Genomic DNA, 70,418 nt, shown 5'->3' on the forward strand with positions numbered 1-70,418 from the left:
CTGGAGAAACTCCGTGTTGGAGAAACTTCGCGTTGGAGAAAATCCGTGTTGGAGAAACTCCGCGTTGGAGAGACTCTGCATTGGAGAAACTCCGCATGGGTGAAACTCCGCATTGGAGAAGCACCGTGTTGGAGAAACTCCGCGTTGGAGAAACTCCGCGGTGGGGACCTCCGCGTTGTAGAAACTCCGCGTTGGAGAAACTCCGCGTTGTTGAAACTCCGCGTTGCAGAAACTCCATGCTGGAGAAAATCGGGTTGGAGAAACTCCGCGTTGGGGAAACTCAGCGTTGGAGAAACTCCGTGTTGAAAAAACTCCGCGCTGGAGAAAATCCGCGCTAGAGGAACTCCGCGCTGGAGAAACTCCGCGCAGGTGAAATTCCGTGTTGGAGAAACTCCGCCGCGGAGGAACTCCGCGCTGGAGAAACTCCGTTCTGGAGAAACTCCGTGTTGGAGAACCTCCGTGTTGGAGAAAATCCGCGTTGGAGAAACTCTGTGTTGAAGAAACTCCACGCTGGAGAAACTCCGCGCTAGAGGAACTCCGCGCTGGAGAAACTCCGTGTTGGAGAAACTCCGTGCTGGAGAAATTTCGTCTTGGAGAAACTCCGCGCTGGAGAAACTCAGCGTTGTAGAAACTCCGCGTTGAAGAAACTCCGCATTGGAGAAACTCCGCATGGGAGAAACTCCACGTTGGAGAAACTCCGCGTTGCAGAAACTCCGCGCTGGAGAAACTCCGTGCTCAAGAAACTCCGCGCTGGAGAAATTCCGTGCTGGAGAAACTCCGTGTTGGAGAATATCCGCGCTGGAGAAACTCCCCGCTTTAGAAACTCCGTGCTGGGGAAACTCCGTGCTGGAGAAACTCCGCGCAGGAGAAACTCCGTGCTGGAGAAACTCCGTGCTGGAGAAACTCCGCGCAGGAGAAAGTCCGTGCTGGAGAAACTCTTTGCGGGAGAAAGTCCGTGTTGGAGAAACTCCGCGTTTGAGGAACTTCGTTTTGAAGAAACTCTGCGCTGGAGAAACTCCGCGCTGGAGGAACTCCGCGATGGAGAAACTCCGTGTTGGAGAAACTCCGTGCCGGAGGAACTCCGTGTTGGAGAACCTCCGTGTTGGAGAAACTCCGCGTTGGAGAAACTCCGTGTTGAAGAAACTCCGCGCTGGACAAACTCAGCGCTGGAGAAACTCCGTGTTGGAGAAACTCCGTGCTGGAGAAATTCCGTGTTGGAGAAACTCCGTGCTGGAGAAACTCCGTGTTGGAGAAACTTCGCGTTGGAGAAAATCCGTCTTGGAGAAACTCCGCGTTGGAGAGACTCTGCATTGGAGAAACTCCGCATGGGTGAAACTCCGCATTGGAGAAACACCGTGTTGGAGAAACTCCGCGTTGGAGAAACTCCGCGGTGGAGAAACTCCGCGGTGGAGAATCTCTGCGTTGGACAAACTCCGCGTTGGAGAAACTCCGCGTTGGAGAAACTCCGCGCTGGAGAAACTCCGCGCTTTAGCAACTACGTGCTGGAGAAACTCCGCGCAGGAGAAAGTCCGTGCTGGAGAAACTCTTTGCGGGAGAAAGTCCGTGTTGGAGAAACTCCGCGTTCGAGAAACTCCGTTTTGAAGAAACTCCGCGCTGGAGAAACTCCGCGTTGGTGAAACTCCGTGTTGGAGAAACTCCGCATTGGAGAAACTCCGCATGGGAGAAACTCCGCATTGGAGAAACACCGTGTTGGAGAAACTCCGCGTTGCAGAAACTCAGCGTTGGAGAAACTCCGCGTTGGAGAAACTCCGCGTTGGAGAAACTCCGTGCTGGAGAAACTCCGAGGTGGAGAAACTCCGCGTTGGGGACCTCCGCGTTGGAGAAACTCCGCGTTGGAGAAACTCCGCGTTGTTGAAACTCCGCGTTGCAGAAACTCCATGCTGGAGAAAATCGGGTTGGAGAAACTCCGCGTTGGGGAAACTCAGCGTTGGAGAAACTCCGTGTTGAAGAAACTCCGCGCTGGAGAAAATCCGCGCTAGAGGAACTCCGCGGTGGAGAAACTCCGCGCTGGTGAAACTCCGTGTTGGAGAAACTCCGTGCTGGAGAAATTCCGTCTTGGAGAAACTCCGCATTGCAGAAACTCCGCGCTGGAAAAACTCCGCGCTGGAGAAACTCCGCACTGGAGAAACTCTGTCTTGGAGAATATCCGCGCTGGAGAAACTCCGCGCTTTAGCAACTACATGCTGGAGAAACTCCGCGCAGGAGAAATTCCGTGCTGGAGAAAATCTTTGCGGGAGAAAGTCCGTGTTGGAGAAACTCCGCGTTCGAGAAACTCCGTTTTGAAGAAACTCCGCGTTGGAGAAACTCCGCGTTGGAGAAACTCCGCGTTGGAGAAACTCCGTGCTGGAGAAACTCCGCGTTGGGGAACTCCGCGTTGGAGAAACTCCGCGTTGGAGAAACTCAATGCTGGAGAAAATCGGGTTGGATAAACTCCGCGTTGGGGAAACTCAGCGTTGGTGAAACTCCGCTTTGGAGAAACTCCGCGCTGGAGAAATACCGCGCTGGGGAAACTCCGCGCTGGAGAAACTCCGCGCTGGTGAAACTCCGCGTTGGAGAAACTCCGGGCTGGAAAAAGTCCGAGCTGGAGAAAATCCGTGTTGGAGAAACTCCGCGCTGGAGAAAATCCGTGTTGGAGAAACTCCGCGCTGGAGAAACACCATGATGGAGAAACTCCGCCCTGGAGAAACTCCGCGCAGGAGAAAGTCCGTGCTGGAGAAACTTGTGCGGGAGAAAGTCCGTGTTGGAGAAACTCCGCGTTAAAGAAACTCCGTGTTGAAGAAACTCCGCCGTGGAGGAACTCCGCGCTGGAGAAACTCCGTTCTGGAGAAACTCCGTGTTGGAGAACCTCCGTGTTGGAGAAAATCCGCGTTGGAGAAACTCTGTGTTGAATAAACTCCACGCTGGAGAAACTCCGCGCTAGAGGAACTCCGCGCTGGAGAAACTCCGTGTTGGAGAAACTCCGTGCTGGAGAAATTCCGTCTTGGAGAAACTCAGCGTTGTAGAAACTCCGCGTTGGAGAAACTCCGCATTGGAGAAACTCCGCATGGGAGAAACTCCGCGTTGGAGAAACTCCGCGTTGCAGAAACTCCGCGCTGGAGAAACTCCGTGCTGAAGAAACTCCGCGCTGGAGAAACTCCGTGCTGGAGAAACTCCGTGTTGGAGAATATCCGCGCAGGAGAAACTCCCCGCTTTAGAAACTCCGTGCTGGGGAAACTCCGCGCTGGAGAAACTCCGTGCAGGAGAAACTCCGTGCTGGAGAAACTCCGTGCTGGAGAAACTCCGCGCAGGAGAAAGTCCATGCTGGAGAAAATCTTTGCGGGAGAAAGTCCGTGTTGGAGAAACTCCGCGTTGGAGGAACTTCGTTTTGAAGAAACTCCGCGCTGGAGAAACTCCGCGCTGGAGGAACTCCGCGATGGAGAAACTCCGTGTTGGAGAAACTCCGTGCCGGAGGAACTCCGTGTTGGAGAACCTCCGTGTTGGAGAAACTCCGCGTTGGATAAACTCCGTGTTGAAGAAACTCCGCGCTGGACAAACTCAGCGCTGGAGAAACTCCGTGTTGGAGAAACTCCGTGCTGGAGAAATTCCGTGTTGGAGAAACTCCGTGCTGGAGAAACTCCGTGTTGGAGAAACTTCGCGTTGGAGAAACTCCGTGTTGGAGAAACTCCGCGTTGGAGAGACTCTGCATTGGAGAAACTCCGCATGGGTGAAACTCCGCATTGGAGAAACACCGTGTTGGAGAAACTCCGCGTTGGAGAAACTCCGCGGTGGAGAATCTCTGCGTTGGACAAACTCCGCGTTGGAGAAACTCCGCGTTGGAGAAACTCCGTGCTGGAGAAACTCCGCGTTGGAGAAACTCCATGCTGGAGAAAATCGGGTTGGAGAAACTCCGCGTTGGGGAAACTTCGCCTTGGAGAAATTCCGTGTTGGAGAAACTCCGCGTTGGAGAAACTCCGCATTGGAAAAACTCCGCATGGGAGAAACTTCGCATTGGAGAAACCCCCTGTTGAAGAAACTCCGCGTTGGAGAAACTCCGCGTTTTAGAAACTCCGCGTTGGAGAAACTCCGTGCTGGGGAAACTCCGCGCTGGGGAAACTCCGCGCTGGAGAAACTCCGCGTTGGAGAAACTCCGCGTTGTTGAAACTCCGCGTTGGAGAAACTCCGTGCTGGAGAAAATCGGGTTGGAGAAACTCCGCGTTGGGGAAACTCAGCGTTGGAGAAACTCCGCGTTGGAGAAACTCCGTGCTGGAGAAACTCCGTGTTGGACAACATCCGTGTTGGAGAAACTCCGCGTTGGAGAAACTCCGCGTTGGAGAAACTCCGTGCTGGAGAAAATCGGGTTGGAGAAACTCCGCGCTGGAGAAACTCCGCGCTGGTGAAACTCCGTGTTGGAGAAACTCCGTGCTGGAGAAATTCCGTCTTGGAGAAACTCCGCGCTGGAGAAACTCAGCGTTGTAGAAACTTAACGTTGGAGAAACTCCGCATTGGAGATAATATCCGCATGGGAGAAACTCCGCGTTGGAGAAACTCCGCGCTGGAGAAACTCCGCATTGCAGAAACTCCGCGCTGGAGAAACTCCGCGCAGGAGAAACTCTGTCTTGGAGAATATCCGCGCTGGAGAAACACCGCGCTTTAGCAACTACGTGCTGGAGAAAGTCCGCGCAGGAGAAAGTCCGTGCTGGAGAAACTCTTTGCGGGAGAAAGTCCGTGTTGGAGAAACTCCGCGTTCGAGAAACTCCGTTTTGAAGAAACTCCGCATGGGAGAAACTCCGTGCTGGAGAAACTCCGGGTTGGAGAAACTCCGCGTTGGGGAACTCCGCGTTGGAGGAACTCCGCGTTGTTGAAACTCCGCGTTGGAGAAACTCCATGCTGGAGAAAATCGGGTTGGAGAAACTCCGCGTTGGGGAAGCTCAGCGTTGGAGAAACTCCGCGCTGGAGAAATACCGCGCTGGGGAAACTCCGCGCTGGAGAAACTCCGCGTTGGAGAATCTCCGCGTTGGAGAAACTCGGCGTTGGAGAAACTCCGCGCTGGTGAAACTCCGCGTTGGAGAAACTCCGGGCTGGAAAAAGTCCGAGCTGGAGAAATTCCGAGTTGGAGAAACTGCGCGCTGGAGAAAATCCGTGTTGGAGAAACTCCGCGCTGGAGAAACTCCATGTTGGAGAAACTCCGCCCTGGAGAAACTCCGCGCAGGAGAAAGTCCGTGCTGGAGAAACTTGTGCGGGAGAAAGTCCGTGTTGGAGAAACTCCGCGTTAAAGAAACTCCGTGTTGAAGAAACTCCGCGCTGGAGGAACTCCGCGCTGGAGAAACTCCGTGCTGGAGAAACTCCGTGTTGGAGAACCTCCGTGTTGGAGAAACTCTGCGTTGGAGAAACTCTGTGTTGAAGAAACTCCACGCTGGAGAAACTCCGCGCTAGAGGAACTCCGCGCTGGAGAAACTCCGCGCTGGAGAAATTCTGTGGTGGAGAAACTCCGTGCTGGAGAAATTCCGTCTTGGAGAAACTCCGCGCTGGAGAAACTCAGCGTTCTAGAAACTCCGCGTTAGAGAAACTCTGCATTGGAGAATTTCCGCATGGGAGAAACTTCTTGTTGGAGAAACTCCGCGCTGGAGAAACTCAGCATTGCAGAAACTCCGCGCTGGAAAAACTCCGTGCTGGAGAAACTCCGCGCTGAGAAACTCCGTGTTGGAGAATATCCGCGCTGGAGAAACTCCGCGCTTTAGAAACTCCGTGCTGGGGAAACTCCGTGCTGGAGAAACTCCGCGCAGGAGAAAGTCCGTGCTGGAGAAACTCTTTGCGGGAGAAAGTCCGTGTTGGAGAAACTCCGCGTTGGAGAAACTCCGTTTTGAAGAAACTCCGCGCTGCAGAAACTCCGCGCTGGAGGAACTCCGCGATGGAGAAACACCGTGTTGAAGAAACTCCGCGTTGGAGAAACTCCGCGCTAGGGGAACTCCGCGCTGGACAAACTCAGCGCTGGAGAAACTCCGTGTTGGAGAAACTCCGTGCTGGAGAAATTCCGTGTTGGAGAAACTCCGTGCTGGAGAAACTCCGTGTTGGAGAAACTTCGCGTTGGAGAAACTCCGAGTTGGAGAAACTCCGCATGGGACAAAACTTCGCATTGGAGAAACACCCTGTTGGAGAAACTCCGCGTTGGAGAAACTCCGCGTTTTAGAAACTCCGCGTTGGAGAAACTCCGTGCTGGGGAAACTCCGCGCTGGGGAAACTCCGCGCTGGAGAAACTCCGCGTTGGAGAAACTCCGCGTTGTTGAAACTCCGCGTTGGAGAAACTCCATGCTGGAGAAAATCGGGTTGGAGAAACTCCGCGTTGGGGAAACTCAGCGTTGGAGAAACTCCGCGTTGGAGAAACTCCGTGCTGGAGAAACTCCGTGTTGGAGAACCTCCGTGTTGGAGAAATTTCGTCTTGGAGAAACTCCGCGCTGGAGAAACTCCGCATTGCAGAAACTCCGCGCTGGAAAAACTCCGCGCTGGAGAAACTCTGTCTTGGAGAATATCCGCGCTGGAGAAACTCCGCGCTTTAGCAACAACGTGCTGGAGAAACTCCGCGCAGGAGAAAGTCCGTGCTGGAGAAACTCTTTGCGGGAGAAAGTCCGTCTTGGAGAAACTCCGCGTTCGAGAAACTCCGTTTTGAAGAAACTCCGCGCTGGAGAAACTCCGCGTTGGAGAAACTCTGTGTTGGAGAAAATCCGCATTGGAGAAACTCCGCATGGGAGAAACTGCGCATTGGAGAAACACCGTGTTGGAGAAACTCCGCGTTGGAGAAACTCAGCGTTGGAGAAACTCCGCGTTGGAGAAACTCCGCGTTGGAGAAACTCCGCGTTGGAGAAACTCCGTGCTGGAGAAACTCCGGGTTGGAGAAACTCCGCGTTGGGGAACTCCGCGTTGGAGAAACTCTGCGTTGGAGAAACTCCGCGTTGTTGAAACTCCGCGTTGGAGAAAATCGGGTTGGAGAAACTCCGCGTTGGGGAAACTCAGGGTTGGAGAAACCCCGCGCTGGGGAAACTCCGCGCTGGAGAAACTCCGCGTTGGAGAATCTTCGCGTTGGAGAAACTCGGCGTTGGAGAAACTCCGCGCTGGTGAAACTCCGCGTTGGAGAAACTCCGGGCTGGAAAAAGTCCGAGGTGGAGAAATACCGTGTTGGAGAAACTCCGCGCTGGAGAAAATCCGTGTTGGAGAAACTCCGCGCTGGAGAAACTCCATGTTGGAGAAACTGCGCCCTGGAGAAACTCCGCGCAGGAGAAAGTCCGTGCTGGAGAAACTTGTGCGGGAGAAAGTCCGTGTTGGAGAAACTCCGCGTTAAAGAAACTCCGTGTTGAAGCAACTCCGCGCTGGAGGAACTCCGCGCTGGAGAAACTCCGTGCTGGAGAAACTCCGTGTTGGAGAACCTCCGTGTTGGAGAAACTCCGCGTTGGAGAAACTCCGTGTTGAAGAAACTCCACGCTGGAGAAACTCCGCGCTAGAGGAACTCCGTGCTGGAGAAATTCCGTCTTGGAGAAACTGCGCTGGAGAAACTCAGCGTTGTAGAAAGTCCGCGTTAGAGAAACTCCGCATTGGAGAATTTCCGCATGGGAGAAACTTCTTGTTGGAGAAATTCCGCGCTGGAAAAACTCCGTGCTGGAGAAACTCCGTGCCGGAGAAACTCCGTGTTGGAGAATATCCGCGCTGGAGAAACTCCGCGCTTTAGAAACTCCGTGCTGGGGAAACTCCGTGCTGGAGAAACTTCGCGCAGGAGAAAGTCCGTGCTGGAGAAACTCTTTGCGGGAGAAAGTCCGTGTTGGAGAAACTCCGCGTTGGAGAAACTCCGTTTTGAAGAAACTCCGCGCTGCAGAAACACCGCGCTGGAGAAACTCCGCGATGGAGAAACACCGTGTTGGAGAAACTCCGCGTTGGAGAAACTCCGTGTTGAAGAAACTCCGTGCTGGAGAAACTCCGCGCTAGGGGAACTCCGCGCTGGACAAACTCAGCGCTGGAGAAACTCCGTGTTGGAGAAACTCCGTCCTGGAGAAATTCCGTGTTGGAGAAACTCCGTGCTTGAGAAACTCCGTGTTGGAGAAACATCGCGTTGGAGAAACTCCGTGTTGGAGAAACTCCGCGTTGGAGAAACTCCGCATTGGAGAAACTCCGCATGGGAGAAACTCCGCATTGGAGAAACACCCTGTTGGAGAAACTCCGCGTTGGAGAAACTCTGCGTTTTAGAAACTCCGCGTTGGAGAACCTCCGTGCTGGAGAAACTCCGGGTTGGAGAAACTCCGCGTTGGGGAACTCCGCGTTGGAGAAACACCTCGCTGGGGAAACTCCGCGCTGGGGAAACTCCGCGCTGGAGAAACTCCGCGTTGTTGAAACTCCGCGTTGGAGAAACTCCATGCTGGAGAAAATCGGGTTGGAGAAACTCCGCGTTGGGGAAACTGAGCGTTGGAGAAACTCCGCGTTGGAGAAACTCCGTGTTGAAGAAACTCCTCGCTGGAGAACATCCGCGCTAGAGGAACTCCGCGCTGGAGAAACTCCGCGCTGGTGAAACTCCGTGTTGGAGAAACTCCGTGCTGGAGAAATTCCGTCTTGGAGAAACTCCGCGCTGGAGAAACTCAGCGTTGTAGAAACGTCACGTTGGAGAAACTCCACATTTGAGAATCTCTGCATGGGAGAAACTCCGCGTTGGAGAAAATCCGCATTGCAGAAACTCCGCGCTGGAAAAACTCCGTGCTGGAGAAACTCCGCGCTGGAGAAACTCCGTCTTGGAGAATATCCGCGCTGGAGAAACTCCGCGCTTTAGAAACTCCGTGCTGGGGAAACTCCGTGCTGGAGAAACTCCGCGCAGGAGAAAGTCCGTGCTGGAGAAACTCTTTGCGGGAGAAAGTCCGTGTTGGAGAAACTCCGCGTTGGAGAAACTCCGTTTTGAAGAAACTCCGCGCTGGAGAAACTCCGCACTGGAGGAACTCCGCGATGGAGAAACTCCGTGTTGGAGAAACTCCGTGCTGCAGAAACTCTGTGTTGGAGAAACTCCGTGCCGGAGAAACTCCGTGTTGGAGAACCTCCGTGTTGGAGAAACTCCGCGTTGGAGAAACTCCATGTTGGAGAAACTCCGCATTGGAGAAACTCCGCATGGGAGAAACTCCGCATTGGAGAAACACCGAGTTGGAGAAACTCCTCGTTGGAGAAACTCAGCGTTGGAGAAACTCCGCGTTGGAGAAACTCCGCGTTGGAGAAACTCCGCGTTGTTGAACTCCGCGCTGGAGAAACTCCGCGTTGGAGAAACTCCGCGCTGGAGAAAGTCGGCGTTGGAGAAACTCACGCGCTGGTGAAACTCCGGGTTGGAGAAACTCCGGGCTGGAGGAACTCCGAGCAGGAGAAATTCCGTGTTGGAGAAACTCCGCGCTGGAGAAAATCCGTGTTGGAGAAACTCCGCGCTGGAGAAACTCCATGTTGGAGAAACTCCGCGCTGGAGAAACTCCGCCCTGGAGAAACTCCGCGCAGGAGAAAGTCCGTGCTGGAGCAACTTGTGCGGGAGAAAGTCCGTGTTGGAGAAACTCCGCGTTAAAGAAACTCCGTGTTGAAGAAACTCCGCGCTGGAGGAACTCCGCGCTGGAGAAACTCCGTGCTGGAGAAACTCCGTGTTGGAGAACCTCCGTGCTGGAGAAACTCCGGGTTGGAGAAACTCCGCGTTGGGGAACTCCGCGTTGGAGAAACACCTCGCTGGGGAAACTCCGCGCTGGGGAAACTCCGCGCTGGGGAAACTCCGCGCTGGAGAAACTCCGCGTTGTTGAAACTCCGCGTTGGAGAAACTCCATGCTGGAGAAAATTGGGTTGGAGAAACTCCGCGTTGGGGAAACTGAGCGTTGGAGAAACTCCGCGTTGGAGAAACTCCGTGTTGAAGAAACTCCTCGCTGGAGAACATCCGCGCTAGAGGAACTCCGCGCTGGAGAAACTCCGCGCTGGTGAAACTCCGTGTTGGAGAAACTCCGTGCTGGAGAAATTCCGTCTTGGAGAAATTCCGCGCTGGAGAAACTCAGCGTTGTAGAAACGTCACGTTGGAGAAACTCCACATTGGAGAATCTCTGCATGGGAGAAACTCCGCGTTGGAGAAAATCCGCATTGCAGAAACTCCGCGCTGGAAAAACTCCGTGCTGGAGAAACTCCGCGCTGGAGAAACTCCGTCTTGGAGAATATCCGCGCTGGAGAAACTCCGCGCTTTAGAAACTCCGTGCTGGGGAAACTCCGTGCTGGAGAAACTCCGCGCAGGAGAAAGTCCGTGCTGGAGAAACTCTTTGCGGGAAAAAGTCCGTGTTGGAGAAACTCCGCGTTGGAGAAACTCCATGTTGGAGAAACTCCGCATTGGAGAAACTCCGCATGGGAGAAACTCCGCATTGGAGAAACACCGTGTTGGAGAAACTCCTCGTTGGAGAAACTCAGCGTTGGAGAAACTCCGCGTTGGAGAAACTCCGCGTTGGAGAAACTCCGCGTTGTTGAACTCCGCGCTGGAGAAACTCCGCGTTGGAGAAACTCCGGGCTGGAGAAAGTCGGCGTTGGAGAAACTCCGCGCTGGTGAAACTCCGGGTTGGAGAAACTCCGGGCTGGAGAAACTCCGAGCAGGAGAAATTCCGTGTTGGAGAAACTCCGCGCTGGAGAAAATCCGTGTTGGAGAAACTCCGCGCTGGAGAAACTCCATGTTGGAGAAACTCCGCGCTGGAGAAACTCCGCCCTGGAGAAACTCCGCGCAGGAGAAAGTCCGTGGTGGAGGAACTCTTGCGGGAAAAAGTCCGTGTTGGAGAAAGTCCGCGTTAAAGAAACTCCGTGTTGAAGAAACTCCGCGCTGGAGGAACTCCGCGCTGGAGAAACTCCGTGCTTGAGAAACTCCGTGTTGGAGAACCTCCGTGTTGGAGAAACTCCGCGTTGGAGAAACTCCGTGTTGAAGAAACTCCACGCTGGAGAAACTCCGCGCTAGATGAACTCCGCGCTGGAGAAACTCCGCGCTGGAGAATCTCCGGGCTGGAGAAAGTCCGCGCTGGAGAAACTTCGCGTTGTAGAAACTCCGTGTTGAAGAAACTCCGCGCTGGAGGAACTCCGCGCTGGAGAAACTCCGTGCTGGAGAAACTCCGTGTTGGAGAACCTCCGTGTTGGAGAAACTCCGCGTTGGAGAAACTCCGTGTTGAAGAAACTCCGCGCTGGAGAAACTCCGCGCTAGATGAACTCCGCGCTGGGGAAACTCCGTGCCGGAGAAACACCGTGCAGGAGAAACTCCGTACTGGAGAAACTCCGTGCTGGAGAAACTCCGGGCTGGAGAAACTCTAGGTTGGAGAAACTCCGTGTTGTAGAAACTCCGCGTTGGAGAAACTGCGTTGGAGAAACTCCGTGTTGGAGAAACTCCGCGTTGGAGAAACTCCGCGTTGCAGAAACTCCGCGTTGGAGAATCACCGCCTTGGAGAAACTCCGCGTTGGAGAAACTCCACGTTAGAGAAACTCCGCGTTGAGGAAACTCAGCGCTGGAGAAACTCCACGTTGGAGAAACTCCGCGCTGGAGAAACTCCGCGTTGGAGAAACTCCGCGTTGGAGAAACGGCGTTGGAGAAACTCCGCGCTGGTGAAACTCCGCGTTGGAGAAACTCCGGAATGGAAAAACTCCGAGCTGGAGAAATTCCGTGTTGGAGAAACTCCGCGCTGGAGAAACTCCATGTTGGAGAAACTCCGCCCTGGAGAAACTCCGCGCAGGAGAAAGTCCGTGCTGGAGAAACTTGTGCGGGAGAAAGTGTGTGTTGGAGAAACTCCGCGTTAAAGAAACTCTGTGTTGAAGAAACTCCGCGCTGGAGGAACTCCGCGCTGGAGAAACTCCGTGCTGGAGAAAGTCCGTATTGGAGAACCTCCGTGTTGGAGAAACTCCGCGTTGGAGAAACTCCGTGTTGAAGAAACTCCGCGCTGGAGAAACTCCGCGCTAGAGGAACTCCGCGCTGGAGAAACTCCGCGCTGGAGAAATTCCGTGTTGGAGAAACTCCGTGCTGGAGAAATTCCGTCTTGGAGAAACTCAGCGCTGGAGAAACTCAGCGTTGTAGAAACTCCGCGTTAGAGAAACTCCGCATTGGAGAATCTCTGCATGGGAGAAACATCTTGTTGGAGAAACTCCGCGCTGGAGAAACTCCGCATTGCAGAAACTCCGCGCTGGAAAAACTCCGTGCTGGAGAAACTCCGCGCTGGAGAAACTCCGTGTTGGAGAATATCCGCGCTGGAGTAACTCCGCGCTTTAGAAACTCCGTGCTGGGGAAACTCCGTGCTGGAGAAACTCCGCGCAGGAGAAAGTCCGTGCTGGAGAAACTCTTTGCGGGAAAAAGTCCGTGTTGGAGAAACTCCGCGTTGGAGAAACTTCGTTTTGAAGAAACTCCGCGCTGCAGAAACTCCGCGCTGGAGGAACTCCGTGATGGAGAAACTCCGTGTTGGAGAAACTCCGCGTTGGAGAAACTCCGTGTTGAAGAAACTCCGCGCTGGAGAAACTCCGCGCTAGGGGAACTCCGCGCTGGACAAACTCAGCGCTGGAGAAACTCCGTGTTGGAGAAACTCCGTGCTGGAGAAAATCCGTGTTGGAGAAACTCCGTGCTGGAGAAACTCCGTGTTGAAGAAACTTCGCGTTGGAGAAACTCCGTGTTGGAGAAACTCCGCGTTGGAGAAACTCCGCATTGGAAAAACTCCGCATGGGAGAAACTTCGCATTGGAGAAACACCCTGTTGGAGAAACTCCGCGTTAAAGAAACTCCGCGTTTGAGAAACTCCGCGTTGGAGAAACTCTGTGCTGGGGAAACTCCGTGCAGGAGAAACTCCGTGCTGGAGAAACTCCGTGCTGGAGAAACTCCGCGCAGGAGAAAGTCCGTGCTGGAGAAACTCTTTGCGGGAGAGAGTCCGTGTTAGAGAAACTCCGCGTTCGAGAAACTCCTCGTTCGAGAAACTCCGTTTTGAAGAAACTCCGCGCTGGAGAAACTCCGCGTTGGAGAAACTGTGTTGGAGAAACTCCGCATTGGAGAAACTCCGCATGGGAGAAACTCCGCATTGGAGAAACACCGTGTTGGAGAAACTCCGCGTTGGAGAAAATCAGCGTTGGAGAAACTCCGCGTTGGAGAAACTCCGCGTTGGAGAAACTCCGCGTTGGAGAAACTCCGTGCTGGAGAAACTCCGGGTTGGAGAAACTCCGCGTTGGGGAACTCCGCGTTGGAGAAACTCAGCGTTGGAGAAACTCCGCGTTGTTGAAACTCCGCGTTGGAGAAACTCCATGCTGGAGAAAATCGGGTTGGAGAAACTCCGCGTTGGGGAAACTCAGCGTTGGAGAACCTCCGCGTTGGAGAAACTCCCCGCTGGAGAAATACCGCGCTGGGGAAACTCCGCGCTGGAGAAACTCCGCGTTGGAGAATCTCCGCGTTGGAGAAACTCGGCGTTGGAGAAACTCCGCGCTGGAAAAAGTGCGAGGTGGAGAAATACCGTGTTGGAGAAACTCCGCGCTGGAGAAAATCCGTGTTGGAGAAACTCCGCGCTGGAGAAACTCCATGTTGGAGAAACTCCGCCCTGGAGAAACTCCGCGCAGGAGAAAGTCCGTTCTGGAGAAACTTGTGCGGGAGAAAGTCCGTGTTGGAGAAACTCCGCGTTAAAGAAACTCCGTGTTGAAGAAACTCCGCGCTGGAGGAACTCCGCGCTGGAGAAACTCCGTGCTGGAGAAACTCCGTGTTGGAGAACCTCCGTGTTGGAGAAACTCCGCGTTGGAGAAACTCCGTGTTGAAGAAACTCCACGCTGGAGAAACTCCGCGCTAGATGAACTCCGCGCTGGAGAAACTCCGCGCTGGAGAATCTCCGGGCTGGAGAAACTCCGCGTTGGAGAAACTCCGCGCCGGAAAAACTCCGCGCTGGAGAAACTCCGTGCTGGAGAAACTCCGCGCTGGAGATAGTCTATGTTGGAGAAACTCCGTGTTGGAGAAACTCCGTGTTGTAGAAACTCCGCGTTGGAGAAACACTGCGTTGGAGAAACTCCGCGTTGGAGAAACTCTGCGTTGGAGAAACTCCGCATTGGAGAAACTCCGTGTTGGAGAAACTCCGCGTTGGAGAATCTCCGCGTTACAGAAACTGCGTGTTGGAGAAACTCTGCGTTGGAGAAATTCCGCGCTGGAGAAACTCCGTGTTGGAGAAACTCCGCGCTGGAGAAACTCCGCGTTGGAGAAACTCCGCGTTGGAGAAACTCCGCGCTGGAGAAACTCCGCGCTGGAAAAACTCCGTGTTGGAGAATATCCGCGCTGGAGATACTCAGCGCATTAGAAACTCCGTGCTGGGGAAACTCCGTGCCGGAGAAACACCGTGCAGGAGAAACTCCGTGCTGGAGAAACTCCGTGCTGGAGAAACTCCGGGCTGGAGAAACTCTAGGTTGGAGAAACTCCGTGTTGTAGAAACTCCGCGTTGGAGAGAAACTGCGTTGGAGAAACTTCGTGTTGGAGAAACTCCGCGTTGGAGAATCTGCGCCTTGGAGAAACTCCGCGTTGGAGAAACTCCGCGTTGGGGAAACTCAGCGCTGGAGAAACTCCACGTTGGAGAAACTCCGCGCTGGAGAAACTCCGCGTTGGAGAAACTCCGCGTTGGAGAAACGGCGTTGGAGAAACTCCGCGCTGGTGAAACTCCGCGTTGGAGAAACTCCGGAATGGAAAAACTCCGAGCTGGAGAAATTCCGTGTTGGAGAAACTCCGCGCTGGAGAAACTCCATGTCGGAGAAACTCCGCCCTGGAGAAACTCCGCGCAGGAGAAAGTCCGTGCTGGAGAAACTTTTGCGGGAGAAAGTGTGTGTTGGAGAAACTCCGCGTTGGAGAAACTCCGTGTTGAAGAAACTCCGCGCTGGAGAAACTCCGCGCTAGAGGAACTCCGCGCTGGAGAAACTCCGCGCTGGAGAAATTCCGTGTTGGAGAAACTCCGTGCTGCAGAAATTCCGTCTTGGAGTAACTCAGCGCTGGAGAAACTCAGCGTTGTAGAAACTCCGCGTTAGAGAAACTCCGCATTGGAGAATCTCTGCATGGAGAAACTTCTTGTTGGAGCAACTCCGCGCTGGAGAAACTCCGCATTGCAGAAACTCCGCGCTGGAAAAAACTCCGTGCTGGAGAAACTCCGCGCTGGAGAAACTCCGTGTTGGAGAATATCCGCGCTGGAGTAACTCCGCGCTTTAGAAACTCCGTGCTGGGGGAAACTCCGTGCTGGAGAAACTCCGCGCAGGAGAAAGTCCGTGCTGGAGAAACTCTTTGCGGGAGAAAGTCCGTGTTGGAGAAACTCCGCGTTGGAGAAACTCCGTTTTGAAGAAACTCCGCGCTGCAGAAACTCCGCGCTGGAGGAACTCCGTGATGGAGAAACTCCGTGCTGGAGAAAATCCGTGTTGGAGAAACTCCGTGCTGGAGAAACTCCGTGTTGGAGAAACTTCGCGTTGGAGAAACTCCGTGTTGGAGAAACTCCGCGTTGGAGAATCTGCGCCTTGGAGAAACTCCGCGTTGGAGAAACTCCACGTTAGAGAAACTCCGCGTTGGGGAAACTCAGCGCTGGAGAAACTCCACGTTGGAGAAACTCCGCGCTGGAGAAACTCCGCGTTGGAGAAACTCCGCGTTGGAGAAACGGCGTTGGAGAAACTCCGCACTGGTGAAACTCCGCGTTGGAGAAACTCCGGAATGGAAAAACTCCGAGCTGGAGAAATTCCGTGTTGGAGAAACTCCGCGCTGGAGAAACTCCATGTCGGAGAAACTCCGCCCTGGAGAAACTCCGCGCAGGAGAAAGTCCGTGCTGGAGAAACTTGTGCGGGAGAAAGTGTGTGTTGGAGAAACTCCGCGTTGGAGAAACTCCGTGTTGAAGAAACTCCGCGCTTGGAGAAACTCCGCGCTAGAGGAACTTCGCGCTGGAGAAACTCCGCGCTGGAGAAATTCCGTGTTGGAGAAACTCCGTGCTGCAGAAATTCCGTCTTGGAGAAACTCAGCGCTGGAGAAACTCAGCGTTGTAGAAACTCCGCGTTAGAGAAACTCCGCATTGGAGAATCTCTGCATGGAGAAACTTCTTGTTGGAGCAACTCCGCGCTGGAGAAACTCCGCATTGCAGAAACTCTGCGCTGGAGAAACTCCGTGTTGGAGAATATCCGCGCTGGTGTAACTCCGCGCTTTAGAAACTCCGTGCTGGGGAAACTCCGTGCTGGAGAAACTCCGCGCAGGAGAAAGTCCGTGCTGGAGAAACTCTTTGCGGGAGAAAGTCCGTGTTGGAGAAACTCCGCGCTGGAGGAACTCCGTGATGGAGAAACTCCGTGCTGGAGAAACTCCGTGTTGGAGAAACTCCGTGCTAGAGAAACTCCGTGTTGGAGAAAACTTCGCGTTGGAGAAACTCCGTGTTGGAGAAACTCCGCGTTGGAGAAACTCCGCATTGGAAAACTCCGCATGGGAGAAACTTCGCATTGGAGAAACACCCTGTTGGAGAAACTCCGCGTTAAAGAAACTCCGCGTTTGAGAAACTCCGCGTTGGAGAAACTCCGTGCTGGGGAAACTCCGCGCTGGGGAAACTCCGCGCTGGAGAAACTCCGCGTTGGAGAAACTCCGCGTTGTTGAAACTCCGCGTTGGAGAAACTCCATGCTGGAGAAAATCGGATTGGAGAAAGTCCGCGTTGGGGAATCTCAGCGTTGGAGAAACTCCGCGTTGGAGAAACTCCGTGCTGGAGAAACTCCGTGTTGGAGAACCTCCGTGTTGAAGAAACTCCGCGTTGGAGAAACTCCGTGTTGAAGAAACTCCGCGCTGGAGAAAATCCGCGCTAGAGTAACTCCGCGCTGGAGAAACTCCGCGCTGGTGAAACTCCGTGTTGGAGAAACTCCGTGGTGGAGAAATTCCGTCTTGGAGAAACTCCGCGCTGGAGAAACTCCGCGCTGGAAAAATTCCGCGCTGGAGAAACTGTCTTGGAGAATATCCGCGCTGGAGAAACTCCGCGCTTTAGCAACTACGTGCTGGAGAAACTCCGCGCAGGAGAAAGTTCCGTGCTGGAGAAACTCTTTGCGGGAGAAAGTCCGTGTTAGAGAAACTCCGCGTTCGAGAAACTCCGCGTTCGAGAAACTCCGTTTTGAAGAAACTCCGCGCTGGAGAAACTCCGCGTTGGAGAAACTCTGTGTTGGAGAAACTCCGCATTGAAGAAACTCCAAGCTGGAGAAATTCCGTGTTGGAGAAACTCCGCGCTGGAGAAACTCCATGTCGGAGAAACTCCGCCCTGGAGAAACTCCGCGCAGGAGAAAGTCCGTGCTGGAGAAACTTGTGCGGGGAGAAAGTGTGTGTTGGAGAAACTCCGCGTTAAAGAAACTCCGTGTTGAAGAAACTCCGCGCTGGAGGAACTCCGCGCTGGAGAAACTCCGTGCTGGAGAAACTCCGTATTGGAGAACCTCCGTGTTGGAGAAACTCCGCGTTGGAGAAACTCCGTGTTGAAGAAACTCCGCGCTGGAGAAACTCCGCGCTAGAGGAACTCCGCGCTGGAGAAACTCCGCGCTGGAGAAATTCCGTGTTGGAGAAACTCCGTGCTGCAGAAATTCCGTCTTGGAGAAACTCAGCGCTGGAGAAACTCAGCGTTGTAGAAACTCCGCGTTAGAGAAACTCCGCATTGGAGAATCTCTGCATGGGAGAAACTTCTTGTTGGAGCAACTCCGCGCTGGAGAAACTCCGCATTGCAGAAACTCCGCGCTGGAAAAACTCCGTGCTGGAGAAACTCCGCGCTGGAGAAACTCCGTGTTGGAGAATATCCGCGCTGGAGTAACTCCGCGCTTTAGAAACTCCGTGCTGGGGAAACTCCGTGCTGGAGAAACTCCGCGCAGGAGAAAGTCCGTGCTGGAGAAACTCTTTGCGGGAGAAAGTCCGTGTTGGAGAAACTCCGCGTTGGAGGAACTCCGTTTTGAAGAAACTCCGCGCTGCAGAAACTCCGCGCTGGAGGAACTCCGTGATGGAGAAACTCCGTGCAGGAGAAAATCCGTGTTGGAGAAACTCCGTGCTGGAGAAACTCCGTGTTGGAGAAACTTCGCGTTGGAGAAACTCCGTGTTGGAGAAACTCCGCGTTGGAGAATCTGCGCCTTGGAGAAACTCCGCGTTGGAGAAACTCCACGTTAGAGAAACTCCGCGTTGGGGAAACTCAGCGCTGGAGAAACTCCACGTTGGAGAAACTCCGCGCTGGAGAAACTCCGCGTTGGAGAAACTCCGCGTTGGAGAAACGGCGTTGGAGAAACTCCGCGCTGGTGAAACTCCGCGTTGGAGAAACTCCGGAATGGAAAAACTCCGAGCTGGAGAAATTCCGTGTTGGAGAAACTCCGCGCTGGAGAAACTCCATGTCGGAGAAACTCCGCCCTGGAGAAACTCCGCGCAGGAGAAAGTCCGTGCTGGAGAAACTTGTGCGGGAGAAAGTGTGTGTTGGAGAAACTCCGCGTTGGAGAAACTCCGTGTTGAAGAAACTCCGCGCAGGAGAAACTCCGCGCTAGAGGAACTCCGCGCTGGAGAAACTCCGCGCTGGAGAAATTCCGTGTTGGAGAAACTCCGTGCTGCAGAAATTCCGTCTTGGAGAAACTCAGCGCTGGAGAAACTCAGCGTTGTAGAAACTCCGCGTTAGAGAAACTCCGCATTGGAGAATCTCTGCATGGGAGAAACTTCTTGTTGGAGCAACTCCGCGCTGGAGAAACTCCGCATTGCAGAAACTCTGCGCTGGAGAAACTCCGTGTTGGAGAATATCCGCGCTGGTGTAACTCCGCGCTTTAGAAACTCCGTGCTGGGGAAACTCCGTGCTGGAGAAACTCCGCGCAGGAGAAAGTCCGTGCTGGAGAAACTCTTTGCGGGAGAAAGTCCGTGTTGGAGAAACTCCGCGCTGGAGGAACTCCGTGATGGAGAAACTCCGTGCTGGAGAAACTCCGTGTTGGAGAAACTCCGTGCTAGAGAAACTCCGTGTTGGAGAAACTCCGCATTGGAAAAACTCCGCATGGGAGAAACTTCGCATTGGAGAAACACCCTGTTGGAGAAACTCCGCGTTAAAGAAACTCCGCGTTTGAGAAACTCCGCGTTGGAGAAACTCCGCGTTGTTGAAACTCCGCGTTGGAGAAACTCCATGCTGGAGAAAATCGGATTGGAGAAAGTCCGCGTTGGGGAATCTCAGCGTTGGAGAAACTCCGCGTTGGAGAAACTCCGTGCTGGAGAAACTCCGTGTTGGAGAACCTCCGTGTTGAAGTAACTCCGCGTTGGAGAAACTCCGTGTTGAAGAAACTCCGCGCTGGAGAAAATCCGCGCTAGAGTAACTCCGCGCTGGAGAAACTCCGCGCTGGTGAAACTCCGTGTTGGAGAAACTCCGTGGTGGAGAAATTCCGTCTTGGAGAAACTCCGCGCTGGAGAAACTCCGCATTGCAGAAACTCCGCGCTGGAAAAACTCCGCGCTGGAGAAACTCTGTCTTGGAGAATATCCGCGCTGGAGAAACTCCGCGCTTTAGCAACTACGTGCTGGAGAAACTCCGCGCAGGAGAAAGTCCGTGCTGGAGAAACTCTTTGCGGGAGAAAGTCCGTGTTAGAGAAACTCCGCGTTCGAGAAACTCCGCGTTCGAGAAACTCCGTTTTGAAGAAACTCCGCGCTGGAGAAACTCCGCGTTGGAGAAACTCTGTGTTGGAGAAACTCCGCATTGAAGAAACTCCAAGCTGGAGAAATTCCGTGTTGGAGAAACTCCGCGCTGGAGAAACTCCATGTCGGAGAAACTCCGCCCTGGAGAAACTCCGCGCAGGAGAAAGTCCGTGCTGGAGAAACTTGTGCGGGAGAAAGTGTGTGTTGGAGAAACTCCGCGTTAAAGAAACTCCGTGTTGAAGAAACTCCGCGCTGGAGGAACTCCGCGCTGGAGAAACTCCGTGCTGGAGAAACTCCGTATTGGAGAACCTCCGTGTTGGAGAAACTCCGCGTTGGAGAAACTCCGTGTTGAAGAAACTCCGCGCTGGAGAAACTCCGCGCTAGAGGAACTCCGCGCTGGAGAAACTCCGCGCTGGAGAAATTCCGTGTTGGAGAAACTCCGTGCTGCAGAAATTCCGTCTTGGAGAAACTCAGCGCTGGAGAAACTCAGCGTTGTAGAAACTCCGCGTTAGAGAAACTCCGCATTGGAGAATCTCTGCATGGGAGAAACTTCTTGTTGGAGAAACTCCGCGCTGGAGAAACTCCGCATTGCAGAAACTCCGCGCTGGAAAAACTCCGTGCTGGAGAAACTTCGCGCTGGAGAAACTCCGTGTTGGAGAATATCCGCGCTGGAGTAACTCCGCGCTTTAGAAACTCCGTGCTGGGGAAACTCCGTGCTGGAGAAACTCCGCGCAGGAGAAAGTCCGTGCTGGAGAAACTCTTTGCGGGAAGTCCGTGTTGGAGAAACTCCGCGTTGGAGAAACTCCGTTTTGAAGAAACTCCGCGCTGCAAAAACTCCGCGCTGGAGGAACTCCGTGATGGAGAAACTCCGTGCTGGAGAAAATCCGTGTTGGAGAAACTCCGTGCTGGAGAAACTCCGTGTTGGAGAAACTTCGCGTTGGAGAAACTCCGTGTTGGAGAAACTCCGCGTTGGAGAAACTCCGCATTGGAAAAACTCCGCATAGGAGAAACTTCGCATTGGAGAAACACCCTGTTGGAGAAACTCCGCGTTAAAGAAACTCCGCGTTTGAGAAACTCCGCGTTGGAGAAACTCCGTGCTGGGGAAACTCCGCGCTGGGGAAACTCCGCGCTGGAGAAACTCCGCGTTGGAGAAACTCCGCGTTGTTGAAACTCCGCGTTGGAGAAACTCCATGCTGGAGAAAATCGGATTGGAGAAACTCCGAGTTGGGGAATCTCAGCGTTGGAGAAACTCCGCGTTGGAGAAACTCCGTGCTGGAGAAACTCCGTGTTGGAGAACCTCCGTGTTGGAGAATATCCGCGCTGGAGTAACTCCGCGCTTTAGAAACTCCGTGCTGGGGAAACTCCGTGCTGGAGAAACTCCGCGCAGGAGAAAGTCCGTGCTGGAGAAACTCTTTGCGGGAGAAAGTCCGTGTTGGAGAAACTCCGCGTTGGAGAAACTCCGTTTTGAAGAAACTCCGCGCTGCAGAAACTCCGCGCTGGAGGAACTCCGTGATGGAGAAACTCCGTGCAGGAGAAAATCCGTGTTGGAGAAACTCCGTGCTGGAGAAACTCCGTGTTGGAGAAACTTCGCGTTGGAGAAACTCCGTGTTGGAGAAACTCCGCGTTGGAGAATCTGCGCCTTGGAGAAACTCCGCGTTGGAGAAACTCCACGTTAGAGAAACTCCGCGTTGGGGAAACTCAGCGCTGGAGAAACTCCACGTTGGAGAAACTCCGCGCTGGAGAAACTCCGCGTTGGAGAAACTCCGCGTTGGAGAAACGGCGTTGGAGAAACTCCGCGCTGGTGAAACTCCGCGTTGGAGAAACTCCGGAATGGAAAAACTCCGAGCTGGAGAAATTCCGTGTTGGAGAAACTCCGCGCTGTAGAAACTCCATGTCGGAGAAACTCCGCCCTGGAGAAACTCCGCGCAGGAGAAAGTCCGTGCTGGAGAAACTTGTGCGGGAGAAAGTGTGTGTTGGAGAAACTCCGCGTTGGAGAAACTCCGTGTTGAAGAAACTCCGCGCTGGAGAAACTCCGCGCTAGAGGAACTCCGCGCTGGAGAAACTCCGCGCTGGAGAAATTCCGTGTTGGAGAAACTCCGTGCTGCAGAAATTCCGTCTTGGAGAAACTCAGCGCTGGAGAAACTCAGCGTTGTAGAAACTCCGCGTTAGAGAAACTCCGCATTGGAGAATCTCTGCATGGGAGAAACTTCTTGTTGGAGCAACTCCGCGCTGGAGAAACTCCGCATTGCAGAAACTCTGCGCTGGAGAAACTCCGTGTTGGAGAATATCCGCGCTGGTGTAACTCCGCGCTTTAGAAACTCCGTGCTGGGGAAACTCCGTGCTGGAGAAACTCCGCGCAGGAGAAAGTCCGTGCTGGAGAAACTCTTTGCGGGAGAAAGTCCGTGTTGGAGAAACTCCGCGCTGGAGGAACTCCGTGATGGAGAAACTCCGTGCTGGAGAAACTCCGTGTTGGAGAAACTCCGTGCTAGAGAAACTCCGTGTTGGAGAAACTTCGCGTTGGAGGAACTCCGTGTTGGAGAAACTCCGCGTTGGAGAAACTCCGCATTGGAAAAACTCCGCATGGGAGAAACTTCGCATTGGAGAAACACCCTGTTGGAGAAACTCCGCGTTAAAGAAACTCCGCGTTTGAGAAACTCCGCGTTGGAGAAACTCCGCGTTGTTGAAACTCCGCGTTGGAGAAACTCCATGCTGGAGAAAATCGGATTGGAGAAAGTCCGCGTTGGGGAATCTCAGCGTTGGAGAAACTCCGCGTTGGAGAAACTCCGTGCTGGAGAAACTCCGTGTTGGAGAACCTCCGTGTTGAAGAAACTCCGCGTTGGAGAAACTCCGTGTTGAAGAAACTCCGCGCTGGAGAAAATCCGCGCTAGAGTAACTCCGCGCTGGAGAAACTCCGCGCTGGTGAAACTCCGTGTTGGAGAAACTCCGTGGTGGAGAAATTCCGTCTTGGAGAAACTCCGCGCTGGAGAAACTCCGCATTGCAGAAACTCCGCGCTGGAAAAACTCCGCGCTGGAGAAACTCTGTCTTGGAGAATATCCGCGCTGGAGAAACTCCGCGCTTTAGCAACTACGTGCTGGAGAAACTCCGCGCAGGAGAAAGTCCGTGCTGGAGAAACTCTTTGCGGGAGAAAGTCCGTGTTAGAGAAACTCCGCGTTCGAGAAACTCCGCGTTCGAGAAACTCCGTTTTGAAGAAACTCCACGCTGGAGAAACTCCGCGTTGGAGAAACTCTGTGTTGGAGAAACTCCGCATTGAAGAAACTCCAAGCTGGAGAAATTCCGTGTTGGAGAAACTCCGCGCTGGAGAAACTCCATGTCGGAGAAACTCCGCCCTGGAGAAACTCCGCGCAGGAGAAAGTCCGTGCTGGAGAAACTTGTGCGGGAGAAAGTGTGTGTTGGAGAAACTCCGCGTTAAAGAAACTCCGTGTTGAAGAAACTCCGCGCTGGAGGAACTCCGCGCTGGAGAAACTCCGTGCTGGAGAAACTCCGTATTGGAGAACCTCCGTGTTGGAGAAACTCCGCGTTGGAGAAACTCCGTGTTGAAGCAACTCCGCGCTGGAGAAACTCCGCGCTAGAGGAACTCCGCGCTGGAGAAACTCCGCGCTGGAGAAATTCCGTGTTGGAGAAACTCCGTGCTGCAGAAATTCCGTCTTGGAGAAACTCAGCGCTGGAGAAACTCAGCGTTGTAGAAACTCCGCGTTAGAGAAACTCCGCATTGGAGAATCTCTGCATGGGAGAAACTTCTTGTTGGAGAAACTCCGCGCTGGAGAAACTCCGCATTGCAGAAACTCCGCGCTGGAAAAACTCCGTGCTGGAGAAACTTCGCGCTGGAGAAACTCCGTGTTGGAGAATATCCGCGCTGGAGTAACTCCGCGCTTTAGAAACTCCGTGCTGGGGAAACTCCGTGCTGGAGAAACTCCGCGCAGGAGAAAGTCCGTGCTGGAGAAACTCTTTGCGGGAAGTCCGTGTTGGAGAAACTCCGCGTTGGAGAAACTCCGTTTTGAAGAAACTCCGCGCTGCAAAAACTCCGCGCTGGAGGAACTCCGTGATGGAGAAACTCCGTGCTGGAGAAAATCCGTGTTGGAGAAACTCCGTGCTGGAGAAACTCCGTGTTGGAGAAACTTCGCGTTGGAGAAACTCCGTGTTGGAGAAACTCCGCGTTGGAGAAACTCCGCATTGGAAAAACTCCGCATGGGAGAAACTTCGCATTGGAGAAACACCCTGTTGGAGAAACTCCGCGTTAAAGAAACTCCGCGTTTGAGAAACTCCGCGTTGGAGAAACTCCGTGCTGGGGAAACTCCGCGCTGGGGAAACTCCGCGCTGGAGAAACTCCGCGTTGGAGAAACTCCGCGTTGTTGAAACTCCGCGTTGGAGAAACTCCATGCTGGAGAAAATCGGATTGGAGAAACTCCGCGTTGGGGAATCTCAGCGTTGGAGAAACTCCGCGTTGGAGAAACTCCGTGCTGGAGAAACTCCGTGTTGGAGAACCTCCGTGTTGAAGAAACTCCGCGTTGGAGAAACTCCGTGTTGAAGAAACTCCGCGCTGGAGAAAATCCGCGCTAGAGTAACTCCGCGCTGGAGAAACTCCGCGCTGGTGAAACTCCGTGTTGGAGAAACTCCGTGCTGGAGAAATTCCGTCTTGGAGAAACTCCGCGCTGGAGAAACTCCGCATTGCAGAAACTCCGCGCTGGAAAAACTCCGCGCTGGAGAAACTCTGTCTTGGAGAATATCCGCGCTGGAGAAACTCCGCGCAGGAGAAAGTCCGTGCTGGAGAAACTCTTTGCGGGAGAAAGTCCGTGTTAGAGAAACTCCGCGTTCGAGAAACTCCGTTTTGAAGAAACTCCGCGCTGGAGAAACTCCGCGTTGGAGAAACTCTGTGTTGGAGAAACTCCGCATTGGAGAAACTCCGCATGGGAGAAACTCCGCATTGGAGAAACACCGTGTTGGAGAAACTCCGCGTTGGAGAAACTCAGCGTTGGAGAAACTCCGCGTTGGAGAAACTCCGCGTTGGAGAAACTCCGCGTTGGAGAAACTCCGTGCTGGAGAAACTCCGGGTTGGAGAAACTCCGCGTTGGGGAACTCCGCGTTGGAGAAACTCAGCGTTGGAGAAACTCCATGCTGGAGAAAATCGGGTTGGAGAAACTCCGCGTTGGGGAAACTCCGCGCTGGAGAAATACCGCGCTGGGGAAACTCCGCGCTGGAGAAACTCCGCGTTGGAGAATCTCCGCGTTGGAGAAACTCGGCGTTGGAGAAACTCCGCGCTGGTGAAACTCCGCGTTGGAGAAACTCCGGGCTGGAAAAAGTGCGAGGTGGAGAAATACCGTGTTGGAGAAACTCCGCGCTGGAGAAAATCCGTGTTGGAGAAACTCCGCGCTGGAGAAACTCCATGTTGGAGAAACTCCGCCCTGGAGAAACTCCGCGCAGGAGAAAGTCCGTGCTGGAGAAACTTGTGCGGGAGAAAGTCCGTGTTGGAGAAACTCCGCGTTAAAGAAACTCCGTGTTGAAGAAACTCCGCGCTGGAGGAACTCCGCGCTGGAGAAACCCCGTGCTGGAGACACTCCGTGTTGGAGAACCTCCGTGTTGGAGAAACTCCGCGTTGGAGAAACTCCGTGTTGAAGAACCTCCACGCTGGAGAAACTCCGCGCTAGATGAACTCCGCGCTGGAGAAACTCCGCGCTGGAGAATCTCCGGGCTGGAGAAAGTCCGCGCTGGAGAAACTTCGCGTTGTAGAAACTCCGCGTTGGAGAAACTCCGCGCCGGAAAAACTCCGCGCTGGAGAAACTCCGTGCTGGAGAAACTCCGCGCTGGAGAAAGTCTATGTTGGAGAAACTCCGTGTTGGAGAAACTCCGTGTTGTAGAAACTCCGCGTTGGAGAAACTCTGCGTTGGAGAAACTCCGCGTTGGAGAAACTCTGCGTTGGAGAAACTCCGCATTGGAGAAACTCCGTGTTGGAGAAACTCCGCGTTGGAGAATCTCCGCGTTACAGAAACTGCGTGTTGGAGAAACTCTGCGTTGGAGAAATTCCGCGCTGGAGAAACTCCGTGTTGAAGAAACTCCGCGCTGGAGAAACTCCGCGCTAGAGGAACTCCGCGCTGGAGAAACTCCGCGCTGGAGAAATTCCGTGTTGGAGAAACTCCGTGTTGGAGAATATCCGCGCTGGAGAAACTCCATGCTGGAGAAACTCTAGGTTGGAGAAACTCCGTGTTGTAGAAACTCCGCGTTGCAGAAACTGCGTTGGAGAAACTCCGTGTTGGAGAAACTCCGCGTTGGAGAATCTGCGCCTTGGAGAAACTCCGCGTTGGAGAAACTCCACGTTAGAGAAACTCCGCGTTGGGGAAACTCAGCGCTGGAGAAACTCCACGTTGGAGAAACTCCGCGCTGGAGAAACTCCGCGTTGGAGAAACTCCGCGTTGGAGAAACGCCGTTGGAGAAACTCCGCGCTGGTGAAACTCCGCGTTGGAGAAACTCCGGAATGGAAAAACTCCGAGCTGGAGAAATTCCGTGTTGGAGAAACTCCGCGCTGGAGAAACTCCATGTCGGAGAAACTCCTCCCTGGAGAAACTCCGCGCAGGAGAAAGTCCGTGCTGGAGAAACTTGTGCGGGAGAAAGTGTGTGTTGGAGAAACTCCGCGTTAAAGAAACTCCGTGTTGAAGAAACTCCGCGCTGGAGGAACTCCGCGCTGGAGAAACTCCGTGCTGGAGAAACTCTGTATTGGAGAACCTCCGTGTTGGAGAAACTCCGCGTTGGAGAAACTCCGTGTTGAAGAAATTCCGTCTTGGAGAAACTCAGCGCTGGAGAAACTCCGCGTTAGAGAAACTCCGCATTGGAGAATCTCTGCATGGGAGAAACTTCTTGTTGGAGAAACTTCTTGTTGGAGAAACTCCGCGCTGGAGAAACTCCGCATTGCAGAAACTCCGCGCAGGAAAAACTCCGTGCTGGAGAAACTCCGCGCTGGAGAAACTCCGTGTTGGAGAATATCCGCGCTGGAGTAACTCCGCGCTTTAGTAACTCCGTGCTGGGGAAACTCCGTGCTGGAGAAACTCCTCGCAGGAGAAAGTCCGTGCTGGAGAAACTCTTTGCGGGAGAAAGTCCGTGTTGGAGAAACTCCGCGTTGGAGAAACTCCGTTTTGAAGAAACTCCGCGCTGCAGAAACTCCGCGCTGGAGGAACTCCGTGATGGAGAAACTCCGTGCTGGAGAAAATCCGTGTTGGAGAAACTCCGTGCTGGAGAAACTCCGTGTTGGAGAAACTTCGCGTTGGAGAAACTCCGTGTTGGAGAAACTCCGCGTTGGAGAAACTCCGCATTGGAAAAACTCCGCATGGGAGAAACTTCGCATTGGAGAAACACCCTGTTGGAGAAACTCCGCGTTAAAGAAACTCCGCGTTTGAGAAACTCCGCGTTGGAGAAACTCCGTGCTGGGGAAACTCCGCGCTGGGGAAACTCCGCGCTGGAGAAACTCCGCGTTGGAGAAACTCCGCGTTGTTGAAACTCCGCGTTGGAGAAACTCCATGCTGGAGAAAATCGGATTGGAGAAACTCCGCGTTGGGGAATCTCAGCGTTGGAGAAACTCCGCGTTGGAGAAACTCCGTGCTGGAGAAACTCCGTGTTGGAGAACCTCCGTGTTGAAGAAACTCCGCGTTGGAGAAACTCCGTGTTGAAGAAACTCCGCGCTGGAGAAAATCCGCGCTAGAGTAACTCCGCGCTGGAGAAACTCCGCGCTGGTGAAACTCCGTGTTGGAGAAACTCCGTGCTGGAGAAATTCCGTCTTGGAGAAACTCCGCGCTGGAGAAACTCCGCATTGCAGAAACTCCGCGCTGGAAAAACTCCGCGCTGGAGAAACTCTGTCTTGGAGAATATCCGCGCTGGAGAAACTCCGCGCAGGAGAAAGTCCGTGCTGGAGAAACTCTTTGCGGGAGAAAGTCCGTGTTAGAGAAACTCCGCGTTCGAGAAACTCCGTTTTGAAGAAACTCCGCGCTGGAGAAACTCCGCGTTGGAGAAACTCTGTGTTGGAGAAACTCCGCATTGGAGAAACTCCGCATGGGAGAAACTCCGCATTGGAGAAACACCGTGTTGGAGAAACTCCGCGTTGGAGAAACTCAGCGTTGGAGAAACTCCGCGTTGGAGAAACTCCGCGTTGGAGAAACTCCGCGTTGGAGAAACTCCGTGCTGGAGAAACTCCGGGTTGGAGAAACTCCGCGTTGGGGAACTCCGCGTTGGAGAAACTCAGCGTTGGAGAAACTCCATGCTGGAGAAAATCGGGTTGGAGAAACTCCGCGTTGGGGAAACTCAGCGTTGGAGAACCTCCGCGTTGGAGAAACTCCGCGCTGGAGAAATACCGCGCTGGGGAAACTCCGCGCTGGAGAAACTCCGCGTTGGAGAATCTCCGCGTTGGAGAAACTCGGCGTTGGAGAAACTCCGCGCTGGTGAAACTCCGCGTTGGAGAAACTCCGGGCTGGAAAAAGTGCGAGGTGGAGAAATACCGTGTTGGAGAAACTCCGCGCTGGAGAAAATCCGTGTTGGAGAAACTCCGCGCTGGAGAAACTCCATGTTGGAGAAACTCCGCCCTGGAGAAACTCCGCGCAGGAGAAAGTCCGTGCTGGAGAAACTTGTGCGGGAGAAAGTCCGTGTTGGAGAAACTCCGCGTTAAAGAAACTCCGTGTTGAAGAAACTCCGCGCTGGAGGAACTCCGCGCTGGAGAAACCCCGTGCTGGAGACACTCCGTGTTGGAGAACCTCCGTGTTGGAGAAACTCCGCGTTGGAGAAACTCCGTGTTGAAGAAACTCAACGCTGGAGAAACTCCGCGCTAGATGAACTCCGCGCTGGAGAAACTCCGCGCTGGAGAATCTCCGGGCTGGAGAAAGTCCGCGCTGGAGAAACTTCGCGTTCTAGAAACTCCGCGTTGGAGAAACTCCGCGCCGGAAAAACTCCGCGCTGGAGAAACTCCGTGCTGGAGAAACTCCGCGCTGGAGAAAGTCTATGTTGGAGAAACTCCGTGTTGGAGAAACTCCGTGTTGTAGAAACTCCGCGTTGGAGAAACTCTGCGTTGGAGAAACTCCGCGTTGGAGAAACTCTGCGTTGGAGAAACTCCGCATTGGAGAAACTCCGTGTTGGAGAAACTCCGCGTTGGAGAATCTCCGCGTTACAGAAACTGCGTGTTGGAGAAACTCTGCGTTGGAGAAATTCCGCGCTGGAGAAACTCCGTGTTGAAGAAACTCCGCGCTGGAGAAACTCCGCGCTAGAGGAACTCCGCGCTGGAGAAACTCCGCGCTGGAGAAATTCCGTGTTGGAGAAACTCCGTGTTGGAGAATATCCGCGCTGGAGAAACTCCATGCTGGAGAAACTCCGCGTTGGGGAAACTCAGCGCTGGAGAAACTCCACGTTGGAGAAACTCCGCGCTGGAGAAACTCCGCGTTGGAGAAACTCCGCGTTGGAGAAACGCCGTTGGAGAAACTCCGCGCTGGTGAAACTCCGCGTTGGAGAAACTCCGGAATGGAAAAACTCCGAGCTGGAGAAATTCCGTGTTGGAGAAACTCCGCGCTGGAGAAACTCCATGTCGGAGAAACTCCTCCCTGGAGAAACTCCGCGCAGGAGAAAGTCCGTGCTGGAGAAACTTGTGCGGGAGAAAGTGTGTGTTGGAGAAACTCCGCGTTAAAGAAACTCCGTGTTGAAGAAACTCCGCGCTGGAGGAACTCCGCGCTGGAGAAACTCCGTGCTGGAGAAACTCTGTATTGGAGAACCTCCGTGTTGGAGAAACTCCGCGTTGGAGAAACTCCGTGTTGAAGAAATTCCGTCTTGGAGAAACTCAGCGCTGGAGAAACTCCGCGTTAGAGAAACTCCGCATTGGAGAATCTCTGCATGGGAGAAACTTCTTGTTGGAGAAACTTCTTGTTGGAGAAACTCCGCGCTGGAGAAACTCCGCATTGCAGAAACTCCGCGCAGGAAAAACTCCGTGCTGGAGAAACTCCGCGCTGGAGAAACTCCGTGTTGGAGAATATCCGCGCTGGAGTAACTCCGCGCTTTAGAAACTCCGTGCTGGGGAAACTCCGTGCTGGAGAAACTCCTCGCAGGAGAAAGTCCGTGCTGGAGAAACTCTTTGCGGGAGAAAGTCCGTGTTGGAGAAACTCCGCGTTGGAGAAACTCCGTTTTGAAGAAACTCCGCGCTGCAGAAACTGCGCGCTGGAGGAACTCCGTGATGGAGAAACTCCGTGCTGGAGAAAATCCGTGTTGGAGAAACTCCGTGCTGGAGAAACTCCGTGTTGGAGAAACTTCGCGTTGGAGAAACTCCGTGTTGGAGAAACTCCGCGTTGGAGAAACTCCGCATTGGAAAAACTCCGCATGGGAGAAACTTCGCATTGGAGAAACACCCTGTTGGAGAAACTCCGCGTTAAAGAAACTCCGCGTTTGAGAAACTCCGCGTTGGAGAAACTCCGTGCTGGGGAAACTCCGCGCTGGGGAAACTCCGCGCTGGAGAAACTCCGCGTTGGAGAAACTCCGCGTTGTTGAAACTCCGCATTGGAGAAACTCCATGCTGGAGAAAATCGGATTGGAGAAACTCCGCGTTGGGGAATCTCAGCGTTGGAGAAACTCCGCGTTGGAGAAACTCCGTGCTGCAGAAACTCCGCGCTGGAGAAAATCCGCGCTAGAGTAACTCCGCGCTGGAGAAACTCCGCGCTGGTGAAACTCCGTGTTGGAGAAACTCCGTGCTGGAGAAATTCCGTCTTGGAGAAACTCCGCGCTGGAGAAACTCCGCATTGCAGAAACTCCGCGCTGGAAAAACTCCGCGCTGGAGAAACTCTGTCTTGGAGAATATCCGCGCTGGAGAAACTCCGCGCTTTAGCAACTACGTGCTGGAGAAACTCCGCGCAGGAGAAAGTCCGTGCTGGAGAAACTCTTTGCGGGAGAAAGTCCGTGTTAGAGAAACTCCGCGTTCGAGAAACTCCGCGTTCGAGAAACTCCGTTTTGAAGAAACTCCGCGCTGGAGAAACTCCGCGTTGGAGAAACTCTGTGTTGGAGAAACTCCGCATTGGAGAAACTCCGAGCTTAGAAATTCCGTGTTGGAGAAACTCCGCGCTGGAGAAACTCCATGTCGGAGAAACTCCGCCCTGGAGAAACTCCGCGCAGGAGAAGGTCCGTGCTGGAGAAACTTGTGCGGGAGAAAGTGTGTGTTGGAGAAACTCCGCGTTAAAGAAACTCCGTGTTGAAGAAACTCCGCGCTGGAGGAACTCCGCGCTAGAGAAACTCCGCGCTGGAGAAACTCCGCGCTGGAGAAATTCCGTGTTGGAGAAACTCCGTGCTGCAGAAATTCCGTCTTGGAGAAACTCAGCGCTGGAGAAACTCAGCGTTGTAGAAACTCCGCGTTAGAGAAACTCCGCATTGGAGAATCTCTGCATGGGAGAAACTTCTTGTTGGAGAAACTCCGCGCTGGAGAAACTCCGCATTGCAGAAACTCCGCGCTGGAAAAACTCCGTGCTGGAGAAACTCCGCGCTGGAGAAACTCCGTGTTGGAGAATATCCGCGCTGGAGTAACTCCGCGCTTTAGAAACTCCGTGCTGGGGAAACTCCGTGCTGGAGAAACTCCGCTCAGGAGAAAATCCGTGCTGGAGAAACTCTTTGCGGGAGAAAGTCCGTGTTGGAGAAACTCCGCGTTGGAGAAACTCCGTTTTGAAGAAACTCCGCGCTGGAGGAACTCCGTGATGGAGAAACTCCGTGCTGGAGAAAATCCGTGTTGGAGAAACTCCGTGCTTGAGAAACTCTGTGTTGGAGAAACTTCGCGTTGGAGAAAATCCGTGTTGGAGAAACTCCGCGTTGGAGAAACTCCGCATTGGAAAAACTCCGCATGGGAGAAACTTCGCATTGGAGAAACACCCTGTTGGAGAAACACCCTGTTGGAGAAACTCCGCGTTAAAGAAACTCCGCGTTTGAGAAACTCCGCGTTGGAGAAACTCCGTGCTGGGGAAACTCCGCGCTGGGGAAACTCCGCGCTGGAGAAACTCCGCGTTGGAGAAACTCCGCGTTGTTGAAACTCCGCGTTGGAGAAATTCCATGCTGGAGAAAATCGGATTGGAGAAACTCCGCGTTGGGGAATCTCAGCGTTGGAGAAACTCCGCGTTGGAGAAACTCCGTGCTGGAGAAACTCCGTGTTGGAGAACCTCCGTGTTGAAGAAACTCCGCGTTGGAGAAACTCCGTGTTGAAGAAACTCCGCGCTGGAGAAAATCCGCGCTAGAGTAACTCCGCGCTGGAGAAACTCCGCGCTGGTGAAACTCCGTGTTGGAGAAACTCCGTGCTGGAGAAATTCCGTCTTGGAGAAACTCCGCGCTGGAGAAACTCCGCATTGCAGAAACTCCGCGCTGGAAAAACTCCGCGCTGGAGAAACTCTGTCTTGGAGAATATCCGCGCTGGAGAAACTCCGCGCTTTAGCAACTACGTGCTGGAGAAACTCAGCGCAGGAGAAAGTCCGTGCTGGAGAAACTCTTTGCGGGAGAAAGTCCGTGTTAGAGAAACTCCGCGTTCGAGAAACTCCGCGTTCGAGAAACTCTGTGTTGGAGAAACTCCGCATTGGAGAAACTCCGCATGGGAGAAACTCCGCATTGGAGAAACACCGTGTTGGAGAAACTCCGCGTTGGAGAAACTCAGCGTTGGAGAAACTCCGCGTTGGAGAAACTCCGCGTCGGAGAAACTCCGTGCTGGAGAAACTCCGGGTTGGAGAAACTCCGCGTTGGGGAACTCCGCGTTGGAGAAACTCAGCGTTGGAGAAACTCCGCGTTGTTGAAACTCCGCGTTGGAGAAACTCCATGCTGGAGAAAATCGGGTTGGAGAAACTCCGCGTTGGGGAAACTCAGCGTTGGAGAAACTCCGCGTTGGAGAAACTCCGCGCTGGAGAAATACCGCGCTGGGGAAACTCCGCGCTGGAGAAACTCCGCGTTGGAGAATCTCCGCGTTGGAGAAACTCGGCGTTGGAGAAACTCCGCGCTGGTGAAACTCCGCGTTGGAGAAACTCCGGGCTGGAAAAAGTGCGAGGTGGAGAAATACCGTGTTGGAGAAACTCCGCGCTGGAGAAAATCCGTGTTGGAGAAACTCCGCGCTGGAGAAACTCCATGTTGGAGAAACTCCGCCCTGGAGAAACTCCGCGCAGGAGAAAGTCCGTGCTGGAGAAACTTGTGCGGGAGAAAGTCCGTGTTGGAGAAACTCCGCGTTAAAGAAACTCCGTGTTGAAGAAACTCCGCGCTGGAGGAACTCCGCGCTGGAGAAACTCCGTGCTGGAGAAACTCCGTGTTGGAGAACCTCCGTGTTGGAGAAACGCCGCGTTGGAGAAACTCCGTGTTGAAGAAACTCCACGCTGGAGAAACTCCGCGCTAGAGGAACTCCGCGCTGGAGAAACTCCGCGCTGGAGAATCTCCGTGTTGGAGAAACTCCGTGCTGGAGAAATTCCGTGTTGGAGAAACTCCGCGTTGGAGAAACTCCGTGTTGAAGAAACTCCGCGCTGGAGAAACTCCGCGCTAGAGGAACTCCGCGCTGGAGAAACTCCGCGCTGGAGAAATTCCGTGTTGGAGAAACTCCGTGCTGCAGAAATTCCGTCTTGGAGAAACTCAGCGCTGGAGAAACTCAGCGTTGTAGAAACTCCGCGTTAGAGAAACTCCGCATTGGAGAATCTCTGCATGGGAGAAACTTCTTGTTGGAGAAACTCCGCGCTGGAGAAACTCCGCATTGCAGAAACTCCGCGCTGGAAAAACTCCGTGCTGGAGAAACTCCGCGCTGGAGAAACTCCGTGTTGGAGAATATCCGCGCTGGAGTAACTCCGCGCTTTAGAAACTCCGTGCTAGGGAAACGCCGTGCTGGAGAAACTCCGCTCAGGAGAAAATCCGTGCTGGAGAAACTCTTTGCGGGAGAAAGTCCGTGTTGGAGAAACTCCGCGTTGGAGAAACTCCGTTTTGAAGAAACTCCGCGCTGCAGAAACTCCGCGCTGGAGGAACTCCGTGATGGAGAAACTCCGTGCTGGAGAAAATCCGTGTTGGAGAAACTCCGTGCTGGAGAAACTCTGTGTTGGAGAAACTTCGCGTTGGAGAAACTCCGTGTTGGAAAAAATCCGCGTTGGAGAAACTCCGCATTGGAAAAACTCCGCATGGGAGAAACTTCGCATTGGAGAAACACCCTGTTGGAGAAACTCCGCGTTAAAGAAACTCCGCGTTTGAGAAACTCCGCGTTGGAGAAACTCCGTGCTGGGGAAACTCCGCGCTGGGGAAACTCCGCGCTGGAGAAACTCCGCGTTGGAGAAACTCCGCGTTGTTGAAACTCCGCGTTGGAGAAATTCCATGCTGGAGAAAATCGGATTGGAGAAACTCCGCGTTGGGGAATCTCAGCGTTGGAGAAACTCCGCGTTGGAGAAATTCCGTGCTGGAGAAACTCCGTGTTGGAGAACCTCCGTGTTGAAGAAACTCCGCGTTGGAGAAACTCCGTGTTGAAGAAACTCCGCGCTGGAGAAAATCCGCGCTAGAGTAACTCCGCGCTGGAGAAACTCCGCGCTGGTGAAACTCCGTGTTGGAGAAACTCCGTGCTGGAGATATTCCGTCTTGGAGAAACTCCGCGCTGGAGAAACTCCGCATTGCAGAAACTCCGCGCTGGAAAAACTCCGCGCTGGAGAAAATCTGTCTTGGAGAATATCCGCGCTGGAGAAACTCCGCGCTTTAGCAACTACGTGCTGGAGAAACTCAGCGCAGGAGAAAGTCCGTGCTGGAGAAACTCTTTGCGGGAGAAAGTCCGTGTTAGAGAAACTCCGCGTTCGAGAAACTCCGCGTTCGAGAAACTCCGTTTTGAAGAAACTCCGCGCTGGAGAAACTCCGCGTTGGAGAAACTCTGTGTTGGAGAAACTCCGCATTGGAGAAACTCCGCATGGGAGAAACTCCGCATTGGAGAAACACCGTGTTGGAGAAACTCCGCGTTGGAGAAACTCAGCGTTGGAGAAACTCCGCGTTGGAGAAACTCCGCGTCGGAGAAACTCCGTGCTGGAGAAACTCCGGGTTGGAGAAACTCCGCGTTGGGGAACTCCGCGTTGGAGAAACTCAGCGTTGGAGAAACTCCGCGTTGTTGAAACTCCGCGTTGGAGAAACTCCATGCTGGAGAAAATCGGGTTGGAGAAACTCCGCGTTGGGGAAACTCAGCGTTGGAGAAACTCCGCGTTGGAGAAACTCCGCGCTGGAGAAATACCGCGCTGGGGAAACTCCGCGCTGGAGAAACTCCGCGTTGGAGAATCTCCGCGTTGGAGAAACTCGGCGTTGGAGAAACTCCGCGCTGGTGAAACTCCGCGTTGGAGAAACTCCGGGCTGGAAAAAGTGCGAGGTGGAGAAATACCGTGTTGGAGAAACTCCGCGCTGGAGAAAATTCGTGTTGGAGAAACTCCGCGCTGGAGAAACTCCATGTTGGAGAAACTCCGCCCTGGAGAAACTCCGCGCAGGAGAAAGTCCGTGCTGGAGAAACTTGTGCGGGAGAAAGTCCGTGTTGGAGAAACTCCGCGTTAAAGAAACTCCGTGTTGAAGAAACTCCGCGCTGGAGGAACTCCGCGCTGGAGAAACTCCGTGCTGGAGAAGCTCCGTGTTGGAGAACCTCCGTGTTGGAGAAACGCCGCGTTGGAGAAACTCCGTGTTGAAGAAACTCCACGCTGGAGAAACTCCGCGCTAGAGGAACTCCGCGCTGGAGAAACTCCGCGCTGGAGAATCTCCGTGTTGGAGAAACTCCGTGCTGGAGAAATTCCGTCTTGGAGAAACTCCGCGTTGGAGAAACTCCGTGTTGAAGAAACTCCGCGCTGGAGAAACTCCGCGCTAGAGGAACTCCGCGCTGGAGAAACTCCGCGCTGGAGAAATTCCGTGTTGGAGAAACTCCGTGCTGGAGAAATTCCGTCTTGGAGAAACTCAGCGCTGGAGAAACTCAGCGTTGTAGAAACTCCGCGTTAGAGAAACTCCGCATTGGAGAATCTCTGCATGGGAGAAACTTCTTGTTGGAGAAACTCCGCGCTGGAGAAACTCCGCATTGCAGAAACTCCGCGCTGGAAAAACTCCGTGCTGGAGAAACTCCGCGCTGGAGAAACTCCGTGTTGGAGAATATCCGCGCTGGAGTAACTCCGCGCTTTAGAAACTCCGTGCTGGGGAAACTCCGTGCTGGAGAAACTCCGCGCAGGAGAAAGTCCGTGCTGGAGAAACTCCGCGCTGGAGAAACTCTGTCTTGGAGAATATCCGCGCTGGAGAAACTCCGCGCTTTAGCAACTACGTGCTGGAGAAACTCCGCGCAGGAGAAAGTCCGTGCTGGAGAAACACTTTGCGGGAGAAAGTCCGTGTTAGAGAAACTCCGCGTTGCAGAAACTCCGTGTTGAAGAAACTCCGTGCTGGAGAAACTCCGCGCTAGGGGAACTCCGCGCTGGACAAACTCAGCGCTGGAGAAACTCCGTGTTGGAGAAACTCCGTCCTGGAGAAATTCCGTGTTGGAGAAACTCCGTGCCGGAGAAACTCCGTGTTGGAGAAACATCGCGTTGGAGAAACTCCGTGTTGGAGAAACTCCGCGTTGGAGAAACTCCGCATTGGAGAAACTCCGCATGGGAGAAACTCCGCATTGGAGAAACACCCTGTTGGAGAAACTCCGCGTTGGAGAAACTCCGCGTTTTAGAAACTCCGCGTTGGAGAAACTCCGTGCTGGAGAAACTCCGGGTTGGAGAAACTCCGCGTTGGGGAACTCCGCGTTGGAGAAACACCTCGCTGGGGATACTCCGCGCTGGGGAAACTCCGCGCTGGAGAAACTCCGCGTTGGAGAAACTCCGCGTTGTTGAAACTCCGCGTTGGAGAAACTCCATGCTGGAGAATATCGGCTTGGAGAAACTCCGCGTTGGGGAAACTCCGTGTTGGAGAAACTCCGTGCTGGAGAAATTCCGTCTTGGAGAAACTCCGCGATGGAGAAACTCAGCGTTGTAGAAACTTCGCGTTGGAGAAACTCCGCATTGGAGAACCTCCGCATGGGAGAAACTCCGCGTTGGAGAAACTCCGCATTGCAGAAACTCCGCGCTGGAAAAACTCCGTGCTGGAGAAACTCCGCGCTGGAGAAACTCCGTCTTGGAGAATATCCGCGCTGGAGAAACTCCGCGCTTTAGAAACTACGTGCTGGGGAAACTTCGTGCTGGAGAAACTCCGCGCAGGAGAAAGTCCGTGCTGGAGAAACTCTTTGCGGGAGAAAGTCCGTGTTGGAGAAACTCCGCGTTGGAGAAACTCCGTTTTGAAGAAACTCCGCGCTGGAGAAACTCCGCGCTGGAGGAACTCCGCGATGGAGAAACTCCGTGTTGGAGAAACTCCGTGCTGCAGAAACTCTGTGTTGGAGAAACTCCGTGCTGGAGAAACTCCGGGTTGGAGAAACTCCGCGTTGGGGAACTCCGCGTTGGAGAAACTCAGCGTTGGAGAAACTCCGCGTTGTTGAAACTCCGCGTTGGAGAAACTCCATGCTGGAGAAAATCGGGTTGGAGAAACTCCGCGTTGGGGAAACTCAGCGTTGGAGAAACTCCGCGTTGGAGAAACTCCGCGCTGGAGAAATACCGCGCTGGGGAAACTCCGCGCTGGAGAAACTCCGCGTTGGAGAATCTCCGCGTTGGAGAAACTCGGCGTTGGAGAAACTCCGCGCTGGTGAAACTCCGCGTTGGAGAAACTCCGGGCTGGAAAAAGTGCGAGGTGGAGCAATACCGTGTTGGAGAAACTCCGCGCTGGAGAAAATCCGTGTTGGAGAAACTCCTCGCTGGAGAAACTCCATGTTGGAGAAACTCCGCCCTGGAGAAACTCCGCGCAGGAGAAAGTCCGTGCTGGAGAAACTTGTGCGGGAGAAAGTCCGTGTTGGAGAAACTCCGCGTTAAAGAAACTCCGTGTTGAAGAAACTCCGCGCTGGAGGAACTCCGCGCTGGAGAAACTCCGTGCTGGAGAAACTCCGTGTTGGAGAACCTCCGTGTTGGAGAAACGCCGCGTTGGAGAAACTCCGTGTTGAAGAAACTCCACGCTGGAGAAACTCCGCGCTAGAGGAACTCCGCGCTGGAGAAACTCCGCGCTGGAGAATCTCTGTGTTGGAGAAACTCCGTGCTGGAGAAATTCCGTCTTGGAGAAACTCCGAGCTGGAGAAACTCAGCGTTGTAGAAACTCCGCGTTAGAGAAACTCCGCATTGGAGAATTTCCGCATGGGAGAAACTTCTTGTTGGAGAAACTCCGCGCTGGAGAAACTCAGCATTGCAGAAATTCCGCACTGGAAAAACTCCGTGCTGGAGAAACTCCGCGCTGGAGAAACTCCGTGTTGGAGAATTATCCGCGCTGGAGAAACTCCGCGCTTTAGAAACTCCGTGCTGGGGAAACTCCGTGCTGGCGGAACTCCGCGCAGGAGAAAGTCCGTGCTGGAGAAACTTTTTGCGGGAGAAAGTCCGTGTTGGAGAAACTCCGCGTTGGAGAAACTCCGTTTTGAAGAAACTCCGCGCTGCAGAAACTCCGCGCTGGAGGAACTCCGCGATGGAGAAACACCATGTTGGAGAAACTCCGCGTTGGAGAAACTCCGTGTTGAAGAAACTCCATGCTGGAGAAACTCCGCGCTAAGGGAACTCCGCGCTGGACAAACTCCGCGCTGGAGAATCTCCGGGCTGGAGAAAGTCCGCGCTGGAGAAACTTCGCGTTGTAGAAACTCCGCGTTGGAGAAACTCCGCGCCGGAAAAACTCCGCGCTGGAGAAACTCCGTGCTGGAGAAACTCCGCGCTGGAGAAAGTCTATGTTGGAGAAACTCCGTGTTGGAGAAACTCCGTGTTGTAGAAACTCCGCGTTGGAGAAACTCTGCGTTGGAGAAACTCCGCGTTGGAGAAACTCAGCGTTGGAGAAACTCCGCATTGGAGAAACTCCGCGTTGGAGAAACTCCGTGTTGAAGAAACTCCGCGCTGGAGAAAATCCGCGCTAGAGTAACTCCGCGCTGGAGAAACTCCGCGCTGGTGAAACTCCGTGTTGGAGAAACTCCGTGCTGGAGAAATTCCGTCTTGGAGAAACTCCGCGCTGGAGAAACTCCGCATTGCAGAAACTCCGCGCTGGAAAAACTCCGCGCTGGAGAAACTCTGTCTTGGAGAATATCCGCGCTGGAGAAACTCCGCGCTTTAGCAACTACGTGCTGGAGAAACTCAGCGCAGGAGAAAGTCCGTGCTGGAGAAACTCTTTGCGGGAGAAAGTCCGTGTTAGAGAAACTCCGCGTTCGAGAAACTCCGCGTTCGAGAAACTCTGTGTTGGAGAAACTCCGCATTGGAGAAACTCCGCATGGGAGAAACTCCGCATTGGAGAAACACCGTGTTGGAGAAACTCCGCGTTGGAGAAACTCAGCGTTGGAGAAACTCCGCGTTGGAGAAACTCCGCGTCGGAGAAACTCCGTGCTGGAGAAACTCCGGGTTGGAGAAACTCCGCGTTGGGGAACTCTGCGTTGGAGAAACTCAGCGTTGGAGAAACTCCGCGTTGTTGAAACTCCGCGTTGGAGAAACTCCATGCTGGAGAAAATCGGGTTGGAGAAACTCCGCGTTGGGGAAACTCAGCGTTGGAGAAACTCCGCGTTGGAGAAACTCCGCGCTGGAGAAATACCGCGCTGGGGAAACTCCGCGCTGGAGAAACTCCGCGTTGGAGAATCTCCGCGTTGGAGAAACTCGGCGTTGGAGAAACTCCGCGCTGGTGAAACTCCGCGTTGGAGAAACTCCGGGCTGGAAAAAGTGCGAGGTGGAGAAATACCGTGTTGGAGAAACTCCGCGCTGGAGAAAATCCGTGTTGGAGAAACTCCGCGCTGGAGAAACTCCATGTTGGAGAAACTCCGCCCTGGAGAAACTCCGCGCAGGAGAAAGTCCGTGCTGGAGAAACTTGTGCGGGAGAAAGTCCGTGTTGGAGAAACTCCGCGTTAAAGAAACTCCGTGTTGAAGAAACTCCGCGCTGGAGGAACTCCGCGCTGGAGAAACTCCGTGCTGGAGAAACTCCGTGTTGGAGAACCTCCGTGTTGGAGAAACGCCACGTTGGAGAAACTCCGTGTTGAAGAAACTCCACGCTGGAGAAACTCCGCGCTAGAGGAACTCCGCGCTGGAGAAACTCCGCGCTGGAGAATCTCCGTGTTGGAGAAACTCCGTGCTGGAGAAATTCCGTCTTGGAGAAACTCCGCGTTTGAGAAACTCCGTGTTGAAGAAACTCCGCGCTGGAAAAACTCCGCGGTAGAGGAACTCCGCGCTGGAGAAACTCCGCGCTGGAGAAATTCCGTGTTGGAGAAACTCCGTGCTGCAGAAATTCCGTCTTGGAGAAACTCAGCGCTGGAGAAACTCAGCGTTGTAGAAACTCCGCGTTAGAGAAACTCCGCATTGGAGAATCTCTGCATGGGAGAAACTTCTTGTTGGAGAAACTCCGCGCTGGAGAAACTCCGCATTGCAGAAACTCCGCGCTGGAAAAACTCCGTGCTGGAGAAACTCCGCGCTGGAGAAACTCCGTGTTGGAGAATATCCGCGCTGGAGTAACTCCGCGCTTTAGAAACTCCGTGCTAGAGAAACTCCGTGCTGGAGAAACTCCGCTCAGGAGAAAATCCGTGCTGGAGAAACTCTTTGCGGGAGAAAGTCCGTGTTGGAGAAACTCCGCGTTGGAGAAACTCCGTTTTGAAGAAACTCCGCGCTGCAGAAACTCCGCGCTGGAGGAACTCCGTGATGGAGAAACTCCGTGCTGGAGAAAATCCGTGTTGGAGAAACTCCGTGCTGGAGAAACTCTGTGTTGGAGAAACTTCGCGTTGGAGAAACTCCGTGTTGGAGAAACTCCGCGTTGGAGAAACTCCGCATTGGAAAAACTCCGCATGGGAGAAACTTCGCATTGGAGAAACACCCTGTTGGAGAAACTCCGCGTTAAAGAAACTCCGCGTTTGAGAAACTCCGCGTTGGAGAAACTCCGTGCTGGGGAAACTCCGCGCTGGGGAAACTCCGCGCTGGAGAAACTCCGCGTTGGAGAAACTCCGCGTTGTTGAAACTCCGCGTTGGAGAAATTCCATGCTGGAGAAAATCGGATTGGAGAAACTCCGCGTTGGGGAATCTCAGCGTTGGAGAAACTCCGCGATGGAGAAATTCCGTGCTGGAGAAACTCCGTGTTGGAGAACCTCCGTGTTGAAGAAACTCCGCGTTGGAGAAACTCCGTGTTGAAGAAACTCCGCGCTGGAGAAAATCCGCGCTAGAGTAACTCCGCGCTGGAGAAACTTCGCGCTGGTGAAACTCCGTGTTGGAGAAACTCCGTGCTGGAGAAATTCCGTCTTGGAGAAACTCCGCGCTGGAGAAACTCCGCATTGCAGAAACTCCGCGCTGGAAAAACTCCGCGCTGGAGAAAATCTGTCTTGGAGAATATCCGCGCTGGAGAAACTCCGCGCTTTAGCAACTACGTGCTGGAGAAACTCAGCGCAGGAGAAAGTCCGTGCTGGAGAAACTCTTTGCGGGAGAAAGTCCGTGTTAGAGAAACTCCGCGTTCGAGAAACTCCGCGTTCGAGAAACTCCGTTTTGAAGAAACTCCGCGCTGGAGAAACTCCGCGTTGGAGAAACTCTGTGTTGGAGAAACTCCGCATTGGAGAAACTCCGCATGGGAGAAACTCCGCATTGGAGAAACACCGTGTTGGAGAAACTCCGCGTTGGAGAAACTCAGCGTTGGAGAAACTCCGCGTTGGAGAAACTCCGCGTCGGAGAAACTCCGTGCTGGAGAAACTCCGGGTTGGAGAAACTCCGCGTTGGGGAACTCCGCGTTGGAGAAACTCAGCGTTGGAGAAACTCCGCGTTGTTGAAACTCCGCGTTGGAGAAACTCCATGCTGGAGAAAATCGGGTTGGAGAAACTCCGCGTTGGGGAAACTCAGCGTTGGAGAAACTCCGCGTTGGAGAAACTCCGCGCTGGAGAAATACCGCGCTGGGGAAACTCCGCGCTGGAGAAACTCCGCGTTGGAGAATCTCCGCGTTGGAGAAACTCGGCGTTGGAGAAACTCCGCGCTGGTGAAACTCCGCGTTGGAGAAACTCCGGGCTGGAAAAAGTGCGAGGTGGAGAAATACCGTGTTGGAGAAACTCCGCGCTGGAGAAAATCCGTGTTGGAGAAACTCCGCGCTGGAGAAACTCCATGTTGGAGAAACTCCGCCCTGGAGAAACTCCGCGCAGGAGAAAGTCCGTGCTGGAGAAACTTGTGCGGGAGAAAGTCCGTGTTGGAGAAACTCCGCGTTAAAGAAACTCCGTGTTGAAGAAACTCCGCGCTGGAGGAACTCCGCGCTGGAGAAACTCCGTGCTGGAGAAACTCCGTGTTGGAGAACCTCCGTGTTGGAGAAACGCCGCGTTGGAGAAACTCCGTGTTGAAGAAACTCCACGCTGGAGAAACTCCGCGCTAGAGGAACTCCGCGCTGGAGAAACTCCGCGCTGGAGAATCTCCGTGTTGGAGAAACTCCGTGCTGGAGAAATTCCGTCTTGGAGAAACTCCGCGTTGGAGAAACTCCGTGTTGAAGAAACTCCGCGCTGGAGAAACTCCGCGCTAGAGGAACTCCGCGCTGGAGAAACTCCGCGCTGGAGAAATTCCGTGTTGGAGAAACTCCGTGCTGGAGAAATTCCGTCTTGGAGAAACTCAGCGCTGGAGAAACTCAGCGTTGTAGAAACTCCGCGTTAGAGAAACTCCGCATTGGAGAATCTCTGCATGGGAGAAACTTCTTGTTGGAGAAACTCCGCGCTGGAGAAACTCCGCATTGCAGAAACTCCGCGCTGGAAAAACTTCGTGCTGGAGAAACTCCGCGCTGGAGAAACTCCGTGTTGGAGAATATCCGCGCTGGAGTAACTCCGCGCTTTAGAAACTCCGTGCTGGGGAAACTCCGTGCTGGAGAAACTCCGCGCAGGAGAAAGTCCGTGCTGGAGAAACTCCGCGCTGGAGAAACTCTGTCTTGGAGAATATCCGCGCTGGAGAAACTCCGCGCTTTAGCAACTACGTGCTGGAGAAACTCCGCGCAGGAGAAAGTCCGTGCTGGAGAAACACTTTGCGGGAGAAAGTCCGTGTTAGAGAAACTCCGCGTTGCAGAAACTCCGTGTTGAAGAAACTCCGTGCTGGAGAAACTCCGCGCTAGGGGAACTCCGCGCTGGACAAACTCAGCGCTGGAGAAACTCCGTGTTGGAGAAACTCCGTCCTGGAGAAATTCCGTGTTGGAGAAACTCCGTGCCGGAGAAACTCCGTGTTGGAGAAACATCGCGTTGGAGAAACTCCGTGTTGGAGAAACTCCGCGTTGGAGAAACTCCGCATTGGAGAAACTCCGCATGGGAGAAACTCCGCATTGGAGAAACACCCTGTTGGAGAAACTCCGCGTTGGAGAAACTCCGCGTTTTAGAAACTCCGCGTTGGAGAAACTCCGTGCTGGAGAAACTCCGGGTTGGAGAAACTCCGCGTTGGGGAACTCCGCGTTGGAGAAACACCTCGCTGGGGATACTCCGCGCTGGGGAAACTCCGCGCTGGAGAAACTCCGCGTTGGAGAAACTCCGCGTTGTTGAAACTCCGCGTTGGAGAAACTCCATGCTGGAGAATATCGGCTTGGAGAAACTCCGCGTTGGGGAAACTCAGCGTTGGAGAAACTCCGCGTTGGAGAAACTCCGTGTTGAAGAAACTCCGCGCTGGAGAAAATCCGCGCTAGAGGAACTCCGCCCTGGAGAAACTCCGCGCTGGTGAAACTCCGTGTTGGAGAAACTCCGTGCTGGAGAAATTCCGTCTTGGAGAAACTCCGCGATGGAGAAACTCAGCGTTGTAGAAACTTCGCGTTGGAGAAACTCCGCATTGGAGAACCTCCGCATGGGAGAAACTCCGCGTTGGAGAAACTCCGCATTGCAGAAACTCCGCGCTGGAAAAACTCCGTGCTGGAGAAACTCCGCGCTGGAGAAACTCCGTCTTGGAGAATATCCGCGCTGGAGAAACTCCGCGCTTTAGAAACTACGTGCTGGGGAAACTCCGTGCTGGAGAAACTCCGCGCAGGAGAAAGTCCGTGCTGGAGAAACTCTTTGCGGGAGAAAGTCCGTGTTGGAGAAACTCCGCGTTGGAGAAACTCCGTTTTGAAGAAACTCCGCGCTGGAGAAACTCCGCGCTGGAGGAACTCCGCGATGGAGAAACTCCGTGTTGGAGAAACTCCGTGCTGCAGAAACTCTGTGTTGGAGAAACTCCGTGCTGGAGAAACTCCGGGTTGGAGAAACTCCGCGTTGGGGAACTCCGCGTTGGAGAAACTCAGCGTTGGAGAAACTCCGCGTTGTTGAAACTCCGCGTTGGAGAAACTCCATGCTGGAGAAAATCGGGTTGGAGAAACTCCGCGTTGGGGAAACTCAGCGTTGGAGAAACTCCGCGTTGGAGAAACTCCGCGCTGGAGAAATACCGCGCTGGGGAAACTCCGCGCTGGAGAAACTCCGCATTGGAGAATCTCCGCGTTGGAGAAACTCGGCGTTGGAGAAACTCCGCGCTGGTGAAACTCCGCGTTGGAGAAACTCCGGGCTGGAAAAAGTGCGAGGTGGAGCAATACCGTGTTGGAGAAACTCCGCGCTGGAGAAAATCCGTGTTGGAGAAACTCCGCGCTGGAGAAACTCCATGTTGGAGAAACTCCGCCCTGGAGAAACTCCGCGCAGGAGAAAGTCCGTGCTGGAGAAACTTGTGCGGGAGAAAGTCCGTGTTGGAGAAACTCCGCGTTAAAGAAACTCCGTGTTGAAGAAACTCCGCGCTGGAGGAACTCCGCGCTGGAGAAACTCCGTGCTGGAGAAACTCCGTGTTGGAGAACCTCCGTGTTGGAGAAACGCCGCGTTGGAGAAACTCCGTGTTGAAGAAACTCCACGCTGGAGAAACTCCGCGCTAGAGGAACTCCGCGCTGGAGAAACTCCGCGCTGGAGAATCTCTGTGTTGGAGAAACTCCGTGCTGGAGAAATTCCGTCTTGGAGAAACTCCGAGCTGGAGAAACTCAGCGTTGTAGAAACTCCGCGTTAGAGAAACTCCGCATTGGAGAATTTCCGCATGGGAGAAACTTCTTGTTGGAGAAACTCCGCGCTGGAGAAACTCAGCATTGCAGAAATTCCGCACTGGAAAAACTCCGTGCTGGAGAAACTCCGCGCTGGAGAAACTCCGTGTTGGAGAATTATCCGCGCTGGAGAAACTCCGCGCTTTAGAAACTCCGTGCTGGGGAAACTCCGTGCTGGCGGAACTCCGCGCAGGAGAAAGTCCGTGCTGGAGAAACTTTTTGCGGGAGAAAGTCCGTGTTGGAGAAACTCCGCGTTGGAGAAACTCCGTTTTGAAGAAACTCCGCGCTGCAGAAACTCCGCGCTGGAGGAACTCCGCGATGGAGAAACACCATGTTGGAGAAACTCCGCGTTGGAGAAACTCCGTGTTGAAGAAACTCCATGCTGGAGAAACTCCGCGCTAAGGGAACTCCGCGCTGGACAAACTCCGCGCTGGAGAATCTCCGGGCTGGAGAAAGTCCGCGCTGGAGAAACTTCGCGTTGTAGAAACTCCGCGTTGGAGAAACTCCGCGCCGGAAAAACTCCGCGCTGGAGAAACTCCGTGCTGGAGAAACTCCGCGCTGGAGAAAGTCTATGTTGGAGAAACTCCGTGTTGGAGAAACTCCGTGTTGTAGAAACTCCGCGTTGGAGAAACTCTGCGTTGGAGAAACTCCGCGTTGGAGAAACTCTGCGTTGGAGAAACTCCGCATTGGAGAAACTGCGTGTTGGAGAAACTCCGCGTTGGAGAATCTCCGCGTTACAGAAACTGCGTGTTGGAGAAACTCTGCGTTGGAGAAATTCCGCGCTGGAGAAACTCCGTGTTGGAGAAACTCCGCGCTGGAGAAACTCCGCGTTGGAGAAACTCCGCGTTGGAGAAACTCCGCGCTGGTGAAACTCCGTGTTGGAGAAACTCCGTGCTGGAGAAATTCCGTCTTGGAGAAACTCCGCGCTGGAGAAACTCCGCATTGCAGAAACTCCGCGCTGGAGAAACTCCGCGCTGGAGAAACTCTGTCTTGGAGAATATCCGCGCTGGAGAAACTCCGCGCTTTAGCAACTACGTGCTGGAGAAACTCCGCGCAGGAGAAAGTCCGTGCTGGAGAAACTCTTTGCGGGAGAAAGTCCGTGTTAGAGAAACTCCGCGTTCGAGAAACTCCGCGTTCGAGAAACTCCGTTTTGAAGAAACTCCGCGCTGGAGAAACTCCGCGTTGGAGAAACTCTGTGTTGGAGAAACTCCGCATTGGAGAAACTCCGCATGGGAGAAACTCCGCATTGGAGAAACACCGTGTTGGAGAAACTCCGCGTTGGAGAAACTCAGCGTTGGAGAAACTCCGCGTTGGAGAAACTCCGCGTTGGAGAAACTCCGTGCTGGAGAAACTCCGGGTTGGAGAAACTCCGCGTTGGGGAACTCCGCGTTGGAGAAACTCAGCGTTGGAGAAACTCCGCGTTGTTGAAACTCCGCGTTGGAGAAACTCCATGCTGGAGAAAATCGGGTTGGAGAAACTCCGCGTTGGGGAAACTCAGCGTTGGAGAAACTCCGCGTTGGAGAAACTCCGCGCTGGAGAAATACCGCGCTGGGGAAACTCCGCGCTGGAGAAACTCCGCGTTGGAGAATCTCCGCGTTGGAGAAACTCGGCGTTGGAGGAACTCCGGGCTGGAAAAAGTGCGAGGTGGAGAAATACCGTATTGGAGAAACTCCGCGCTGGAGAAAATTCGTGTTGGAGAAACTCCGCGCTGGAGAAACTCCATGTTGGAGAAACTCCGCCCTGGAGAAACTCCGCGCAGGAGAAAGTCCGTGCTGGAGAAACTTGTGCGGGAGAAAGTCCGTGTTGGAGAAACTCCGCGTTAAAGAAACTCCGTGTTGAAGAAACTCCGCGCTGGAGGAACTCCGCGCTGGAGAAACTCCGTGCTGGAGAAACTCTGTGTTGGAGAACCTCCGTGTTGGAGAAACGCCGCGTTGGAGAAACTCCGTGTTGAAGAAACTCCACGCTGGAGAAACTCCGCGCTAGAGGAAATCCGCGCTGGAGAAACTCCGCGCTGGAGAATCTCCGTGTTGGAGAAACTCCGTGCTGGAGAAACTCCGTCTTGAAGAAACTCCGCGTTGGAGAAACTCCGTGTTGAAGAAACTCCGCGCTGGAGAAACTCCCCGCTAGAGGAACTCCGCGCTGGAGAAACTCCGCGCTGGAGAAATTCCGTGTTGGAGAAACTCCGTGCTGCAGAAATTCCGTCTTGGAGAAACTCAGCGCTGGAGAAACTCAGCGTTGTAGAAACTCCGCGTTAGAGAAACTCCGCATTGGAGAATCTCTGCATGGGAGAAACTTCTTGTTGGAGAATATCCGCGCTGGAGTAACTCCGCGCTTTAGAAACTCCGTGCTGGGGAAACTCCGTGCTGGAGAAACTCCGCGCAGGATAAAGTCCGTGCTGGAGAAACTCCGCGCTGGAGAAACTCTGTCTTGGAGAATATCCGCGCTGGAGAAACTCCGCGCTTTAGCAACTACGTGCTGGAGAAACTCCGTGCTGGCGGAACTCCGCGCAGGAGAAAGTCCGTGCTGGAGAAACTTTTTGCGGGAGAAAGTCCGTGTTGGAGAAACTCCGCGTTGGAGAAACTCCGTTTTGAAAAACTCCGCGCTGCAGAAACTCCGCGCTGGAGGAACTCCGCGATGGAGAAACACCATGTTGGAGAAACTCCGCGTTGGAGAAACTCCGTGTTGAAGAAACTCCGTGCTGGAGAAACTCCGCGCTAGGGGAACTCCGCGCTGGACAAACTCAGCGCTGGAGAAACTCCGTGTTGCAGTAACTCCGTCCTGGAGAAATTCCGTGTTGGAGAAACTCCGTGCTGGAGAAACTCCGTGTTGGAGAAACATCGCGTTGGAGAAACTCCGTGTTGGAGAAACTCCGCGTTGGAGAAACTCCGCATTGGAGAAACTCCGCATGGGAGAAACTCCGCATTGGAGAAACACCCTGTTGGAGAAACACCGCGTTTTAGAAACTCCGCGTTGGAGAAACTCCGTGCTGGAGAAACTGCGGGTTGGAGAAACTCCGCGTTGGGGAACTCCGCGTTGGAGAAACACCTCGCTGGGGATACTCCGCGCTGGGGAAACTCCGCGCTTGAGAAACTTCGCGTTGGAGAAACTCCGTGTTGAAGAAACTCCGCGCTGGAGAAAATCCGCGCTAGAGGAACTCCGCCCTGGAGAAACTCCGCGCTGGTGAAACTCCGTGTTGGAGAAACTCCGTGCTGGAGAAATTCCGTCTTGGAGAAACTCCGCGATGGAGAAACTCAGCGTTGTAGAAACTTCGCGTTGGAGAAACTCCGCATTGGAGAACCTCCGCATGGGAGAAACTCCGCGTTGGAGAAACTCCGCATTGCAGAAACTCCGCGCTGGAAAAACTCCGTGCTGGAGAAACTCCGCGCTGGAGAAACTCCGTCTTGGAGAATATCCGCGCTGGAGAAACTCCGCGCTTTAGAAACTCCGTGCTGGGGAACCTCCGTGCTGGAGAAACTCCGCGCAGGAGAAAGTCCGTGCTGGAGAAACTCTTTGCGGGAGAAACTCCGTGCTGCAGAAACTCTGTGTTGGAGAAACTCCGTGCCGGAGAAACTCCGTGTTGGAGAACCTCCGTGTTGGAGAAACTCCGCGTTGGAGAAACTTCGTGTTGGAGAAACTCCGCATTGGAGAAACTCCGCATGGGAGAAACTCCGCATTGGAGAAACACCGTGTTGGAGAAACTCCTCGTTGGAGAAACTCAGCGTTGGAGAAACTCCGCGCTGGAGAAATACCGCGCTGGGGAAACTCCGCGCTGGAGAAACTCTGCGTTGGAGAAACTCCGCGCTGGAGAAAGTCGGCGTTGGAGAAACTCCGCGCTGGTGAAACTCCGGGTTGGAGAAACTCCGGGCTGGAGAAACTCCGAGCAGGAGAAATTCCGTGTTGGAGAAACTCCGCGCTGGAGAAAATCCGTGTTGGAGAAACTCCGGGCTGGAGAAACTCCATGTTGGAGAAACTCCGCGCTGGAGAAACTCCGCCCTGGAGAAACTCCGCGCAGGAGAAAGTCCGTGCTGGAGAAACTTGTGCGGGAGAAAATCCGTGTTGGAGAAACTCCGCGTTAAAGAAACTCCGTGTTGAAGAAACTCCGCGCTGGAGGAACTCCGCGCTGGAGAAACTCCGTGCTGGAGAAACTCCGTGTTGGAGAACCTCCGTGTTGGAGAAACTCCGCGTTGGAGAAACTCCGTGTTGAATAAACTCCCCGCTGGAGAAACTCCGCGCTAGATGAACTCCGCGCTGGAGAAACTCCGCGCTGGAGAATCTCCGGGCTGGAGAAAGTCCGCGCTAGAGAAACTCCGCGTTGTAGAAACTCCGCGTTGGAGAAACTCCGCGCCGGAAAAACTCCGCGTTGGAGAAACTCCGTGTTGAAGAAACTCCGCGCTAGAGAAACTCCGCGCTAGGGGAACTCCGCGCTGGACAAACTCAGCGCTGGAGAAACTCCGTGTTGGAGAAACTCCGTCCTGGAGAAATTCCGTGTTGCAGAAGCTCCGTGCTGGAGAAACTCCGTGTTGGAGAAACATCGCGTTGGAGAAACTCCGTGTTGGAGAAACTCCGCGTTGGAGAAACTCCGCATTGGAGAAACTCCGCATGGGAGAAACTCCGCATTGGAGAAACTCCGCGTTTTAGAAACTCTGCGTTGGAGAAACACCTCGCTGGGGATACTCCGCGCTGGGGAAACTCCGCGCTGGAGAAACTCCGCGTTGGAGAAACTCCGCGTTGTTGAAACTCCGCGTTGGAGAAACTCCATGCTGGAGAATATCGGCTTGGAGAAACTCCGCGTTGGGGAAACTCAGCGTTGGAGAAACTCCGCGTTGGAGAAACTCCGTGTTGAAGAAACTCCGCGCTGGAGAAAATCCGCGCTAGAGGAACTCCGCCCTGGAGAAACTCCGCGCTGGTGAAACTCCGTGTTGGAGAAACTCCGTGCTGGAGAAATTCCGTCTTGGAGAAACTCCGCGATGGAGAAACTCAGCGTTGTAGAAACTTCGCGTTGGAGAAACTCCGCATTGGAGAACCTCCGCATGGGAGAAACTCCGCGTTGGAGAAACTCCGCATTGCAGAAACTCCGCGCTGGAAAAACTCCGTGCTGGAGAAACTCCGCGCTGGAAAAACTCCGTCTTGGAGAATATCCGCGCTGGAGAAACTCCGCGCTTTAGAAACTCCGTGCTGGGGAAAGTCCGTGCTGGAGAAACTTTTTGCGGGAGAAAGTCCGTGTTGGAGAAACTCCGCGTTGGAGAAACTCCGTTTTGAAGAAACTCCGCGCTGGAGAAACTCCGCGCTGGAGGAACTCCGCGATGGAGAAACTTCGTGTTGGAGAAACTCCGTGCTGCAGAAACTCTGTGTTGGAGAAACTCCGTGCTGGAGAAACTCCGGGTTGGAGAAACTCCGCGTTGGGGAACTCCGCGTTGGAGAAACTCAGCGTTGGAGAAACTCCGCGTTGTTGAAACTACGCGTTGGAGAAACTCCATGCTGGAGAAAATAGGGTTGGAGAAACTCCGCGTTGGGGAAACTCAGCGTTGGAGAAACTCCGCGTTGGAGAAACTCCGCGCTGGAGAAATACCGCGCTGGGGAAACTCCGCGCTGGAGAAACTCCGCGTTGGAGAATCTCCGCGTTGGAGAAACTCGGCGTTGGAGAAACTCCGCGCTGGTGAAACTCCGCGTTGGAGAAACTCCGGGCTGGAAAAAGTGCGAGGTGGAGAAATACCGTGTTGGAGAAACTCCGCGCTGGAGAAAATCCGTGTTGGAGAAACTCCGCGCTGGAGAAACTCCATGTTGGAGAAACTCCGCCCTGGAGAAACTCCGCGCAGGAGAAAGTCCGTGCTGGAGAAACTTGTGCGGGAGAAAGTCCGTGTTGGAGAAACTCCGCGTTAAAGAAACTCCGTGTTGAAGAAACTCCGCGCTGGAGGAACTCCGCGCTGGAGAAACTCCGTGCTGGAGAAACTCCGTGTTGGAGAACCTCCGTGTTGGAGAAACGCCGCGTTGGAGAAACTCCGTGTTGAAGAAACTCCACGCTGGAGAAACTCCGCGCTAGAGGAACTCCGCGCTGGAGTAACTCCGCGCTGGAGAATCTCCGTGTTGGAGAAACTCCGTGCTGGAGAAATTCCGTCTTGGAGAAACTCCGAGCTGGAGAAACTCAGCGTTGTAGAAACTCCGCGTTAGAGAAACTCCGCATTGGAGAATTTCCGCATGGGAGAAACTTCTTGTTGGAGAAACTCCGCGCTGGAGAAACTCAGCATTGCAGAAATTCCGCACTGGAAAAACTCCGTGCTGGAGAAACTCCGCGCTGGAGAAACTCCGTGTTGGAGAATTATCCGCGCTGGAGAAACTCCGCGCTTTAGAAACTCCGTGCTGGGGAAACTCCGTGCTGGCGGAACTCCGCGCAGGAGAAAGTCCGTGCTGGAGAAACTTTTTGCGGGAGAAAGTCCGTGTTGGAGAAACTCCGCGTTGGAGAAACTCCGTTTTGAAAAAACTCCGCGCTGCAGAAACTCCGCGCTGGAGGAACTCCGCGATGGAGAAACACCATGTTGGAGAAACTCCGCGTTGGAGAAACTCCGTGTTGAAGAAACTCCGTGCTGGAGAAACTCCGCGCTAGGGGAACTCCGCGCTGGACAAACTCAGCGCTGGAGAAACTCCGTGTTGCAGAAACTCCGTCCTGGAGAAATTCCGTGTTGGAGAAACTCCGTGCTGGAGAAACTCCGTGTTGGAGAAACATCGCGTTGGAGAAACTCCGTGTTGGAGAAACTCCGCGTTGGAGAAACTCCGCATTGGAGAAACTCCGCATGGGAGAAACTCCGCATTGGAGAAACACCCTGTTGGAGAAACACCGCGTTTTAGAAACTCCGCGTTGGAGAAACTCCGTGCTGGAGAAACTGCGGGTTGGAGAAACTCCGCGTTGGGGAACTCCGCGTTGGAGAAACACCTCGCTGGGGATACTCCGCGCTGGGGAAACTCCGCGCTGGAGAAACTCCGCGTTGGAGAAAATCCGCGCTAGAGGAACTCCGCCCTGGAGAAACTCCGCGCTGGTGAAACTCCGTGTTGGAGAAACTCCGTGCTGGAGAAATTCCGTCTTGGAGAAACTCCGCGATGGAGAAACTCAGCGTTGTAGAAACTTCGCGTTGGAGAAACTCCGCATTGGAGTACCTCCGCATGGGAGAAACTCCGCGTTGGAGAAACTCCGCATTGCAGAAACTCCGCGCTGGAAAAACTCCGTGCTGGAGAAACTCCGCGCTGGAGAAACTCCGTCTTGGAGAATATCCGCGCTGGAGAAACTCCGCGCTTTAGAAACTCCGTGCTGGGGAACCTCCGTGCTGGAGAAACTCCGCGCAGGAGAAAGTCCGTGCTGGAGAAACTCTTTGCGGGAGAAAGTCCGTGTTGGAGAAACTCCGCGTTGGAGAAACTCCGTTTTGAAGAAACTCCGCGCTGGAGAAACTCCGCGCTGGAGGAACTCCGCGATGGAGAAACTCCGTGTTGGAGAAACTCCGTGCTGCAGAAACTCTGTGTTGGAGAAACTCCGTGCCGGAGAAACTCCGTGTTGGAGAACCTCCGTGTTGGAGAAACTCCGCGTTGGAGAAACTTCGTGTTGGAGAAACTCCGCATTGGAGAAACTCCGCATGGGAGAAACTCCGCATTGGAGAAACACCGTGTTGGAGAAACTCCTCGTTGTAGAAACTCAGCGTTGGAGAAACTCCGCGTTGGAGAAACTCCGCGTTGGAGAAACTCAGCGTTGGAGAAACTCCGCGCTGGAGAAATACCGCGCTGGGGAAACTCCGCGCTGGAGAAACTCTGCGTTGGAGAAACTCCGCGCTGGAGAAAGTCGGCGTTGGAGAAACTCCGCGCTGGTGAAACTCCGGGTTGGAGAAACTCCGGGCTGGAGAAACTCCGAGCAGGAGAAATTCCGTGTTGGAGAAACTCCGCGCTGGAGAAAATCCGTGTTGGAGAAACTCCGGGCTGGAGAAACTCCATGTTGGAGAAACTCCGCGCTGGAGAAACTCCGCCCTGGAGAAACTCCGCGCAGGAGAAAGTCCGTGCTGGAGAAACTTGTGCGGGAGAAAATCCGTGTTGGAGAAACTCCGCGTTAAAGAAACTCCGTGTTGAAGAAACTCCGCGCTGGAGGAACTCCGCGCTGGAGAAACTCCGTGCTGGAGAAACTCCGTGTTGGAGAACCTCCGTGTTGGAGAAACTCCGCGTTGGAGAAACTCCGTGTTGAATAAACTCCCCGCTGGAGAAACTCCGCGCTAGATGAACTCCGCGCTGGAGAAACTCCGCGCTGGAGAATCTCCGGGCTGGAGAAAGTCCGCGCTAGAGAAACTCCGCGTTGTAGAAACTCCGCGTTGGAGAAACTCCGCGCCGGAAAAACTCCGCGCTGGAGAAACTCCGTGCTGGAGAAACTCCGCGCTGGAGAAAGTCTATGTTGGAGAAACTCCGTGTTGGAGAAACTCCGTGTTGTAGAAACTCCGCGTTGGAGAAACTCTGCGTTGGAGAAACTCCGCGTTGGAAAAACTCTGCGTTGGAGAAACTCCGCATTGGAGAAACTCCGTGTGGAGAAACTCCGCGTAGGAGAATCTCCGCGTTACAGAAACTGCGTGTTGGAGAAACTCTGCGTTGGAGAAATTCCGTGCTGGAGAAACTCCGTGTTGGAGAAACTCCACGCTGGAGAAACTCCGCGCTGGAGAAACTCCTCGCTGGAGAAACTCTGCGTTGGAGAAACTACGCGCTGGAAAAAAACTCCGCGTTGGAGAAACTCCGCGCTGGAGAAACTCCGCGTTGGAGAAACTCCGCGTTGGAGAAACTCCGCGCTGGAGAAACTCCGCGTTGGAGAAACGCCGTGCTGGAGAAACTCCGCGCTGGAGAAACTCCGCGCTGGAAAAACTCCGTGTTGGAGAATATCCGCGCTGGAGATACTCCGCGCATTAGAAACTCCGTGCTGGGGAAACTCCGTGCCGGAGAAACACCATGCAGGAGAAACTCCGTGCTGGAGAAACTCCGTGCTGGAGAAACTCCGGGCTGGAGAAACTCTAGGTTGGAGAAACTCCGTGTTGTAGAAACTCCGCGTTGGAGAAACTGCGTTGGAGAAACTCCGTGTTGGAGAAACTCTGCGTTGGAGAAACTCCGCGTTGCAGAAACTCCGCGTTGGAGAATCTCCGCCTTGGAGAAACTCCGCGTTGGAGAAACTCCACGTTAGAGAAACTCCGCGTTGGGGAAACTCAGCGCTGGAGAAACTCCACGTTGGAGAAACTCCGCGCTGGAGAAACTCCGCGTTGGAGAAACTCCGCGTCGGAGAAACTCCGCGTTGGAGAAACTGCGTTGGAGAAACTACGCGTTGAAGATACTCCGCGTTGGAGAAACACCGTGTTGGAGAAACTCCGTGCTGGAGAAACTCCGCTCTGAGGAAACTCCGCGCTCGAGAAACTCAGCGTTTTAGAAACTCCGCGTTGGAGAAACTCCGCGCTGGAGAAACGGCGCGTTGGAGAAACTCCGCGCAGGAGAAAATGCGCGCTGGAGAAACTCCGTGCTGGAGAAAAAAGGACAACCTAGGAGGCATGCGGTCCACGTAGGTGACGTGACCTTGCGGCTTCATCACAACCTGTTCACCGGATAGTGAGCAAGCTGTCCATTGTGGTAGGGAGCAGTAATACTGGTCGCTTCGGAAGGGCACCCTGCGCCACACAAGGCCCGCCGCTTGGAGCACCTGCTATCGCAAGGCAGTAGCGCATCTATTAACCGCTGCACCACAGAGCCAGGAGGGGTGTGAAGGCTCCTAATGATCTATGGATGTAAAGTAGAGAATGCCCTTCTTCATTTTGGTTGGAATAAAGCACTACACACTAACAAAACGACACCGGAACGAAGGCCACAGGACAAGTGCGCACTAACAACTAAAATTTATTCTGGTACGAGGGTACATAAATATATTCCACGAACATGCTGAAACAATCAATTCATTGCCAACGTCTGTGTCGCACGCTCCTTCGTTTTTTGATTAGATGCACCTCCTCACTTAATAACAACACCGAGGGTGTGCTTACACACTCTTCTCCGGCCTCCAATATCTCAAAGGCTTCTTTTATTTCCCTTTCTTTCTTTTCCTTTGCCCGACCTAAAATTGCTGTCTGATCAATGTACGGTGAACATTCGTGATTTGCGCAATGGGGGGCGGGATTTTCAGGATTCCAGGATTTCCAGGATCAAGTGAGGAGGTGCATCTAATCAAAAAACGAAGGAGCGTGCGACACTGCCGTTGGCAATGAATTGATTGTTTCAGCATGTTCGTGGAATGCATTTATGTACCCTCGTACCAGGATAAATTTTAGTTGTTAGTGCGCACTAGTCCTGTGGCCTTCGTTCCGGTGTCGTTTTGTTAGTGTGTAGCGCGTTATTCAAACCAAAATGTACAACCAACTAGCCCACATTGCAGCCTTGCCCTTCTTCATAAATGGAAAGTAACCAATTACGGTATCGCGTTCCACCCTTACAGCAGAGCTGAAGTTTCTCCGCCAATTTTCATTGTGATCAGCGTGAGCTGCAAATCGTATCTTGTGCTGGGGCTCGCTCACTTCACGAAGCAGTGCCACCTTGGCGCCGCAAGAACAATACCCGTGGAGCTGCTAACTATCATATTGGTGATCTGCCAAATGTTTCAGCATCAGACACTAACCAAATGCACGAGTTAAACCCAGGCAAAATATATAGGCGGAATATTTTTGAAAACAACAAAGTTTCTTAGCGATCTGCTCTTTTTCCTCTCTCATTGGGCATCATCTACTTTGATGCCGCATAAGTGGCTACAGAGGTTCTGTGGAACAAAATCTGTGTATGCAGTACAGTGGAAGTCATGTGATACGTCCAGCAGTGCAAACCGGCAGACACGTAAGGAATTGGTTGGGTGATATTTTTGTGTTGCCATTACATTGCTCTGTCTTCATGAAAGCTACCCTGAAGAAAGATTCACCAATTATAACAGCGTAAATTTGATTATTTTTGTGTGGCCTTGTTCATGTTTAATCGGCTTGAGAATGTTCTTTTATTGCATTTAAAATTGGATTGAAATATGAAACACTTCCTGACACCACTCGAGCAAACCTCGGGATGCCACTTATGAAACGGATTCTGTGGACACCTTGTAGTATTGAATGGCTGTATGACTTAACCTTAGGGATCCGCGATGACCCAAAATAATACGTAAATAATTGAAGAAGCGAAGTGTTCGCGTTCTTTAGGAAGTTACACATTACATTTACGCACCATTACGACAATACCAGTACCGTCGTTTACACGTCGAATGAAGACAGCTCCACAAAAAGTTGAGGAGATGAAACCGGCGTGCATGTCATGCGCTTCGCGGAACCTGTCCAAGTAGGCACTGCTAAGTCCTAAGTCTTTTCCTGGCCAGCGTACAACCATGGCTTCTGCCAACCGTCTACCCAGTTGGCTCTCGGGAATGACCTGTGGCGGAGACATGTTCATTTCATTTCTTTTTTTTTAGTTTTTTTTTACGTCCTGCGTATTGAGCGAACTTTGAATATATTTCATTACACGTCTGCTTGTGCTTTACACATGCTATTAACTTGTGGTGCCAGTTTGGCCACTTATATAGGTCTAATGTATACTCCGTGTACTATAGACACTGAGAAAATTCAATTCTTCCTCTCTGTACCTCTAACAAAGCTTGACACACGGCAAGCGCCCGCCCACAGAAAAGTGATCACACAGAGACAGGCCGGTAGTTATGTTTCCTCCGGAACACTTTACAGTTTAATGCTAGTCCTGGCCTCAACGCTAGATGAGGGCATACTCTATATTAAGAAAAAGTTAGAAATCAAATACCGTGGTCATTGACTTATATTACTCTTACCGATGTTAATTAGGCCTCAACTAAATTTAGAACTGGAGTATATGATTTGCCACCTTTCCTACATGTCCATTTAATGCGCTTCATTTTAAACGCATTACTCTTCCGTCAATACAGTATCTTAATGTGCATGATATTGTTCAACAATTATTATGTCCTATTTTCAGAGTTCACACAGCTGAGTAGAGATCAAGGTCCGGGATGTGTGCCGTGACAGATTTGTTCCTGGACAAGTGTTGCAGCACTGGACAGCCGCATCATATCGCAGCAGGTCTTCTTCAAGCTACCTGTGCACCGTGGGACCAGTTTCACTTTATGGTTTTTTTCCTCTACGCATGCGCTCAGTTAAATTGACCACCTTGCTGTGCATGTTCTTATTTAGCCCTAGCGGTTTTCCGAAAATAAGTCCTTACTGCCACATTTCGCATGTTGTTGTGGGCAAGGCGGTATTGGTTATTATGAGTGAAATAAATACGTGTCCCTGTTGAATGGTGGTTCTTGGAATGTACGTGGCTAAATATTATGCCTGCATTAAGCCTAAGCTATCACGGAGTTTTGTTTCCGTAACGATATAATGAGGAAACTCACCGTAAGCCTCGCATTCAAGCCAAGCCTACCCTGCATCCCAAATTGAGACTAAAGATGATAAATTTTTATGGCGCGAGGGCAGCTTTGGCCAAAGAGCGGAATGACACAAGGTAGTTTTCATTTCACGAGCTGGGTTCAAACAACAATATCTCAAGCATTTCACCCTAAAGAAACCGAGTATCACGCAGGGTTAAGCTTGTACGGATTGTATCACCGGTGGGTACCCGGCGGCACCGGGGATCGAGCATCGCACCTCCCGCATGCGAGGCGGGTGCTCAAGCTACTAGACTACCGCTGCGGTCCATTTTGAGACTCATCGTAATTGTCCAAACTGAAAAAATGGCATAATAAACTGATACCCAAGTGATTATATAGCATGCGTAGGTGCACGCCGCGAATAAATATTTAAAAAAACGCAATTCCGGCCAAATCAAACTGCGCCATTCATGCTGTGCAACAAAATGCAGGCGCTTTGCGCCCATGCTTTGCTTTCTGCAGGTGCCTTTATTTATATAGCCCTCTGCATGAGGGTACACTTAGCATGCAAGGAGTCCTCCCTTGAACACGCGGGTTCATTCCCACGTATAGGGCTCTAGTCTCACAAAAATCGAAAACAAAACAAGCTGATACTTCACATGGGTTGTTCTTGGCGCCATTATTTTTAGTAGCCTGAAATCTGAAGACTATGATGAGGTATTCATTTTTTCTAGTTTGTAATAAAGCATCATCAACACTAGCAGCCTGGCTACACCCACTGCAGGGCAAAGGCCTCTCCCATGTTACGCTTAACTTAAGGACAACGCAGCGAACCACGGAAAGAAAAATGATAGGTGTAACGCTAAGAGACCGGAAGCGGACAGAGTAAATGAGGAAACAAATGCGGGCTAATGACATTCTAGTCAAAATCAAGAGGAAGAAATGGGTTTGTGCAGGGCATGTAATGCGAAGGCAAGATAGTCGCTGGTCCTTAAGGGTAATGAAGTGGATTCCAAGAGAAGGCATGCTTAAAAGGGGGCGGCAGAAGGTTAGCTGGGACCATGAGATTAAGAAGTTCGCAAGTATAGGGTGTACGCAGCTAGAAAAGTTTGTATTTAGTGCAGTTTCAGGTCGCGAAGCGACGCAATGACTATAAGAGACGCAGTAATACGGGCCTCTCGATTAATTTAGACTACCAGGGGCCCTTTAACATGCGCTGACATCGCACAGCCTACGAGCACCTTTTGACTATCACCTCCATCAAAACGGCACCGTCTTGGCCGGGTTTGAAGCCAGGGCTCGAGGCTCTGCAGGTGAGCGCCATAATCACTGAGCCACCACAGGGGGGTTTCAGTTACAAATGCATTCGGAAAAGAGTCTGTGCAGGCAAAAATAGAGACGGCGCGGAATGATGTGGAGCGACCTTTGTGGAGTCATTTCAACCTTTTGACCAAATTGTGAGCGTATCAGGATACAGTTAAATTATTAATTGTTCGTGAGAGGTTGCTCGGAGAGACCAACCTGGGCTTCACAAGTGCCAACGGTGGATGTGTTTAAAAGAGCTACCTGCAGGGTCAACGGCGCATCGCTTTAACGCTGCGCCACAGCGCCAGTAGTGTTATGAGGACTTCCAGTGATCTATAAATTTAATGTAGAATATCACCAGTTCAACATATATGGGCGCTAACCCATTATTGCTATCTCGTCATACCTTCAGGCGGCGCCGCAACAGAATCAGCAGCAACGGAAAATGTTTACGCTTTCAAATGACGCACTCAAGATGGCCTAAGAGTTAATGCAATCGATAGCGCTAGGAGGGCCGTGAAGACGAAAACTGTCCGCCTGCATCGGTGTCTTTATCAAGCTGCACCTGCCAAACGTGGCAGGGCGTGTATACGCGGATTTCTCCTTCTCCATATCCATCTTGCAAACCCCCGCCCCTCAACCCTGGAAGATTAACTCCGCTAAAGAGAAATTAAAAAAAAATAACTGAGACAACAGCAGGCCTACGTGCAAAGCATACAGCCCCCGGAACAGCTTGTGCAACAATGAGGATTTCCGGAGCTATTTCTTCACGTATTCCTCGGGAACGGCAAGCTGAGACTCACAGGCCCCACCTGCGCCTGTGTTTTAAAGAGCCACCTACCAGTGCTGTGGCGCATCACTCAACTGTAGCGCCACTGCGCCGTTAGTGGTATGATAACTGGCAGCGATGAATCAACTGACACATTTTGCATAGTTGCGTGGTCGGATTTCGGATGGAATCAAAATCAGAACAGACTGGCGAGTGAAATACAATGGACTCAGAGTTTGAAGAGATTGGTGAGTTAAAGAGTGCCATCGCGTTTCCTCCGTATCAGTGGAATTGTAACACTGAGACTAATCTGTCTAGCACACAAAAAACACACAGACACAATGAGAGTAGACAAAAGAGCAACTAAAGGTGAGTCTAGTGGCAGCTCGCAGGCTCTCTGTGTAAAAACAGTGCCAACGCTCTGCGACCGTGCCGCTATTACCTTTTATCCTGCCATAGTAGTAGTAAATGTACTCTAACGCTGCATGAGGGAAACTTCAAAACCCTTCCGTGCTAGCGCAAGCAAATATCTTTAATCACGCGCCATCCTTGGTTAGCGTCTGCTAACCAAGGAGTGACATACGCTTAACAGTATTTCTAAAAGGAACACTTCATCGTCACTACAGGCAACAAACACACACACACACACACATACACACAAACACACACGCACACACACACACACACACACACACACACACACACACATATATATATATATATATATATATATATATATATATATATATATATATATATATATATATATATATAAGTACAGTATTACGACAAACGCTACTGTTCGTTTTAAAGGTTTATTGTGCCAACAGTTTCGGGAATGGTATTCCCTTCGTCAGGGCAGGCTTCGTCAGGGCAGGCTGTAAGCCTGCCCTGACGAAGGGAATACCATTCCCGAAACTGTTGGCACAATAAACCTTTAAAACGAACAGTCGCGTTTGTCGTAATACTGTACTTACACTTGTAAACTGGCGCATTGGAACCACTACAGAATATATATATATATATATATATATATATATATATATATATATATATATATATATATATATATATATATATATATATATATATATATATATATATTGGACAGCCGTCGCCGTAGCTCAGTTGGTAGGAGCACCGGACGCGATATTCGGAGGTCGTCGGTTCGGATCCCACCGGCGGCATGGTTGTTTTTTCTGCTGCTGTATAAGTAATTTTCTTTAAGCGATTTATTAATCTAACTAATATTATCCCACTGAAAAGCACAACAAATAAACAGAAAAAAATAACGTTCCCTTATGCACCTTGGTTTCGGTGACTGTTGGCTCCCTTCATAAGTTTGTCAAACGGGCCCCTTATTTAGTTTACATTGTCTGACACATATATATATATATATATATATATATATATATATATATATATATATATTAAGGAAGCCAACAGTCACCGAAACAAAGGTGCATAGGGGAAAGTTTTCTATTTTTTTAATTTCTGATGCCAATCAATTGTTTTTTTAGGAAAATTACTTATAAACCAGCAGAAAAAACAACCATGCCGCCGGTGGGATCCGAACCCACGACCTCCGAATATCGCGTCTGGTGCTCTTACCAACTGAGCTACGGCGACGGCTGTCCAATCTGCTGCTTTAAAGTGTATTTATGTTTTGCGTTTAAGCGAACCTTGAGAGTGTTCACCAGCACCACCCTCCTCCATAGCGGTGGACGTAGCACGTCCTGTAATACCGCAAGTCTGACGTAGAACGTCTTCTAACGGCGAGGGCGGAAACTGTGCGAGAGCCCTCTTATGCTACCTATGGCATCAAGACTGCCAGAACCGAGACCCCCGTTAAGCTATTAGCAGACAAGGCAAATGAAATGAGGGGCTCGTTTGACAAATATATTAAGGTAGCCAACAGTCACCGAAACAAAGGTGCATAGGGGAAAGTTTTCTATTTTTTTAATTTCTAATGCCAATCAATCGTTTTTTTTAGGAAAATTACTTATAAACCAGCAGAAAAAACAACCATGCCGCCGGTGGGATCCAAACCCACGACCTCCGAATATCGCGTCCGGTGCTCTTACCAACTGAGCTACGGCGACGGCTGTCCAATCTGCTGCTTTCGTGTGTATTTATGTTTTGCGTTTAAGCGAACCTTGAGAGTGTTCACCAGCGCCACCCTCCTCCATAGCGGTGGACGTAGCACGTCCTGTAATACCGCAAGTGTGACGTAGAATGTCTTCAAACGGTGAGGGCGGAAACTGTGCGAGAGCCCTATTATGCTACCTATGGCATCAAGACTGCCAGAACCGAGACCCCCGTTAAGCTATTAGCAGACAAGGCAAATGAAATGAGGGGCTCGTTTGACAAACATATTAAGGAAGCCAACAGTCACCGAAACAAAGGTGCATAGGGGAAAGTTTTCTATTTTTTTTAATTTTTAATGCCAATCAATTGTTTTTTTAGGAAAATTACTTATAAACCAGCAGAAAAAACAACCATGCCGCCGGTGGGATCCGAACCCACGACCTCCGAATATCGCGTCCGGTGCTCTGACGTTCTACGTCAGACTTGCGGTATTACAGGACTTGCTACGTCCACCGCTATGGAGGAGGGTGGCGCTGGTGAACACTCTCAAGGTTCGCTTAAACGCAAAACATAAATACACACGAAAACAGCAGATTGGACAGCCGTCGCCGTAGCTCAGTTGGTAAGAGCACCGGACGCGATATTCGGAGGTCGTGGGTTCGGATCCTACTGGAGGCATGGTTGTTTTCTCTGCTGAATTATAAGTAATTTTCCTAAAAAAACTATTAATTGGCATTAGAAATTAAAAAAATAGAAAACTTTCCCCTATGCACCTTTGTTTCGGTGACTGTTGGCATCCTTAATATGTTTGTCAAACGAGCCCCTCATTTCATTTGCCTTGTCTGCTAATAGCTTAACGGGGGTCTCGGTTCTGGCAGTCTTGATGCCATAGGTAGCATAAGAGGGCTCTCGCACATTTTCCGCCCTCGCCGTTAGAAGACGTTCTACGTCAGACTTGCGGTATTACAGGACGTGCTACGTCCACCGCTATGGAGGAGGGTGGCGCTGGTGAACACTCTCAAGGTTCGCTTAAACGCAAAACATAAATACACACGAAAGCAGCAGATTGGACAGCCGTCGCCGTAGCTCAGTTGATAAGAGCACCGGACGCGATATTCGGAGGTCGTGGGTTCGGATCCCACCGGCGGCATGGTTGTTTTTTCTGCTGGTTTATAAGTAATTTTCCTAAAAAAACAATTGATTGGCATTAGAAATTAAAAAAATAAATCTTTCCCCTATGAACCTTTGTTTCGGTGACTGTTGGCTTCCTTAATATGTTTGTCAAACGAGCCCCTCATTTCACTTGCCTTGTCTGCTAATAGCTTAACGGGGGTCTCGGTTCTGGCAGTCTTGATGCCATGGGTAGCATAAGAGGGCTCTCGCACAGTTTCCGCCCTCGCCGTTAGAAGACGTTCTACGTCAGACTTGCGGTATTACAGGACGTGCTACGTCCACCGCTATGGAGGAGTGTGGCGCTGGTGAACACTCTCAAGGTTCGCTTAAACTCAAAACATAAATACACACGAAAGCAGCAGATTGGACAGCCGTCGCCGTAGCTCAGTTGGTAAGAGCACCGGACGCGATATTCGGAGGTCGTGGGTTCGGATCCCACCGGCGGCATGGTTGTTTTTTCTGCTGGTTTATAAGTAATTTTCCTAAAAAAACAATTGATTGGCATTAGAAATTAAAAAAATAGAAAACTTTTCCCTATGCACCTTTGTTTCGGTGACTTTTGGTTCCTTAATATGTTTGTCAAACGAGCCCCTCATTTCATTTGCCTTGTCTGCTAATAGCTTAACGGGGGTCTCGGTTCTGGCAGTCTTGATGCCATAGGTAGCATAAGAGGGCTCTCGCACAGTTTCCGCCCTCGCCGTTAGAAGACATTCTACGTCACACTTGCGGTATTACAGGACGTGCTACGTCCACCGCTATGGAGGAGGGTGGCGCTGGTGAACACTCTCAAGGTTCGCTTAAACGCAAAACATAAATACACACGAAAGCAGCAGATTGGACAGCCGTCGCCGTAGCTCAGTTGATAAGAGCACCGGACGCGATATTCGGAGGTCGTGGGTTCGGATCCCACCGGCGGCATGGTTGTTTTTTCTGCTGGTTTATAAGTAATTTTCCTAAAAAAACAATTGATTGGCATTAGAAATTAAAAAAATAAATCTTTCCCCTATGAACCTTTGTTTCGGTGACTGTTGGCTTCCTTAATATGTTTGTCAAACGAGCCCCTCATTTCACTTGCCTTGTCTGCTAATAGCTTAACGGGGGTCTCGGTTCTGGCAGTCTTGATGCCATAGGTAGCATAAGAGGGCTCTCGCACAGTTTCCGCCCTCGCCGTTAGAAGACGTTCTACGTCAGACTTGCGGTATTACAGGACGTGCTACGTCCACCGCTATGGAGGAGGGTGGCGCTGGTGAACACTCTCAAGGTTCGCTTAAACGCAAAACATAAATACACACGAAAGCAGCAGATTGGACAGCCGTCGCCGTAGCTCAGTTGATAAGAGCACCGGACGCGATATTCGGAGGTCGTGGGTTCGGATCCCACCGGCGGCATGGTTGTTTTTTCTGCTGGTTTATAAGTAATTTTCCTAAAAAAACAATTGATTGGCATTAGAAATTAAAAAAATAAATCTTTCCCCTATGAACCTTTGTTTCGGTGACTGTTGGCTTCCTTAATATGTTTGTCAAACGAGCCCCTCATTTCACTTGCCTTGTCTGCTAATAGCTTAACGGGGGTCTCGGTTCTGGCAGTCTTGATGCCATAGGTAGCATAAGAGGGCTCTCGCACAGTTTCCGCCCTCGCCGTTAGAAGACGTTCTACGTCAGACTTGCGGTATTACAGGACGTGCTACGTCCACCGCTATGGAGGAGGGTGGCGCTGGTGAACACTCTCAAGGTTCGCTTAAACGCAAAACATAAATACACACGAAAGCAGCAGATTGGACAGCCGTCGCCGTAGCTCAGTTGATAAGAGCACCGGACGCGATATTCGGAGGTCGTGGGTTCGGATCCCACCGGCGGCATGGTTGTTTTTTCTGCTGGTTTATAAGTAATTTTCCTAAAAAAACAATTGATTGGCATTAGAAATTAAAAAAATAAATCTTTCCCCTATGAACCTTTGTTTCGGTGACTGTTGGCTTCCTTAATATCTTTGTCAAACGAGCCCCTCATTTCATTTGCCTTGTCTGCTAATAGCTTAACGGGGGTCTCGGTTCTGGCAGTCTTGATGCCATGGGTAGCATAAGAGGGCTCTCGCACAGTTTCCGCCCTCGCCGTTAGAAGACGTTCTACGTCAGACTTGCGGTATTACAGGACGTGCTACGTCCACCGCTATGGAGGAGTGTGGCGCTGGTGAACACTCTCAAGGTTCGCTTAAACTCAAAACATAAATACACACGAAAGCAGCAGATTGGACAGCCGTCGCCGTAGCTCAGTTGGTAAGAGCACCGGACGCGATATTCGGAGGTCGTGGGTTCGGATCCCACCGGCGGCATGGTTGTTTTTTCTGCTGGTTTATAAGTAATTTTCCTAAAAAAACAATTGATTGGCATTAGAAATTAAAAAAATAGAAAACTTTTCCCTATGCACCTTTGTTTCGGTGACTTTTGGTTCCTTAATATGTTTGTCAAACGAGCCCCTCATTTCATTTGCCTTGTCTGCTAATAGCTTAACGGGGGTCTCGGTTCTGGCAGTCTTGATGCCATAGGTAGCATAAGAGGGCTCTCGCACAGTTTCCGCCCTCGCCGTTAGAAGACATTCTACGTCACACTTGCGGTATTACAGGACGTGCTACGTCCACCGCTATGGAGGAGGGTGGCGCTGGTGAACACTCTCAAGGTTCGCTTAAACGCAAAACATATATACACACGAAAGCAGCAGATTGGACAGCCGTCGCCGTAGCTCAGTTGGTAAGAGCACAGGACGCGATATTCGGAGGTCGTGGGTTCGGATCCCACCGGCGGCATGGTTGTTTTTTCTGCTGGTTTATAAGTTTTTTCTAAAAAAACAATTGATTGGCATTAGAAATTAAAAAAATAGAAAACTTTCCCCTGTGCACCTTTGTTTCGGTGACTGTTGGCTTCCTTAATATGTTTGTCAAACGAGCCCCTCATTTCATTTGCCTTGTCTGCTAATAGCTAAACGGGGGTCTCGGTTCTGGCAGTCTTGATGCCATAGGTAGCATAAGAGGGCTCTCGCACAGTTTCCGCCCTCGCTGTTAGAAGACGTTCTACGTCAGACTTGCGGTTTTACAGGACGTGCCACGTCCACCGCTATGGAGGAGGGTGGCGCTGGTGAACACTCTCAAGGTTCGCTTAAACGCAAAACATAAATACACACGAAAACAGCAGATTGGACAGCCGTCGCCGTAGCTCAGTTGGTAAGAGCACCGGACGCGATATTCGGAGGTCGTGGGTTCGGATCCCACCGGCGGCATGGTTGTTTTTTCTGCTGGTTTATAAGTAATTTTCCTAAAAAAACTATTAATTGGCATTAGAAATTAAAAAAATAGAAAACTTTCCCCTATGCACCTTTGTTTCGGTGACTGTTGGCATCCTTAATATGTTTGTCAAACGAGCCCCTCATTTCATTTGCCTTGTCTGCTAATAGCTTAACGGGGGTCTCGGTTCTGGCAGTCTTGATGCCATAGGTAGCATAAGAGGGCTCTCGCACATTTTCCGCCCTCGCCGTTAGAAGACGTTCTACGTCAGACTTGCGGTATTACAGGACGTGCTACGTCCACCGCTATGGAGGAGGGTGGCGCTGGTGAACACTCTCAAGGTTCGCTTAAACGCAAAACATAAATACAAACGAAAGCAGCAGATTGGACAGCCGTCGCCGTAGCTCAGTTGGTAAGAGCACCGGGCGCGATATTCGGAGGTCGTGGGTTCGGATCCCACCGGCGGCATCGTTGTTTTTTCTGCTGGTTTATAAGTAATTTTCCTAAAAAAACAATTGATTGGCATTAGAAATTAAAAATATAGAAAACTATCCCCTATGCACCTTTGATTCGGTGACTGTTGGCTTCCTTAATATGTTTGTCAAACGAGCCCCTCATTTCATTTGCCTTGTCTGCTAATAGCTTAACGGAGGTTTCGGTTCTGGCAGTCTTGATGCCATAGGTAGCATAAGAGGGCTCTCGCACAGTTTCCGCCCTCGCCGTTAGAAGACGTTCTACGTCACACTTGCGGTATTACAGGACGTGCTACGTCCACCGCTATGGAGGAGGGCGGCGCTGGTGAACACTCTCAAGGTTCGCTTAAACGCAAAACATAAATACACACGAAAGCAGCAGATTGGACAGCCGTCGCCGTAGCTCAGTTGGTAAGAGCACCGGACGCGATATTCGGAGGTCGTGGGTTCGGATCCCACCGGCGGCATGGTTGCTTTTCTGCTGGTCTATAAGTAATTTTCCTAAAAAACAATTGATTGGCATTAGAAATAAAAAAAATAGAAAACTTTCCCCTATGCACCTTTGTTTCGGTGACTGTTGGCTTTCTTAATATGTTTCTCAAACGAGCCCCTCATTTCATTTGCCTTGTCTGCTAACAGCTTAACGGGGGTCTCGGTTCTGGCAGTCTTGGTGCCATAGGTAGCATAAGAGGGCTCTCGCACAGTTTCCGCCCTCGCCGTTAGAAGAGGTTCTACGTCAGACTTGCGGCATTACAGGACGTGCTACGTCCACCGCTATGGAGGAGGGTGACGCTGGTGAACACTCTCAAGGTTCGCTTAAACGCAAAACATAAATACACACGAAATCAGCAGATTGGACAGCCGTCGCCGTAGCTCAGTTGATAAGAGCACCGGACGCGATATTCGGAGGTCGCGGGTTCGGATCCCACCGGCGGCACGGTTGTTTTTTCTGCTGGTTTATAAGTAATTTTCCTAAAAAAACAATTGATTGGCATAAGAAATTAAAAAAATAAATCTTTCCCCTATGAACCTTTGTTTCGGTGACTGTTGGCTTCCTTAATATGTTTGTCAAACGAGCCCCTCATTTCACTTGCCTTGTCTGCTAATAGCTTAACGGGGGTCTCGGTTCTGGCAGTCTTGATGCCATAGGTAGCATAAGAGGGCTCTCGCACAGTTTCCGCCCTCACCGTTTGAAGACATTCTACGTCACACTTGCGGTATTACAGGACGTGCTACGTCCACCGCTATGGAGGAGGGTGGCGCTGGTGAACACTCTCAAGGTTCGCTTAAACGCAAAACATAAATACACACGAAAGCAGCAGATTGGACAGCCGTCGCCGTAGCTCAGTTGGTAAGAGCACCGGACGCGATATTCGGAGGTCGTGGGTTGGGATCCCACCGGCGGCATGGTTGTTTTTGCTGCTGGTTTATAAGTAATTTTTCTAAAAAACAATTGTTTGGCATTAGAAATTAAAAAAATAGAAAACTTTCCCCTATGCACCTTTGTTTCGGTGACTGTTGGCTTCCTTAATATGTTTGTCAAACGAGCCCCTCATTTCATTTGCCTTGTCTGCTAATAGCTAAACGGGGGTCTCGGTTCTGGCAGTCTTGATGCCATAGGTAGCATAAGAGGGCTCTCGCACAGTTTCCGCCCTCGCTGTTAGAAGACGTTCTACGTCAGACTTGCGGTAATACAGGACGTGCTACGTCCACCGCTATGGAGGAGGGTGGCGCTGGTGAACACTCTCAAGGTTCGCTTAAACGCAAAACATAAATACACACGAAAGCAGCAGATTGGACAGCCGTCGCCGTAGCTCAGTTGGTAAGAGCACCGGACGCGATATTCGGAGGTCGTGGGTTGGGATCCCACCGGCGGCATGGTTGTTTTTGCTGCTGGCTTATAAGTAATTTTTCTAAAAAAACAATTGTTTGGCATTAGAAATTAAAAAAATAGAAAACTTTCCCCTATGCACCTTTGTTTCGGTGACTGTTGGCTTCCTTAATATGTTTGTCAAACGAGCCCCTCATTTCATTTGCCTTGTCTGCTAATAGCTAAACGGGGGTCTCGGTTCTGGCAGTCTTGATGCCATAGGTAGCATAAGAGGGCTCTCGCACAGTTTCCGCCCTCGCTGTTAGAAGACGTTCTACGTCAGACTTGCGGTAATACAGGACGTGCCACGTCCACCGCTATGGAGGAGGGTGGCGCTTTTGAACACTCTCAAGGTTCGCTTAAACGCAAAACATAAATACACACGAAAGCAGCAGATTGGGCAGCCATCGCCGTAGCTCAGTTGGTAAGAGCACCGGACGCGATATTTCGGAGGTCGTGGGTTCGGATCCCACCGGCGGCATGGTTGTTTTTTCTGCTGGTTTATAAGTAATTTTCTTAAAAAAACAATTGATTGGCATTAGAAATTAAAAAAATAGAACTTTCCCCTATGCACCTTTGTTTCGGTGACTGTTGGCTTCCTTAATATGTTTGTCAAACGAGCCCCTCATTTCATTTGCCTTGTCTGCTATATATATATATATATATATATATATATATATATATATATATATATATATATATATATATATATATATATATATATTATATATGACCCAAAGACGACGAGTGTGCGTCTACAGAAGCACCTGATAAATCGAGCGTACCCGACGCTATGAAAAGTGCATAGTTCTATTTCGGGAAACATTCTCAAATTCTGATTATTCACAACGCAGCTCTACCTTGTACCACACAAAATGCAGAAAAAAGCTTTCTTTCACGGCTCCTTCGCCGATTAATTTTTCTGTCCGTATACAACGCAATGCAGTGATAAAGAGACAACCGAAATATAAATTGAGAAAGCAATGTTTTCTGCTTCCGAAAACGACTCCTACGGTTCGGGATAAGAATGGTGTCGCTGCGCACTGTCTTTTATACGCCCACAGCACTATTTATATTATTCTACAAAACAACGTAAAGAAAACAGCATTCTACAGACTTACTTATCCTTGAAAGATTAGGAAGACTTCGCCCGAATCCTTGATTCAATTTCATTGCAGAAGCTCGCAAGTGTACTAAAAGAAAGTTGCTGATGCAAGTACTGACAAGTTCTTTCCTGAACTCTTCATAAACCTCCAGAGAAACTTCGTGACTATTAAGCCTCCTACGCGAACTTCCCCCTGAAGCAAAGTGGGAGTCCCAGGGCTTAGCAGAGTTGTCCCATGAACTGAAAGTAGCTCCTCGTTCGAACAAGTCCAATCAGTTTTCTGAGTCTCTTGGAGGATGCCATAAGTGGAAGGAGGTTGATAGCGCTGCTGGAGACCCAGCGGTGATTGCTGTTGGCAAGTCATCTCGAGAGACATGGGGAGTTGATGGTTCAGCACACCCAGCAGACGTCATTACATGTCACGGAAGGCATGACAGTGAAAAATAAAGGATGAGGCTGGCGCGAAACTAGAACTATTTTGGGGGGAACTTGTGCTCCAGAAACCGAAATAAATTCGACAGTGGCGATAGCATGACGTGCACTGGGCTGTTAACAAAAACCACAATGGCCGCAGTTCTCGGCCATCCTGAATTTAAAGACGACAAGAAAATTTTTATTTGAGGCGCGTACATTGCCGAAAGCAATCACGAAAGTAGCACAAGCACGTGTACGCGGCTGCGCAAAGAGGAGACCAGAATTTTTAGATAAAAATCTAAAAAATCTGGTCTCCTCTTAGCGGAAAAAAATTAACCACAATTTATGAATCGTTATAGAGCGCTCCTTTCGAGTCTATACATAGGGATGAGTCACAGATATTGAGCAGTCATGCAAAGAATAAAAGAGCAATTAATTAACAGAAAAAGTGAGGTGATCAGAAAACCGAACTACGAATTCAAATAATCAGGTAAAAGCAAATTAGAGCAAGTGCATGTAGCAATTCAAACTAAGAAGAAATAGTGCTGTATGGCATGCTTACCGAATTCCTGAAGAGCGTTGCGCAGAAGGAAAACCCAAGTAAACGCCGGTATTGTGCGTTTAAAGGCTCAATTAGTAACTGCCTGATCCCGAAGTGTGAGTCGCTGTGATTACAATTTCGGGGAGACTATTCCATTGTACAAAGTCACTGCGACGAATCTATTTATGAATGTCATTTATTTATTGAATCGTGCCAAGGCTGTATGCTCAAAAAGTTTAATAAGAAGCGGAATGGTCACCAATAAGCTCGTAAGAGGTATTCTCAAAGTGGTTCAAAGATACTATACAATCTGCGC

The sequence above is a fragment of the Amblyomma americanum genome, chromosome 2 (assembly GCF_052857255.1).
Source record: "Amblyomma americanum isolate KBUSLIRL-KWMA chromosome 2, ASM5285725v1, whole genome shotgun sequence".
Classification (NCBI taxonomy): Eukaryota; Metazoa; Arthropoda; class Arachnida; order Ixodida; family Ixodidae; genus Amblyomma; species Amblyomma americanum.